At 38.0% G+C, this 71,630-nt stretch overlaps 5 protein-coding genes across 10 annotated transcripts in view; 2 read left to right on the top strand and 3 right to left on the bottom strand.

The window, feature by feature from the left end:
• Positions 1-17,275: 17,275 nt before the first annotated feature.
• On the bottom strand, positions 17,276-21,856 carry LOC122972099 (C-X-C motif chemokine 10-like). Of its 2 annotated transcripts, none has more exons than XM_044338862.1 (6): positions 21,493-21,856; positions 20,472-20,527; positions 18,322-18,414; positions 17,997-18,114; positions 17,591-17,668; positions 17,276-17,411 (listed from the first exon to the last, which is right to left on the bottom strand). In XM_044338862.1, exons 2-6 carry the CDS (start codon positions 20,473-20,475, stop codon positions 17,324-17,326), a joined length of 381 nt encoding a protein of 126 aa, XP_044194797.1. In that variant the 5' UTR covers positions 20,476-20,527; positions 21,493-21,856; the 3' UTR covers positions 17,276-17,323. The 2 variants fall into 2 exon arrangements, with proteins under 2 accessions (XP_044194797.1, XP_044194798.1); XM_044338863.1 differs by lacking the exon at positions 21,493-21,856 and adding an exon at positions 20,973-21,110.
• Positions 21,223-34,354, top strand: zgc:112982 (uncharacterized protein LOC503771 homolog). Of its 2 annotated transcripts, XR_006399634.1 has the most exons (12): positions 21,223-21,399; positions 23,014-23,057; positions 23,228-23,896; positions 24,268-25,086; positions 28,771-28,940; positions 30,215-30,335; positions 30,523-30,595; positions 30,676-30,815; positions 31,952-32,045; positions 32,128-32,242; positions 33,555-33,837; positions 33,976-34,354. XR_006399634.1 is itself a non-coding variant. In XM_044338860.1 (11 exons), the coding sequence occupies exons 2-11, from the start codon at positions 23,023-23,025 to the stop codon at positions 33,566-33,568; spliced, it is 2,250 nt and encodes a 749-aa protein (XP_044194795.1). In that variant the 5' UTR covers positions 21,223-21,399; positions 23,014-23,022; the 3' UTR covers positions 33,569-34,354. The 2 variants fall into 2 exon arrangements, 1 of the variants encoding a protein (XP_044194795.1); XM_044338860.1 differs by having other exon boundaries at positions 33,555-34,354.
• Positions 34,355-36,767: 2,413 nt separating this feature from the next.
• On the bottom strand, positions 36,768-48,567 carry lipib (lipase, member Ib). Its single transcript, XM_044338861.1, has 10 exons — positions 48,354-48,567; positions 44,129-44,520; positions 42,853-42,961; positions 42,429-42,530; positions 42,066-42,155; positions 41,814-41,981; positions 40,313-40,402; positions 39,801-39,909; positions 38,276-38,449; positions 36,768-37,182 (listed from the first exon to the last, which is right to left on the bottom strand). The coding sequence occupies exons 1-10, from the start codon at positions 48,403-48,405 to the stop codon at positions 37,098-37,100; spliced, it is 1,371 nt and encodes a 456-aa protein (XP_044194796.1). The 5' UTR covers positions 48,406-48,567; the 3' UTR covers positions 36,768-37,097.
• A 7,845-nt stretch (positions 48,568-56,412) lies between these two features.
• zgc:112408 (uncharacterized protein LOC550260 homolog) lies at positions 56,413-63,081 on the bottom strand. Its single transcript, XM_044339745.1, has 7 exons — positions 62,810-63,081; positions 62,568-62,677; positions 61,538-61,610; positions 60,554-60,636; positions 60,280-60,483; positions 58,805-58,939; positions 56,413-56,776 (listed from the first exon to the last, which is right to left on the bottom strand). The coding sequence occupies exons 1-7, from the start codon at positions 62,883-62,885 to the stop codon at positions 56,576-56,578; spliced, it is 882 nt and encodes a 293-aa protein (XP_044195680.1). The 5' UTR covers positions 62,886-63,081; the 3' UTR covers positions 56,413-56,575.
• Positions 63,082-63,332: 251 nt separating this feature from the next.
• Positions 63,333-71,630, top strand: part of si:ch73-264p11.1 (uncharacterized protein LOC100000923 homolog) — an 11,041-nt gene continuing 2,743 nt past the window's right edge. Inside the window, exons 1-4 of one of the 4 annotated variants that reach the window (XM_044339747.1) lie at positions 63,333-63,787; positions 65,895-65,948; positions 67,741-68,065; positions 69,626-69,689. In XM_044339747.1, coding sequence (XP_044195682.1) covers positions 67,923-68,065; positions 69,626-69,689 — 207 coding nt within the window. In that variant the 5' untranslated portion in view covers positions 63,333-63,787; positions 65,895-65,948; positions 67,741-67,922. Of the gene's footprint in view, positions 63,788-64,355; positions 65,949-67,740; positions 68,066-69,625; positions 69,690-71,630 lie in introns of those variants that run through there. The other 3 variants (XM_044339749.1, XM_044339748.1, XM_044339746.1) reach the window with 3 other exon arrangements.

Below are 71,630 nucleotides of genomic sequence, written 5' to 3' on the forward strand. Positions count from 1 at the left end.
TCTGACTTAACAAGTCATAATTTTTGGGTTACTTTTTTTTTTTTGTAACATTTAATCAAAAGTCTGGAGCTTTGTTAAGTAAAAATTGACCTGTGACATAAGTTCAACTTTAAAAAGAAGACGTATCATTTTGACTTACTGTGAGAATTTTTCTCTCAGTTGATCTTTTTTTTTTTTCCTCTTGAAAAATCAGCTTCCATACTTATAATATCTGTCAGCGGGACACAATAAAACTCTAGTTCATGTTTTATGTGACATCATTCTTGGCAAATAACACAGAAATAGCAAACTCCTACAATCTGCTGTACTTTAACAGGACATTGAAGTGCTTCAGCTGCAGTATAAACATATAAAGTACAGTCTGCACGGCTGGATTACCAACCGGGTTATGTCAATCTAATGTTGTGGCCCAGTCAAAAGGCCAATTTCATCTGGGAAAAGCTCAAACCTTCCTGCTCAGGATAAGCAGGTATAGATGATGGATGGAAGGATGCACTAAATAAATAGAAATATCTTATTGATGAGATTAAAGATATTCTTTTTTTAAATGGGAAACTGAAATATATATTATTTTATGCTTACATGTTTGCCAGGAAGCAAATTTGGCCCTTATGAGATGAGAAAATTGTTTATGTTTTTAGAATTGTATATAAAATCTTCCACACTGAGAAAGATGAGTTCATTAGATGCAAATAAAACATTTTGTGGAACAAGTAAAATAAAATAAAAAGTGGAAAATTAAGATATTTTCTACAAAGCTACAACCTGACCAGTTAAAAACAAAATAAAACATGCTGAATAAAAGTTAAGTTCACTCTGTTTGCCAACACTTCCAGTGAAATGCAGATTATAAATCTTCCTCTTTTCTGTTGCTTCATCTGTCCTTCATCTGTCCTTCATCCGTCCTGTCACCATGACGATGTGTTTCTGTGGCTTTTCTGAACAGTTGTCAACATGGATGGTTTTTTGGTGAAGACTCCTTTATATTTTTCATTATAGTTTCATCAGCAGGGTTTGTTTTGCTGCTGAGAGGAACACCGCTCTAGAGTTAGCGGCTAGCGTTAGCATTGACTAGACACGGCTAAACTGTGTTAGTGGAACGGCTTGAGCCGCAAGTGAAAGTTAATTCTAGCCAGGCTTTTTCAAATAAGCTCAGCTTTCTTTAGCTGCGTTGATGGAACAGCCCTCAGGAGGGAAACAGCGCAAACAAACAACCAAAAACACAGAAAACACAAGTAGGCTCAAGAAGGCCTTAAATGCCAGCAGGCCAAATACAAACAAAACACAGAGCTACATAAACTGCAAGATAATCTGAGACATGCAAACTCTTAAAGTCCAAAACACAGATCTGTTTCATTACTCAAAAACTGATACATCACCATTTTTTAAGCAAAAATGCCCAAAATTTGCTGGTTTCAGCTTCTCAGATGTGAAGATTTGATGTTTTTTTGTCATACATGATAGTAAACTGAATATTCCTGGTTTTTGAACTGTTGGTCAGACAAAACAAGATATCTGAAGACGTCACCTTCAACCTTTTTCACTAATTTCTGACATTTTATAGACAAAACGAGTACTCGATTGATCAAGAAAATAATCTGTGAATTCATTGATAATGAAAATAATTGTTAGTTGCAGCCCTAGTTATTAGGTTTCTATCGATTGAACCTTCTTTTTTTGTGTTTTTATCAAGTTGCCTGTTTGTTATTCCAGCCTGGCTAGAGTTAGCGTTGACTTGACTCGGCTAAACTGTGTTAGTGGAACGGCTTGAGCCTCAAATGAAAGTTAATTCTAGCCAGGCTTTTTCAAATAAACAATCCACCTGCCAGGTATGAAGTAGATCAGATGAACGGTTCTCCAGATATGCGAAGGACAAACTTACATACATACATACAGACAGAGATTCCTTGCTTGCTCTTGCTAGAGACATAAACTCATCTTTCTCAGTGTGGAAGATTTGATGAGATTTTATATACAATTCTAAAAACATAAACAATTTTCTATCTCATACAGGCCAAATTTGCTTCCTGGCAAACATGTAAGCATAAAAATATATATATATTTCAGTTTCACATTTAAAAAATGTAAATCTTTAATCTCATCAATAACTTCTCACCATTTTTAACTTTTATGTGTTCATAGATTTCTCACATTAAAGTTAATGTACAACTTCATGGTCTCAAGCTACAATAAATGTTTTCATAGGAAGCCAGTAAGATCAGCACCACTGCCATGTGCTTAAGAAATAAAATATATATTCATTTTGACAACTTTATTAAATTTTCCAATTGTGAATTGATCTATAAATGTCAAAACCGAAGCTGCTGCTGCTCAGAGACCTGAGAAAACCTGTCAGCATTTCTAGATCAGTAACTCAGGGTGCAGCTGTGGATATAGGACTGGCCGATACGGACAAAAAAATCAAATATCAATTTTTTTCAAGCCTGGTGTCAATTCACGCTTTTCATTTCCCTGCAAAATGCAGACCTGAAACATCAAGCAAGAATAATAAAAGACCTGCACCACCTGCAAGACTGTCATCATGATGCATAAAAAACACAAAACTCATTATGAAATAGTCAGAGACAGCTCGCCACCTGGAGCCAATGACTCAAAGGCTAATGCAGCAGCTATCATCTACCTTACTTTATGACTTAAAAATAAACTTTTCGTGCAAAAACAAAAATTTGAATTCAAATTAAGTTGAGATGTCTCCCAGACTTATGTGGGGAGTTTTCAGACTTTATCTGTTCAGGGGATCAATATGTGTAACACACAGAACTCAAACTGGATCATAACTGGGATTATTTTGACTCCAATCTGAAGCAGTTTCTGAAGAGTGATCATTACAATTTGTATTTGCTACGTCTTGTTTGTATTTTGTGTAACTGCATATGTATTTTTGTTGCACTGTATGTAGTTTTAGCTGAAGCAGTAAATTCTTGGATATGTGGATTGATCCATCAATGAGACTGATCGAGTTATATATTCCAGACCAGCATGTAAAGTGGGGTAAACTGGTTGTCTAGTGTAGTGAAGTCCCTACACATCTGTGGTCCACCCACAGAGGTGCTCACTTATTTTGACTCCTTCTTGAGACGTTGTGAGTGTGGAAAGACTAAACTGACCTTTTACCATCATGTCGTACTTTCAGTCAGTCTACATTCTCTGTTAAAGCTGAAACTCCATCCCAGCAACTATTAGAGAACTGGACATGTATAGTTCATTTAGAGCTCATTTAAAGAAATGGTTAATTAGTGCTCAGCTCTGTCAGCACTAAGACTTAGTCGCAGCTTGCTGTCCTCAGTCTGTCTGTGCTGAACTTCCCTTGCTGTCTACTGTCACCTGTCACTATCTTGCTACCGTCAGTCTGCCTTCATGTACCTGCATGCATGTCTTATTGTGGTTTTGCTTTTATTGTGTCAGACTAATTTATGTATTTTACACACTGTGCATGCTTTTTGTATCTGTGCTTCTGCTTTGCATGTTCTAGTTAGTGTCTAACAATGCAGCTCAATGTGGTCTTATTCAATCTACTTTTCTATTAACATTAATATCTTCATGTATTTATTGTTTTGCATATCTTGTATCATGAGGCTCTGTGTTGCATGTTTTAAGGATGTCCTGAATGATGTTTTTTATTAATATTATATATGTCCTTCTTTCTTCATTTCATTAATTGTTCCACATGCTTATAAATGACCTCGGTAACTTTGTAATTTCAATCTCATTTTCATATTCTGTTTTTAGGGTGACTCTGTAACATCTGTCCAGGGACTACAGATGAAAAATAGCCTCTTGGCTAACTGGTGCATTTACAGCAATGTTTGTCTAAAATATTTATTTGATGCTTACATATTTGCCAGGAAGCAAATTTAGCCTGTATGAGATGGAAAATTGTTTATGTTTTTAGAATTGTATATAAATTCATTTGTTCATTAGATGCAAATAAAACATTTTTTAAAAACGAATGTTGTCGCGGTTTGTGTTTGGCCAAAAACACCTTCCTCTTTTCTGTTGCTTCATCTGTTCTTCATCTGTCCTTCATCTGTCCTTCATCTGTCCTGTCACCATGAGGATGTGTTTCTGTGGTTTTTCTGAATAGTTGTCAACATGGGTGGTAAAGAAAGACATCGGTCATAATAATTACCAGTTTATAGTGATATTTGACAGACGTGATCACTATAAGCAGTTTCCACTGTATTTGTATCCTTCTCCAGTTTCTTCATCTCCAACTGCAATTTCTTATTTTTTAACTTTCATTAACGCTTGTGAAAGAGAAAATGTGTCAAAGAGTAGATGATAATGTTGGTTCTCTTAAGTTGCCGACACCATCATTTGAAACATACATCTGATATTATCTAGCCTACTGCTAATATAACCACAGTCAGTGATCTGAATGCTCATTTATTAACAAATAAAGATAAAACCATGAAAAGGGACAAGTGCTGCTCCTCACTTTCCCCACCCACATTCATCAAGCTGGATGGGGGGATCGAACCGTCAACTTTCAAGTACTAAATTAACTCTCCTAACTTTTAGGCCATCACTACCCACTTATGGGTAGAGATTTAATCTGTCACCAATTTCGTTTCAAGCCATCTCCCTCACCTTGTAAATTGCAGCAGTATTGCCCTTTTTGGTGAAGATTCCTTTATATTTTTCATTATAGTTTCATCAGCAGGGTTTTGTTTTGCTGCTGAGAGGAACACCGCTCTAGTTTTCCTTTCTTATTGCGACATAGTATCGTCTTTTCGACTGTTCTGGGATCTTTATGTCCTCCGTGCACACGCACACTGCAAGTTTATTCCAGCCTGGCTAGAGTTAGTGTTGACAAGACACGGCTAAACTGTGTTAGTGGAACGGCTTGAGCCTCAAGTGTAAGTTAATTCTAGCCAGGCTTTTTCAAGTAAAGCAATCCACCTGCCAGGTATGAAGTAGATCAGATGAACGGTTCTCCAGATATGCGAAGGACAAACTTACATACATACAGACAGACAGAGATTCCTTGCTTGCTCTTGCTAGAGAGATATATAGACAGATTGTTGTTGTTTTTGTTGTTGAATGTTACAATTACACATTGTTACTAATTAATAATTAATTAATTGCTAGTTGCACAAATTCAGATTATTCAAGAACTGCGCGATAAGGGGGAAGGGTGGAAGCTTCACGACTGGGCAGAGATGGAAGAAAAATATCTGGAGCTGCAACAGTCCAGCAAAGTCTTAGAAGAGGAAATAAAAGTGCTTGGTGTCAAATTGAACATATCTGATAACGCCACAGTAAACCCGATCCAGAACCTGCCACCAGCTAAGGTGCCAGAAGTGACCATCTGCTAAAAAATTAAAAGGGACATTACAAAGAAGATGACGCATCTTACCTGCACCAAAAACTGATCAGCACAAGATCCTTTTTTCAGAGCTATTGAACTAAAAGACAGACTGCTGTTTGCATCCAAGGAGAGAGAGTCAGAGGAACACTACAATGCAGATCTAGTCAAAAGGAAGTTTCTTAGGTCAGTGGGTACAGGACTGCTAAACGCCAATATCAAATTCCTTTCCTGATAACCTGGATGTGACGAATGAAACCCTTGAAGAACAGCACCAAGACACCCAGAGTGGCTGAGCTGCAGACAACCAGCAACACCAAAGTAAAAACAGCTCCCTCTCTACCTGAGCATGAGGTGTACATCCTGGTAAGAGAACTTCAGACAGAGGTAGCTGAAATGAAACAGATAGTACTCGCCTCCATGAGTACTGTCAAATCACAGAACTCCAAGCAAGTGGCAGAGAGCAGGGACATATGGAGGAGGGGCTGTAGGGTGTGTCAGGACAAAGGAGAGGGAGGAAGCTGCATTCACCGCTTCAAGTGTGGTCAGCTGGGCCACATGTCCAGAGGATGCAGAGCTCCACGCAAGGTGCAGGGAAACTGCAGAGGGTTGCTGCTGAGGGACCGGCAGTGACCTAGCTATGACAATCAGAGTCCTGCTGCTGCCACTACTGTCTGCAGGAAGAATGCACAGACAGAAGGTTACAGATATGTACAGATTGTTCAGCTACAGTCTATTGCTCCAAGGTCTGTCAGGAGTACCGCTGGCAGGAACACAAACCCCTGTGTAGAGCAGTCAGGCTAGTTGAACAACACTTAGCTGGGGAAGAGGCACAAAGAAACAAGTTAGCAGAGATATGCAAAGTTGATTACCTCTCAGTAAGACGAGGTAAAAAAACATATCCAATTGATAGGGAAATGCAAAATGGTGAAATGTACCTTTGATAATGTACCAGTGACAACGCTGTGGGATACAGACGCTCAAGCAGCTGTAATAAATGACAAATGGCGAGCTGAACATCTGCCCAATAGCACTATCAGAGCAATAGATGAACTCCTAGGGCCGGTACCATTAAATGGACTTGCTGCCAATCAGACGGAAATATCATTTATGGGGTGGATACCTGTAGAATTCAAACCTAGCAGGTTAGATACTGTTAGTGCTGGTACTGGTTTCCAGTGACCCCAATGTGGCAGAAGATCCTATCATTGGCTTTAATGTAATAGAGGAAGTGATTAATGGCCAACTTAAACAACAACAGAAGACAGCCAAGGGATCGGCCGAGGGGATCATGGTAAGGACGGGCAAAAGTAAAGTTGTCTTACATCTGGGCAAAGTCACCACAGTGAGATGTTGCACACACACAGACTGAGAAAGACACTGTAATGCTGTTCTGCCCCAAAATGAACGCAGACCTACCTGTGGGGTTACACATTAAAGAAGTGCGATTCACCATGAAAAGAGGTAATTCGGCTACCGTCCCCATCCCTGTGATCAACACCACAGGACACAATATCACATTGGCTGCACAAGTTAGCCTGGGACACATGGAGAGTGTTAAAGCTTTTTACCCAGCAGCTGTCCAATCTGTGACACAGCACATCCCACCACCAAGTGAAACTTGGGACCCCCTTGTAGCATTAGATCACTTAACTGGTGACCAGCAGATCCTAGTAAGACAAATGCTTAGAGAGGAATGTAAAGCCTTTGCCCAAGATGAGAATAATGTAGGCTGTATGCCTTCACTCCATATATACTTTACCTTAACAGACCAGACACCAGACCAAAAAACTTACATCAGTGTGCCTAAGCCATTACATCGGGAAGTAGAGGAGTATTTGCAGGACTTGATTAACAGGGGCTGGATTACAAAATCAAAATCACCTTATTCATCACCCATAGTGTGTATGAGAAAGAAATCAGGTGAATTGAAACTCTGTGTGGACTATTGCAAACTAAATCGAAAGTCAGTGCCAGATAGACATCCAATTCCTAGGACACAGGACATGCGAGACAGTCTCAGTGGAAGCTTGTGGATTTCCGTACTAGACCAAGGTAAGGCATACCACCAAGGCTTCTTAGACGAGGAATGTCAGTCGCTCACCGCCTTCATCACTCTGTGGGGCCTAAACCAATGGGTGAGAATTCCTGTTGGCCTGAGTTCAGCTCCGGCTTAATTTCAGAGGGGTATGGAGGAGTGTCTGTGGGGTTTTCATGATGACATCTGCCTGCCTTACCTGGATGACAATTTAGTTCACATTAAGTCCTTTGAAGACCATGTAGAACATGTAAGAGCAGTCCTGCGTCGATACAAGCAACATGGAGTAAAGTTTACAGCCAAGAAATATGAACTATTTAAATCCAGAGTTAGATTATTGGGAAGGATTGTGACAAAAGAAGGCCATAGTATGGACCCAGCAAAAGTGGCTCCTGTACAGGCTCTAAAAGAAAGACACCCCAGCACACAGAGAAGTCAGGCAGATTTTGGGCTTTTTGTCTTACTACAGGTCATATATTCAGGACTTTTCTTGCATAGCTAGGCCCTTGTATGAGCTGTTAGCAGCCCTAGCCACTGCTCAAACTCCTGCAAAAAGTGCCAGAGTTTCTAAAAGAGGGAAAACAAAGAGAGGGATTCAAAGACAGCTACCCTCAGCAACACCAGTTTCATGGACCGACAATCATAACCAGGTCTTATGCCACCTGGTCGACCAACTCTCCAACCCGCCGATCCTAGGCTACCCAGACCTGAATGAACCATTTGTCCTTTTTTTTTTTTTTAATTAGGCAGGGTACTTACTGCAGGGAGACTCTATCGCAGACCCCAATAGAAACCACCACATGTGCACACCGTGATCAGTACAAACATTGCAACCAATAAAGATGGGGCAAACCTACAAACTGGTTAAGGTGATCACCACCCCTCAGTCCTACCACACTGCATGCAAGAAGGGGTGTTTATACCACGAGTACTCCCTGCAGGTCTTCCCACTGCCTGGGAAAGAAACAAAAACAAACACAATATTAAAAGGTTCAGTTGGTTCAGATTCATAAAAATTTACAAGTCATTCCAAAAAAAACCAAACAATGATTACACATGGTATTAAAAAAATCAGACTTCAAGCAAGGGTATTTAGCACTTTAACCGAGTAGCATGGTTACATTGGTCCAGGCAAAGCAGCAGTCTGGCACTAAATCTGCAGAAGGAAAACATGACAAAAGTCAATTATATCAACTGGCAAACATACCTCGGAGGGAACAACCCTTCTACATTACCATACCAGTTTAGGTTACCTTTCTCAATAGGGGAAGCCCTGCTAAAAAACTGGCACAGGTAAAGATGACTGGCTCTGTACTGTGGCTCAACAGGGGAGTGGTGAAAGCTGACTCTTTTCCTAAAGGGTAAGATTGGACATATCACTAATATAGTATAGTGAAATTAAACAAAGACCAGATGAATCAGCTGCCTACCTCCTCAACATGAGGCTACAGAAAATTCATCAAACTGGATCAAGTGGGAAACAGCTGTACCACAACTCTTTATGCAAGAAAACCAATTAGATTCCCAATACACCCAAACCAAATACACCCAAACCTCCCTTATCTGCACAAACAAAGCAGTCCTACCACACGTCTACCAGGCTTCAGACAAAAGAAGAGCAAATTGTCCACACCGGTCCTTATCATGGGGAAGAGATCTCTCTAACCCTTCCTACTAGGTTGGTGATCCCAACCTGGATGCCAGCCCTCACATCTGCAAACTCATTTCATGTCATCTTTACCATCAGCAAGTGGCAAAGTGTCTTTTCTTTTTTGTCTAGTCAACGCTAACTCTAGCCAGGCTGGAATAAACTTGCAGTGTGCGTGTGCACGCAGGACATAAAGAGCCCAGAACAGTTGATTGTCAAAAAGATGATACTATGTTGCAAAAAGAAGGGAAAACTAGAGCAGTGTTCTTCTCAGCAGCAAAACAAACCCTGCTGATGAAACTATAATGAAAAATATAAAGGAGTCTTCACCAAAAAGGGCAATACTGCTGCAATTTACAAGGTGAGGGAGATGGCTTGACACAAAATTGGTGACAGATGACAGAAAGTGAGGAGCAGCGCTTGTCCCTATTCATGGTTTTATCTTTATTTGTTAATAAATGAGCATTCAGATCACTGACTGTGGTTATATTAGCAGTAGGCTAGATAATATCAGATGTATGTTTCAAATGATGGTGTCGGCAACTTAAGAGAACCAACATTATCATCTACTCTTTGACACATTTTCTCTTTCACAAGCGTTAATGAAAGTTAAAAAAATAAGAAATTGCAGTTGGAGATGAAGAAACTGGAGAAGGATATAAATACAGTGGAAACTGCTTATAGTGATCACGTCTGTCAAATACCACTATAAACTGGTAATTATTATGACCGATGTCTTTCTTTACCACCCATGTTGACAACTGTTCAGAGAAGCCACAGAAACACATCGTCATGGTGACAGGACAGACGAAGGACAGATGAAAAACAGATGAAGAACAGAAAAAAGATGTTTTTGGCCAAACACAAACCACAATAACATTCATCAGCATGAATGTGCTGTTTATAATCTGCATTTCACTGGAAGTGTTGGCAAACCTAACTTGACTTTTCATTCAGCTTGTTTTATTTTGTTTTTAACTGGTCAGGTTGTAGCTTTGTAGAAAATATCTTAATTTTCTTCTTTTTCCCTGGCAAATGTGTAAAGCATCAAATAAATATTTTAGATTCCCATTTTAAAAAACATGTAAATCTTTAACTGTAAACTTTAACTGTAAATACACATCACGCAAAAACAAAAATTTGATTGAATCGAATTAAGTTGAGATATCTCCCGGCCTTACGTGGGGGATCAATATGAGTAACACACAGAACTCAAACTGGATCATAACTGGGATTATTTTGATTCCAAGCTGAGGGAGTTTCTGAAGAGTGATCATTACAATTTGTATTTTCTATTTCTTGTTTGTGTTTTGTGTAACTGCATCTGTATTTTTGTTGCACTGTATGAGTTTTAGCTGAAGCAATAAATTCTTGGATATGTGGATTGATCCATCAATGAGACTGATTGAGTTATATATTCCAGACCAGCATGTAAAGTGGGTAAACTGGTTGTCTTGTAGTAAAGTCTCTACAAACCTGTGGTCCACCCACAGAGGTGTTCATTTATTTTGACTCCTTCTCGAGACATTGTGAGTGTGGAAAGACCGAACTGACCTTTTACCATCATATATTTACTATTGTTATCAGCTTGTTTGGCTCATTCACGCATTTCCAGCAGAGCTCCAACCAACTTCCACATGAGCAGAGGTCTAATCAGCTGAAACACTGGAAACACTTGTGTGGGTGTGCAGGGCCTTTAACATTTCCTCAAAACTTTTTTCATTTAAACTTGGTGGCTGCAGGACTTCTTTTCCCCACTTGCTGGTGACAAAGTTTTGATAAACACTGACCTGTAGTGAACATTGACTCCACACACAGGTGAAGTATGTGCTGTACATGGTGTTAGTGCGCAATGATCCTTCAAAGACTCTCATCAGACTGGTTTCAGTGGAGAGTTTCAGTGTTGCTGATGATCCAAACATCCATTCAAAGGCTTTTCCTGCATGAAGAGAACAAAAAGCCTAAGAAGGAAGAAAAATCAACAATGGAAAATATTCGTCACAAATTAGCGTCTGAATGTTTTGTCTTAGATATTTTGGGTATTTTTCAGTTAAAGCTATATCAAGTATGTCACAGGCTATTGTTTTTAGCCTCTTCCACAAGACAGTTGTGGATAAACCCATGTTTAATAAACTAGTGTTTATTGTTTATTTAGTGTTAAATGTGTCTGATCGGAATGGGCCAATTTCTCAATACCTAGAGAGGATTGTGTCCATCCCCTAAACGCCTCTAATGCAGGCTATCAGTAGATGCTATAATTTACCGATGCTCGATGTGAGGAACGGGAATAGAACTTAACTCTCAAACTTTTCAACTTTTCTCAATTCATTCTATATGGTATGACTTATCACTACAGATGTAATCCCATCTCTGACCACAGTGTGGGGTTGCCATGGCAGGGTAGTGGTATGTGTCTTTCCACTCGTTGAATCCACGTGCAGAAGAGGAAGCAGAAGCAACGTTGTTTATGAGGGATTTTTATATATTTCTCAAGAACCGCTCATCCAAACAACTTTACACATCGACATTGCACTTCCTCGTTTCCTCAGCAATTCACCTGCCAGGTATAAAGAAGATTGGATGAACAGTTTTCAAGATATGTGAAAGACAAACACACATACATACACGCATTAAGACAGACAGACGGATTCCTTGCTTTATATAGAGAGATAGAGAGATGGTTTTACTGATTTTTTTCCACCACACCATCACCTGCAGTGGGAGACACTCATACACATCAATCACAGGCCAACACAAAAGGAAACAGAAAAAATTTCAGACACAAGTAAAGCTGCTTCAGGTCTCTCTATGCTTCAAAGCCATTTTTGTGGCATTGTTTTGTAAAGTTGTCAATTACAGTGATGGCAGATTTGCTCTTCTTGTACCTGGAACCAAAAATAAATCATGTTGAATGGTTTTAAAACGCGACATTCATACTGACAGACACTGTATGAATGTGTTCTTATGTGCTGCCTAACTTCCATATTTATTTCAAACCACACTGCAAAGATTGCAATACAGTAACAGGCAGGTAAACATTTAAAAATAGACCTAAAGCAAATGCATTCTTTTCAATTGATGTATAATTGACATTACAATACAGAAAAAGAAACAAAAACAGCAGCAATAACAAAAAAGCAACAAGAGCTTTGAGAGCATTAGTGAGGTCCAACACTGATGTTGGGAGCCATAAGGCCTGACCCGAAGGTGTTGGACGGGGTTGAGGTCAGGACTCAGGACTGCAGGCTAGTCAAGTTCTTCCACACTCAAATGGGAAAACCATTTATGGAGCTGGATTTTTGCTCAAAGTCATGTTAAAACAGGAAAGAGCCTTCCCAAATTATTGTCTAAAGTCACTATATTTAGGTGTGTTCACATACTCTTGGGTATATTGTGGATATTACTGAAATCAGTAAAACCATCTATCTGTCTCTCTAAGGAATCCGTCTGTCTGTCTGGTGAAGTTATTACATAAGAAGATATCGAGGTATATCGCAATATCTGAACAAACCTGAACATATATGGACATGATTGAGAAACTACCTCCTGGAAGGGTGTGTGTGTCTTTCTGTGAGTCATCAGCTCATTATAATGGTTCCTCTTTTTGTGTGAAGCTGCAATGTATATAAGATGAAACCTCTCTGGTTAGTTTTTGTGGGTTGAGCCGTTATTAGTTGAATAACGAAGCTCTTTCCAGCTGAAATCCAGAACCAGTTTTGGTGCCGTGCAGCATTTGAAGATGATGTCTCTCTCCATCAGCCGTTGGATGTGTCTGCTCACTGTGATGACTGTGATGCTCTCATTTCGAGGTACAGCTTTGTATTTATTGTTAAATATGTTTTGTTTGAAGTCTGATTATCTACACTTCTGTAAGAAGACCCACGTACCTGTCTGGGTACCTCTCAGTGTGTAACAATGTGTGCTTACTATTTTTATTTTTACTGAATAATGACAGTGTATTTCTGTGTATGTTTGTGATGATTTGTTACAGAGTATTCGGTGGATGCATATCACCATTTGCCCTGCTGTACTAAAACCAGAAACCGTGTGAAGTGGCCAGTCGAAGAGTGTGTTGAACAGATGGGTCGAGTGGGTTGTCCCGCTCATGCCTACATGTAAGCATGTCTTTAAATATGCTCACAGATATTCTCCTTCCATTGTCATTTCCTGTAATGTCAACCCAGTCTCACGGCAATTCGTGAAATGAAATTTAATCTATCTATTCGTGTTCATGGACATGACTTTTCCATTTTTTTTCGTGGCAGTTAGCAAGACTTTCAAACTAATGTATTTCAGTTGGAAGTAGGTTTTGTGCCTGCAGAATGTTTTTTTTTTGTCAGTCGGGATTCTGCAGGTACAGAGGCTTTATTGTTTTTCCTCATTTGTGATTTTAACAAAAAAGTTTTTTTTTTTTTTTTTTTTTTTAAAAAGAACAAGATTACTTTCACCCAAGCTGCCCAAAGTAGTCCCTCCAACTTCACATGTTGGATTTATTTGTAGGCCTACTTTTTAAATAATAATAATAATAATAATGATTATCATTATTATTATTATTATTATTATTATTATTATTATTATTATATTATAGATAGATAGATAGATAGATAGTTTCGGCATTAAAATGCATTTTGATTACATTTCTGGTGAGAAATGTGCAATTTGTTTTCATAATATTCATTCAGTTAATGTATATGATGTTTAGTTTGTTAGTTATTAAGGACACACACACACACACACACACACACACAATGTTGGGGTGCTTTATTGGATTAATACACAAATTGCCGTGATCTACTGAAAAATGGTCATTCTGATGTTTTGTGATGTCCTCAACTTTCCAACACTGTGGGCTCCATCCTGAAAGTAAAAAAAATGTTATTGCTACTAAAATCATTGTGACTATGTGTTTGCACAGGGGCATTACTGAAATGATAAAAGATTCCCAACTCTTATGAGTTAACAACAACAGACAGAAACTCTTAAACTAATGTTTAATTAGAGGTTTTCTGGAAAAGAGCATCAGCCAAATGACCAAATATTCAGGTAATGTCTCATGGTTTTATTTCTCCGTTTCCTGTTTCCAGGGTTAAAACATGGGATGGATGGACCTGTATCAACCCACACTCCCAGTGGCTGAAACAGCAGCTGAAGGTGGTAAGGATCTGCCATGAAACAAGACTAAGACTCTACAGCCATGCTGGTGGCTCTGTGCAACCCTGTCTTCTAGAAATGATGTTCATATACTACTGAATTGCAACAGCAAATACGTTTTGTCAGAACGAGACATCATAATTCTTTTTTTCCACCAAAATATCTGATCTTGCAGTATAATATCTGCTAGTGGAAACTACAGCATCATTAAACTTTTTGTGCTTATGTTTAGGCACTGGCAGCACTTGGTTAAGGTTAGGGAAACATCATAGTCTTAGTTTAATACAGAAAAAATTCTGCAATGATTTGAAGCACATGATTATTAACCCAACCTTAACCAAAATGCATTTGTTTCATGAAACTAACAACAAGCAGGACTCAGGATGCAAAGCTGGGTCTCTGGTGTCAGAGTCCTGCGTCTCTACATCCTCCATCCAACCTGACATCCTCCCTCCGACTTTATACCATGTACACAAGGCTGTATACAGATTGTATTGGTCTGAATATCACTCCCTCTCTTCATTCACTCTTTAGCTCGCTCCACCACAGCAGCTCTCTCTCTTAGCTCCACTGTCTTTACAACATCCTCCAAAAATACAAATATTTGAAAAGTCTATCCAACTAACAATAAACCAAATCAACTAGTATGCAGTAAATATCCTGCACTTTTCTGTCTAACTGTTCCCCTTTCTTTCTATTATCACCTCCCCCCTCACCCTCTCTCCACTGCAGGGACACTTTAAGTGTCGTCGTGCCCATTCCAGGTTCCAATTGCAAGATGTGGAGGAAGATGTTGCAGCATAACCAACACATCAAGGCAACAGAGCAACTCTGAACATTTTCTGCTGATTTACTATTCATTTAATTCGTTAAAGTATCTGTTTAATATGTATGCCATTTTATATCAACTTTAAAACCAATTTTTATGATCTTATGTTGTAAAATGAACTAAAACAGTAACAGCAGACTGGTTCTTTTTTTTGATTTGAACCAGGAACCAAAAATAAAGCATCTTAAAATGATTTAAATTGAGTTGAGTCATGTTTTTCACACATACAATGTCTGGCTTTGACTGGCAATGCAGCATCAATGGGGAAATATTAACTTGATAGTAACATGAATATTTACAAACTGGCAAAGAGGAAGAAAAGGGCTTCCCCAAACTGTTGCCACACAGTTAGAAGGCTGTTGTCTGACATATCACTGTATGCTGTAGCATTAAGATTTCCCCTCTTTGGAACCATTAAAAACAGCCTCAAACCAGAAGTACAAAAAGTATGTGGACCGGGATGTGCTCCGGCTATGGACAGTAGTGGAAAGTAACTTTAAGGTACTTGTACTTGAGTATTTTCATTTGATGCTACTTTATACTTCCACTCCACTACATCTTAGAGGGAAATATTGTACTTATTGTACTCCACTACATTTATTTGACAGCTTTAATTATTAGATCTTTATTATTTACTTATTATATTTAATACTGCATTCAGGGCTGGCGCTTGCCAATTTGGTGTCCTAGGAGAGATTAGGATTTGGTGCCCCCCCCCACCCATTACCCAACCAGTACTGCCTGATCCCCATCAGCTCATTGTGCTGTAAAAATATGGACAACAAACATCAGACACCACAATAGTGTGACAACACTGTGGTTACGGTCTGGTTAGGTTTAGGGAATGATCATGGTTTGGGTTGAAATAAAATAAAAAATAAAATAAAAACGGCTGCAAATGTCCTGACGTCTCACTAAATACACTTGCTTTTGTCGGTCGCAGCAGGAAGTGAGCATTGGATTTGAGGTGGTTTCGAACCGTGCCCTCTGCTGATTTCCAACTTTTAGTGAAGAAACTTCCAAACCACCCACCGACCCCTCCTTCTCCTAATAGGAAAAGTCAGCTCATATAGATCCCATGTGAACTGCATCACTTTAGAAATGTTGAGATGATACGTACTGTTGAAATGTTAATATGCTACATATTACACGTGTTGAAATGTAGATATTCAACGTTTCTGTGGTTTGCAGAAATGTACAATGTCAACATTTTATTCTGGTGACCAGGCTGTATTTTGAAACAGTCAATAAAATTCAGTAAATAGTGAAGCTGCCTGTTTCAATACTTTCATTACTTATTAATGTAATAAATATACAAATGTCAAATAGATGGTAATCTGCATGAGAAATTAAGAAAAAGAAAAAATAATGGTTAGAATAATCATCCACTTATAGTGATCAATTTGACCCGGACGTAGGTGATCACTATAAGCAGTTTCCACTGTATTTAAGTTAGCTATGTTCCTTTTCTTAATATAGAAATGAAATGATTTAATATATTTTATTGTGTTAGTGTTACCATGATAATGCAAGTATGTAATAATAGATAATATTGGTATTTGACTTGAAATTTTATTAAATGGAACCATAGTTGAGTGTAGTTTTAGCTCATTTGAATTTTTTTTTTTTGGAGAAAGGTCCAGTAGGTGGTGATATTGCCTTAAAAATGAATGGAAAAAAAGCAAGGAATCTCTGACTATATGTTTGTATGTCCTTCATGTATCTCTTGAACTGTTCAGCAGATCGACTCCACACTTGGCAGGTGCATTGCTGGGGAAAGAAGGGAGTGCCGTGTTGAATTTGGTGCAATTTGGACACACAGCAAAATAAATATTAATAAATCTAAACTCTGGATGAACAAGCCATTAGCTGCCCCGCTCTGCAGAGGCGGGGCGGAGCTTCTGAACTCTGCTACTGCACATCACGATCAGAGGTTTACAACCCTGCCATCAGAGAGACGAGGAGGCTACATCTCTCTTTGTTTAATAATGTTAAAAGTTGGGCTTTGTTGTGGGTTTCCTGACTCATTTTATTAAAGACAAGAGAAAAAGAAAGAGAGAGGGCGAGGGAGCTGAAAGCATGAGTGAGCGACAGAGAGACAGGTGGAAAGTTTTCTCTGAGAAAGCCTGTGAATGACAGAAATAGGTTTTTTTTTTCCAATTGTTTCACGGCGGTTACGTTCTAAAGCACAAATAAACAACCATCAGACACTCAACAGGTGATTTATAGATGAACCATTTAATCCATTGCACTTCTACATTTGTTGAAGATGCATTTTTCAGAGGTCATCAGGGCTTCTTATTGAGTTAAAGAAAGAGCCATCACGAGTCAGTCACCGCTGCTCGGGGTGGAAGCGGTGCTGACTGGAGTTGTGAGCTGGGTTGTTTGGGCTGTGGTAGAAGGTCTTTGTTTTCTTCTGGATCACACATAATAACAAAGAGGAATACACATGAGACCCATTACAACAGTGAGCAGAAAGCATTGTGTTACTAAGCATTGTTATTTCTATGAAAAAAAGTGTTTCGCAGAAAGATCAATATCATGAGTGTGTGGTAAGTGTGTGCTGAGGATGATATTATTATTAAGTATACTCACAGGATGTTATCCATGAGTCTTTTCACTGCCTTTAACTTCGGGTTCAGGCAAAAGCGAAGGCCGTTATTCTTGATGACTCTGTTGAAATGGACATTAATATAACAGATGAGTCATGCAGGTAGACTGGTGGGTATCATGACTGTATTCTTTGTTTCTCCCTTCAAAAGTCATGGCACTGCTTGTTTAAATGTCACTGTGGCTTTAGCAGGAGTTAATACTCTTGTTGTTTGTAACTTTAGTGGCTGTTCTCTGTCAGTAATATATTTTGGAATCATTATAACTAACTCTGTGTTTTCATTCAGGTCACACAATTTTGTGACATTTTATATTGCATGTCATTAATTAAAAAATGTAGGGCTGTATTTGACCTATACCTCTATATCAACTGAATATTTCAAATTCTTACAGAATCTCCACTCTGTCACAGAATGGGGTTGCTGGGAGGATCTGGATGTCTTTTATTTCAGATTCTCGGTGAAAAAGATTCACGAAACTATGACACAAACACCGCCCTCCTTCATCCACTAGAGAGGAAGACAAGGAAAAACATAATTTAATTTAATCAAAAATCCTTTGGACTGTGCAGAATTACAGCTCATAGCTACCAACACAGACAAAATAAATACTTTTTATTCTTGTACTCTCATTGTTTGTCTGTCGACCATACAAACCTAATGTTGTCTATGTAATATTGTCTATCCAAAATGACAAAAAGAGGAATAAAAACTTACTTTGGGCTACAGAGACCATGACGGCCAGGAGCAATATCACTTTAACGATGCTGGACATTGTTGAGACTGGTGCTCCAAAAAAAAATCTTGTTCCTTGTAAGCAGACAACAAACAAATCCTGTGTGTTTGCTCACCGGTTTGTTCATCTATGACTTTTGGACATGCAAACAGAGCTGAAACGGCCACACAGACAGCAGTGCCAGTGAACGCCCCTCTCTGTCAGCAGAGCCGGCAGGAGTGATGACCCAGAACTTAAAAAGTCCTGCAGCCTGTTTAGGTCTAAGTGTGGTGCAATGTATAACAGTTCCCTAATTGTAGTTTTATATGCAGCAAATACCAACAAGCGTGAGGAAAGCACACGATGCTGTTGTATTTCAAAGCTGAGATTGTTAGATAATAGGAAGGTGATAAATAGGTTTGCTATAAAATTTGGATAAGATTTTAAAAAAGGAAAAACTGCAAATCATCTTTTATATGTGAAACATATTCATAATTCCCCAACTTAATGTATGTGTGTCACTCACTTTGTTGGGGCAGAAATCTGTTCACACATGACATCATATTATGGACAAAAAGCTGCTGGTCCCCATTGGTTAAAGGTATTGGTTACTGAACCAAGCGTTCAGAGCAGGTTGAAGCATACACATACACATCTGACATTATAACAGTATACTTTTTTTTTTAAAAAAATCACAAAAAGCATATATCCTCTTTAAGAAACATCCATTCAATAAAAATGGGTTTTAAGAAGTGATTTAAAGGATCCTACAGAGTTGGCCAGAAACTCAGGCAGGGAGTTTCATAGCTGATTTACGACGAGGTCAGAGTGGTTTCAAACCTTGCAGGATGACGTTGACTTTCCTTAACTGCTGTTTTGCTTACAACTAGGAAGTTTAGATTTTAGTGAACTATATCTGAGAGCACAACAAAATACTGTAATACTTCTCCAGATAAGATTTGGTTCAAATAAAGAGAAAAAAGTAACACTTTATTTAACAGGTCTGTGATTTCCTGATTATTTCCAAGCAAGTATCCTTGATGTAATTTGGTACCAAATTTAGATGTTGAATTGTATTCTTACCTGTTGACAATTTTCACATTTTTGCATGTTCAGTTGACCTGCTTTGCACTAAAAGATTCCCTCCAGGTTTTACTACTGTAGTAATTAATTGGAATCAATTAATTTGAAGTGCACCAGTTCAGCACAGTCTCTATTTCCCTTACACTACCAAATTCTCTGAAATTATATGAAGGCTATGGAACCATAAAAACAAAATACTGCATTAACTTTCCAGCTAAGGTAATTTTGCTAATAAGCAAAATTTATTTTGTCTGAAGTATCCTGTATCTAAGTATCCTTGAAAGAATAATGGAATTTGGTACCAAATTTAGGAAAACAGAAATTTCCTTGAAAGAAAAGTCCAATTTAAACCCAAGTAAATATCCATTCATTATCCATTCATTATTGAAAACTACATGTTGAATTGTATTCCTACCTGTTGACAATTTTCACATTTCGCATGTTCAGTTGACTAAAAATTCTCTCTAGGTTATACTAGCAATTAGTTGGAATCAATTAATTTGAGGTGTACCAATTTAACACAGTCTATGTTCCCTATAATAGTTTATAATAATAATAATATTAAATAATAATTATGATTATCATTAGGAAATTATTCAGAAGCTAGAGACCCATAAAAGGAGAAATATTACACTCAAAGAGTAGAGCATCTAAAATAAGTAATGTTGTAACCTAATCATAATTAAAGTAACGTTAAGTTTACTGCTCATGAGCTTCTTTCCTGTTCTCCTGTTTCATCTCCTCATTGGTTCAGTTAGTATTTCAGTCCTGTGTTTCAGTTCAATCTTGTTGGATCCTTTGTCCTGTTCAGTTTTGCAGCGCTTTGACTTGAAGACAGCCCAGTTTTCCTCTGCTGTTGATTCATTTAGTTGAAAATGAGGAGATATCTCTACCATACCTCCTCATTTCACTGCAAAAACCTAAATAAGGTAGCAGCAGGGAGCTGGAAGTGTCTGGTTAAGTTGCTGTTGGCTATATGTCATTTCCAGTAAACAAACATCTAAATATCACAATATAAAATGTGTGTTTTCTGTTTAAAAAGTACAAACGTAGGACAGCAAGTACTCACCCATCTTTTACTTGAGTGGTTACGTCTCCAGTCTGATCTTGAGTGCACAGCTGATACTGGTACGTGGTTTGTTTACATGACATAACAGAAGTGCATATTTAACAAGATGAACTTATTTCTGACACATTTTTTTCAAGTTTCAAGTCTATTTTTTGCTTTATTTATTGCATGTTTATCTCCTTAAGCTTCTAAAAGTTATAGAAATAAAACAAAATCCTTTGTCATTACAATGCAACATGTGAAATCTGTTCTGGTCAAAAAGATCACATTATGTTTTGTACTTGTGCTATAGATAGATAGATAGATAGATAGATAGATAGATAGATAGATAGATAGATAGATGGATAGATAGATAGATTTGGTAAGCTTATAAGATGTTAAGAGGTCACATTTACTGGGATTTACATGAGCCTAGTGTGTACATTTGTGTCTGCTGTCTGATTCATGAAGAGCCATGTAAAATATTTGAAGTCATCTATAAAAGAGGAAACTTCAGCTTACGTTTGAGGGCCAAATATTTTTGTTGAATGGCCAGATTTGACCTACTATTTGCCACTGATTTAGTCTAAGAAATGTCAGAAAACTGTTATGAAATGCCCATCATAACTACCCAGAGCCCACATATAGCCCATCACAGTATTTCTATCTGAGAAGCCCGCGGCCGAAGTGCCGAACTCGTTTTTGTTCGGCAGTTTTCGTAAAGTACAAAGGTTAACGTGACGTCATCACAGCCATTTTCTGTCTGTCTATCTGTCTGTGTGTCTGTCTGTTTGAAGTCACAACACATTTAGTTAGTTATTGGTCGTATGTGGTGATAGATCGGATTGTATTCTAACACTACACATTGTTTTATTGCGATTTTTTCGTGTGTTTATCGTCGCTTTAGCTAACGTTAGCTGCGGTGGCCTGGCGCGTGTCGTGGACGGAGGTAAGAGAACTGCGTAACGTTAGCTGCTAATTAGCTTTAGCCACCAACAGTTAGCTGCTAGTAATGTTTGGAGGATTTGGTGAGTAAACTCACAGTGAGCTATTTTGAGGGCGTATATAGGCGATGTTGGAGTACTTATGAACACTCCACCCCCTCCAAAATAGTTAGTACAGCGTAGAGATGTCGTTAAGGTGAATTTAAGTGTCTGTTTATTACATCTGGAAAGCTATGGCTGAGTTTAAAACAAAAGTTGCATCTCAAATACTAAAACCAAACACTAGTTGTCCTTGGAAACAACGTTGACGCTCTTGAATTGTCATTGGCAGCGTTATTACCGTGACCTATGACAGCTAAATTAACGTTAGCAATTCAAGCAACTCAACTAATCTGCTATTAACATTTATTTGTGTAGCTGTGTGATATAGATTATATACATTTTTGAAGTATTTGTACTTTACTTGAGTATTTCCATGTGATGCTACTTTTTACTTCCAACCCACTACATTTCAGAGGGAAATATGTAGGCTACTACTCCACTACATTTATTTGACAGTGTCAGTTACTTTTCAGATGAAGATTTGACACAATGAGTAATATAACAAGCTTTTAAAATACAACACATTGTTAAAGATGAAACCAGTGGTTCCAGCCTTTTTGGCTTTTGACGTCTTACCACTACCACAGTGATATAGCATGCCTTCATGATGGTTATTTTGTTCATAACTGTTTTAGAAAGGCTAGGCTGCAGCTAACATTATCTTCATTATTGATCAATTAATGTGTTAAGTCCTTAAATGTCAGAAAATGCTGAAAAATGTCAATTATTGTTTCCCAAAGCCCAATGTGAAGTCTTCTAATGTCTTGATTTGGCCACAGTCCAAATATACTCAGTTTGCTGTCATAGAGGACAAAAGAAACCAGAAAATATTCATATTTGAGAAGCTGGAATCAGAGAATTTGGACATGACTTAAAATAATGAATTGATTATCAAAATAGTTGGAGATTAATATAATAGTCGGAAGCTAATCAATTAATTGACTAATTGTTGAAGCTCTAAGAGTGATGTTGATTCATTTTTATAGTATAGTTGGGCCACACGATTGAAACAGCATAAGGATAAATTCTCATGTCAGTATATATTATGTTAGTTTTTAATTCTTTGTTTTTATGACCATTCATCAGTCAGGGTAGAGACAAAATATTTGAGACAACTTCTAATTGGGAATCAGAAAAGATGCAGGTATCCCAGTAAAATCATTATAGTCTCCCAGCAGGTGTTGCGTTATTTTGTCTGTTCGAGCAGCTTAAGATTTCAGGTCTCCAGGTCACATTTTTAAAACAAGTGTAAATTATTTTTGAGAGATAACACTTGATTTTTAACTTCTAAAACACCTTGCCACAAGAGTTTACCCTTAGGAGACTGTTGTTGTTGACAGAAATTAGACACACAGTGTAGTTATTTCTTAGTTATACTTTGTAAAAAAAAATGCTGTTCTCTTTGATAACTTAATTAGATGAAATAGTTCTGTAATCACTGCCTGCACTGTATTGTGGTTCACTGTGTTTTGCCTGCAGCATTAATCTTGTAATAAAAACCTCTCCTTTTCTTGAAGGTTGAGCAAATGTCAAGACCGAGGTCCCGATCACCACGTTACAGGTAAATGCATTGTCTTTGTGATTATAGTACTGTGTCCCAGGAGATCTGCGTTGCTAATAACTGACAGTTGATAATTTGCTGTTATACACAAAACAATGTCTATTCAGATTTATTGATTTCTGTAGTACAAGTGGTGATGTGTTTTTTTCCTCCAATATTTCATTTTTCAGGAGGTTCCCATGGGAAGAACCTGACTTTGATCCTTACAAAGTTCTTGCAGAATTGGACGGGAATCCGTTGGACAGGAGTCACCGCCCCAGAGAAGATCCTGAAGAGCACTGGGACTACTTTGGGGAAGACATGTACCCAGAAGGCCAGAGAAGATCCCCTCCTTTCCCAGATGACCGTCAGTTTGGGCAGAAACGCCATCCAGACCAGGAGGAGTTTTACCGCAGGAGGCCATCACCCCATCACGATGTGATGGACTATGGTGACCGGAGGTTTTCCCCACAGCATGACGGAGGAGGAGATGGAAACAGACGGAGAGGAGGGTTTAGAGAAGAATTCCAGAGTTTTGAAAGCAGGGGGAGGTCGCCGCTCTCTCCTCTGAGGTTACCAAGGGAAAGCTTGCCGCTGACACCAAAATCTCATCCAGACCACTCACAGAGAGAGCCGGGGATGGGCTGGAGGAGAGAGGAGCAGGGCAGAGGTCGAGGAAGGTTCAGAGACCCCAGTCCCAGTGTAAGATCGGATGACCAAAGAGGGGGAGCAGGTAGGGAAAGAGGCAGGAGGAACGCACAGGGTCCTAACAGATTCGGACGAAGAGAGGCTCCATCCCAAGAGAGAAATCCTCCTTTTAAAAGGCAAAGAAGAGAAATGGATGACGCCAATCATCTTGGGTAAATTTTAAGCAAAATGCTTTGCAGCACTATCGCAGGGAAAAAAGGAAACCAAGAATGCAGAGGATTCTCATCTTTCTTATTTTTCATAGAGCAAAATTCCTCACTTACTGTCATCATGCCTTATTTCCTATATTGCTAAATACTAGTCCAAAAATATTGCATGTCTGTAAGTTTTGTTGGCAAGCATGTCTTTGTTGAACATAATGTAGTTATTAATAGAAACTATTGTTTTAAAAATCTACATCACAGATGAAGTAGTAAATCAGATATTTAAAAGATAATTTAAACATTAAGTTTTGAACCAGATGAGAAGATTTAATGGTTCCATGTGTTGTTGAACCATGTCACCTCCTCTTATGCCATCACAGGTACGGGAATGAGGAGAAGTTTGGGGAACAGCGTTACTCAGTGGGCACACACAGAGATGGGTTTGAAGGAGACACCCATGGGGGCCTTCCCCATGGGGACATTCGGCACTCAGGACCACTTGTCATTGAACATGATCACGGCATCATAGAAAGCAGAGAACGGCCAAGGTGGGAACAACTTGATGATCGTGAAGATCATGACCTTGATCGACAGAGGAGTCCCCGTCCAATGAGCTCCTCTCAGGAGCGTTTCAGAATGTCAAAGAGCAGGTTGGAAGTTCGGGAAGACATGAGAGGACGGCATTTTCAAGATAATTGGAGAGACTCCAACTACCATGAAACTAGGAGGAGCACTCTGCCGCAAGACAGACCAAACCCCATAAGATATGGTAATCGAGATGGTCCCATGATGCACAGAGGGAGGGGCGGTTCTCGCCCATTGAGAGGGAGGTTTAATCGCGGCCAGGGTGGAAGGACTGGGCCGCCCAGGAATCAACCACGCTTACAGCAGTCCCCCCCGGGATATCAAGATCTTCCTCACGAACAGCAAAGACCAGGGTACCAACCCCTCAGGGAAGACTGTTACGAGGATTCCAGTGAAGAAGAGCCTAACTGGGCAGAGGAAGACAGACTTCAACAGTGGGAACGTGAAAGGGCCGGAAGTCTTGACCGACACCTACCGAGGGTGGATTTGGATCCTAAAATGCCCCGTAAGAGGGAGCGCGGGTGGAATGAACAGAAAACCAATAACATGGCTGTTGTAACTGAGGAAACGCTAACCATCAAAGTGGACATGAGCCGACCCGTAAACCAAAACAGGTAAAGTATTTTTCAATCAAAAATGATAAAGGGTGAGGGGTGAAAGTTCACACTTTCTTTTTCTAAACTCATGGAAAGCTGCTGCATGAAAAGAAACAGCCATGTGGAGAGTGGAGACTGCAGGTGAAGACACTGATAAACACAGGAGTTAAACATTTTAATTGAACAGGATTCGGTTGAAGTTGGAACCAACGTCATCAGAATTTACAATGTCAGAAAAAATGTCCTAGATGGTAAGGCACTGCTACTATGTGCATCTACAAATTAGATGTACAGTTACACCTTGTGGACCGGGATGCCTTGCGCAATTTTCTTCAAGGAACATTTTAATCCGAAGGTGAAGTTACCCTCACATGAAAACTTTTGGATTGAGATGCCATCAGAAAGACGTGCATCCAGCTCTTCCAACTACTTTTACTGTAGAAGCCAAGGAAATGTTCATGAATGTTAAAATATGAATCACTGATGAGTGGTGGCTGTGTTTTGGAGCAAGTTAACATCTCGTAAATGAGCTGGCATCACCTCTTCAAATAAAGAAGATTCCACTGGAAGCAAATTCATAAAAATGAGAATTTCTGTTGCATCTCATTCAACAAAAATGAGAGAAGGCAAGTGTCTGAAACAGTTAACTGGAGTCATATGAAGTCAACAATTCTCATATTTCTGCTGCACACAAACTGGTTACTATGGTGCATTGCCAGTGTATTTGTACACTGATGATTCATATATGAAGCAAGATAGAGAAGAGCACAGCACATCCAAAAACAGAATACTAATTGAAGCCACTATTTTACATTTACGAAGACTGCTTAACCAGACAAAATGCAACAACTACTGAGAACCATCTAGACATGATCGAAATTAAAGAAGGAAACAGTGTTGGGCCTGAATGTTTGGAAGAAGAGCTTCACAATGGACATGTTTTCATCAAAAGTGTTGATTTTGTTGTATGGGAAGAGATACAGGCAGGATTCAACCAAAACCCAGCAGATACACATCTCAGGACAACAGACGAAACATCAAGGCCATCGAACTTGTCTGTCTGAAGAAGCAAGACCTTAAAATCTTTCTGATGAGAGAAGTTGAGTGGGCTGCAGAAACTAACCATTATACAGTCACTGTGTACTTATGTTTGAATCCTGAACCCAAAATCATCCCGAAGAGCTGAACCAGGCATTGATTCCCATCATCACCCTGCACGTGGCTCAGTGTGTGAATATGGTGCAGGGCCTACTAATCCACCTGAAAATGGAAGACTTCACTCTTCATCATCTTCAATCCTTTCTTCTTATACGGCACTGAACATCATTTTACAAATCTCTCTACATATGGGACGACTGCCATCATGCTCATTTTGTGTTAAAACACCACCTGATTGATGCCACGCATGCTGCCTATGGGTGAGCTGGTTTTCATTGGCGCCGCTTCTGATTTTCTGACTTACTTGAAGAGAGCTGAGTGACTGTAAAGCTGGATCTGGAAAGGAAAACCCAACAAACTGAGGAAGGACATGTCGGCTGATCTTGTTTCAGAAGGGAAGTCAAACAATGCTGACAGAGACAGAAAGTGCTCTGTGAAAACAAGGATTTAAGATGGGCAAGCTTTGGCTATTACTCATTTATCTCCTGAGAAAGCAATGCAATTTACTTTGTCTTTATGACATGAGAGAGAAGGAACTATAATTAAAGGAAGGATGTTAAAAGCAGAAAATTATGATGTTGGAGCTCTACAGTGAGGGGGGGAATGTTTGGAATATTTGACAGGAAGATGAGAGCGTTTTCAAGCTTGACAGGAGTCGTCAGTCCACATGCTACTTGAGCTATTTTCCCAACCGAAGCTGAGGTTTGAAGATAAAAGAACATGCACATTTTGATTGTTCCTTAGTGGGAAGAAGAGGAGATGAGCACATCAGCCAAGGTCAAAAAATGCTCTGGCATGATTTCCTACCCTGCGTAGAAGAGCAGGAGGAAGAATTTGTACCTTTGGCTTGAAGAAGATCAAGACTACTGAAACATGTTTGTACAATGGCAACGATGTTTATTTAATCACATACTAATTTTGGGGAGAGGAATTGGAGTACATCCACTCCAGGATTGCTGAGACATATCCAAGGTCAGAGAGACATGAACAACTAAGGAATCTTGTTTTTGCTGATTCTATACAAGAACAAGACCTCTGAATCAGTTAATTACCTCTAAGAGTAATTAATGATGTGAGATGATTCTGTGACTTCAGTTTACTAACGAACATGAAGTCATTTGGCTGAAAGAAGAAATTGAAGGCATGAAGATAATCATCCAATAAATGGAGAAGTTCAAACGTCATCAGTTCCAGCATCGGCGAAATTGGAGCCATGAACAAAAACATCAGTGCTGAAAATATGAGAAATTGAAGCTGTGAACATGATCATAAATTTTGAAAAATTACAGCATCCAAAGCCATGAGCATAAACATCATCAATACCGTTGAAAGGGAAAATTGAAGCCATGAACAGAAACATCATCAATGTTGAAGGAAATCAAAGCACCATTATTGCTGTTTATACAAGAAATTGAAGATGTGGATGAAATAAAGGGAGAAATTTAAGCATAATCAATTCTGTCTAAAGGAGACATCAGAGCCATGAGCATAAACATCAATGGCACTAAAATGGCAAAATGAAGCCATAAACACAGACGACAATGCTGTTAAAACGTCAGTGCTGTTGAAAGGAGATAATAAAACTATGAATATAAACATCAATCTGAAAAAAGGAGATATTGGAGCATCATAAATTGTGTCAAAAGGAGAAACTGAATGAACAATCGAAAGCTGAATGAGGAGCTGTCAAGTGCTGGGAAAACTGGGGAACCGCTCTAAATAACGAGCCATCATTGAACAAGAGCGGACGATTTAAATTTCACCATGACTGGAGTCAGTGTCCGAAATATCGGAGAAACTGGGATTTTAAGCAATCAAGCCAAACTGAAGATTTAATGGATCAAACAAGAAAAGAAGTGTGAACTTTTACCCAAACTTTAACTCCCCTGTCTATTGGTCTTCTCCGGCTTTCACTTTAAACCTTTCAACTATACATAAAAAGATTCTGAATTAGTACGATTGTGTGTACTTCTGTTAGGGTACACGTCCATTCTTTTTAGTTAATTTTAGGATGTAGTTATCGTAAACAATCCATTGTTGAAGTCGTGAAAATGTTTCCAAGGTAAGTTTGTTGGGTAAGGTAAAGATGCTGATTCTATTTGTCTTTTTCTACTGACAGGCACAGAAAGGGTTTTCTTTAACGCTTATTGGCATTTTAGCTAAAAGTAAGAAATATACGCTTACAGTGTTTTGTCTTTCAGGACTTGAAACTATTTTTTTTCCACCAGGCATAGAAATTAGTGGCCTCCAAAACTGACAAAGGCTACTCAAAGGAGTAATTCATTCATTGTCAGTTCACCCTAAACAAGTTAGGTAGCACAACTCTCTGTTAGCTCTTTAACAAGGGAAATCATCAAATATGGTAAAATTACAGGGTCGTCCAGCATTTGAAACTAAAGTCCAAGCCAATTTTTTTTTCTTTTTACAATAAAGAGGAGTGAAAAAATTTACCAGGTCGTTTTTCTTCTGTGTACTTATTTCAGTTAAGGGCTCTTGGCAGTTGGTTTTAACCTTTCTCTTCTTCCTCCACCTCCTCCTCCGCAGCCAGATGTGTTACTCGTCAGACAGGCAGCTCTCTCTAGACCTGGTCAACGTGGGTCGACAGCGTCTGGACTTCCTGCCCATGCTGGAGCACTCTGGGACGTACCGGGAATCCGCCATGCACACTGGGACTTTTGCCCAGGAAATCATCACACTGGTGCATCACGTCAAAGGTCAGCACATTATGCATACATGTGTATCTACGTCTGTACATACATGTGTTCAGAATAGAAATACTTTAATGTACTTGTGGGGGAATTAGTCTTGGACTCCATTTTGAGTACAATAAATATACAATTTACAGACATAAACCACTAAATATTAAAAAAAGACACAACATATTCATTATTACACTCAACCATACATAGCTATTGCACAAACCCTAAGCCTTAAATTGGATTTAATCTACATCTTGGAACCTTGTGTCAATTACCTTTATACAAAGTTAAGTTAACAGATGAAACTTAAAGTAAATCAATATCTGCTGTGAGCAGTTTTGCCTTTAAAACAGTAGCAGTTCTCCTCGGTTCACCTGCAGTGTTTCAGGTACTCGGCAGGTCGGTTGTTCCTGCATCTTGGAGAAGTCGCCACAGTTCTTCTTCTGTGGATTTTGGTGTCTCAGCTGCTTGTGTCTCTTCATGTAATCCCAGACTGATTCCATGTTGTTGAGATCAGAGACCATCTGTTGCAGGACTCCTTGTTCTTCTTGTTGCTGAAAATAGTTCTTTATGACCCTGGCTGGATGTTTGGACTCGTTGTCCTGCTGCAGAACGAATTTGAGACGATCAGGCGCCTCCCTGATGATGTTGAATTATGTGCTGTATATCAAGAGCTGTTGTTCAACACTGTGTAATCTCAATCTGCGTAGAAACACAGAAGTAGTCAACATGTGCCTCCCAGCTGAGAATGTTATGAATGTACACACCAAAATACTTGGCAGGACATTATCAATCCTAATGTATTGAGTGAGATCAGTTAAAAAGGAATGAAACTATCTGATGATAAAACAATTAATGAGCATCTCTCAGTTTCTGAATATGTGTAGCTGCATGGTGTTAAATGCTGAACTAAAATCTACAAAAAGTATCTGCTGTGTCACAGTTTTTTCACTGGAAAAACAGACACTAGAGGAATGAGTCCAGAATTAAATCATACACGCTGCACGGGCCAGAATTTGATTCTCATCTGGGTTTAAGAACTCACCAAAACTGTTGGAGCAAACAAATCAACATCCACTGTTTAATGGAATCATAAAGGAAAACGTGCTACACATTAACACCTTTACACTGCTTCACAACATTACAATTTGTTCCAGCTCGATGCATCACATCACCCAAAGCGTAAAGAGATGTTCGTGTGTCGCTTTTAATTTACTGTTGCATATATATTAGATATATCAGACTCCAAGTTTACAAAGTGAATTCTTGTCTCTCGTCTGTGTTTACAGAGCAGTATTTCAGAGGTGATGGCGCCACACTGAACGAGCGTTTCTCAGCTCCCCAAAAAGGCGGCTACACTGAAGAAGAGACGGAGGAGCTGACGTTGGATGAGAGGTTCAGCTCAAACCGGTATGTCGCATTGCCTAAGACCTATTTAAATGAAATGCACTCACAAAGTAATCGAGAGAACACACACCTGCAATTTAAAACACATCCCTTAATTATAATTGTGTTCAGATGGAGCTGAAGATTTATCTTATAATGTAAACACTGGTGATTAAAACTGTTTTCCCTTCCTGGTGTTTCTGCTCTGCAGAGGCTTCAGCTTAAATATGGAAACACTTCTCGATGACGACAAGCCGCTGTTCTCCAGACTGGGACCCGTACAGGTAAATAATTACCGTCCTAGCATCCTGAAGTCACTAGACAGTGGAGACTATTATGGATTGTATTGATGTTGTGATAACAGGGTTTGAGCCAGCCGCCGATGCGAGGCCCGGGGGACCTGAGACATGACCTGGAGAGGAGGAGACAGGAGAGGCTGGAGGGCGTGAAGGTCACAATACCAGGCAACAGTGTCTCACAGAAGCGACCAGCAGGCCCAGTCAGGTGAGATTATGCTCCTGTTTCTTCTTCACCTGCAGAAATGTGGTTCTTCTTCATTGCGTCTTGTCAGTATTTATCACTCTGTGGTCATGAGTCTCTTGTGTACGGTGAGGTTAAGTAACACTCATCGGGGAGATTTTGAGACAAAGCTGCTTGTAGAAGAGCGCTGACTCACGTGTGAGTTGAGTTTTAACATTTAAAGTTCAAGTTTGTATTTTTTCTGAGAGGTGAGATAATGTAGATCTGACTAAATGATAAATGTTATAAGAGCATACAAATGTTTCTGAGAGCCATGTAAAAGTGTAAACCCTTGTTTAATACAGTTTCAATAATAAAAAAAGTTAAGCTTAGAGCGTACATGTTGAAAATGTATAGACTCAAACAAAGTAACATAAGTGCTTCACAAGAACATTACGCACAAAATATCAATTACTTAAATTGTCCCCAAAGAGTAAATGATTACACAGCAGTGAAACAGAAATGCAAGATGAAAATTCAAAGCACATAAACACATTATATAAATACAATATAATATAAAAGGAGGATTCCAGTCTTTGTTGCTTGTTATTTACCATTTTTCTCTCCCAAAAACAACAAAGTAGAATAAAACAAACATGAAACATCTGTGAAAAAAAAAAAAGGAAATAAAACTGCAGCTTGAGACATTTTTTAAAATGTCAATTTGTATCGGATTAATTAATATTGAGGTAAACTTTTCCTACATTTAGGGGCAAATGCAGTAAAAGCTTCCTTCATTTCAGGCTGAAACATCATTTGGATGGAGATGAAATATCATCTTTGAAATATTTAATTGGATAAAGTTTGTGATTATTAATTGAAAATTAAAGACAAGAATATGTGTACTCAACCCTCCAGCTCTTCATGTTTCTTTTTGGCACTTTTCTCTCATGAGAATCAGTAAAATTACAGTTGAGTAATAAAAAAAACACACAGGATGTTTTTCACAGCAGCTTTTGATCGCTGTGAGGTGAAACTCTGAAATGATTCTTTTAAAATCAGCAGTTCTCAGCTACGTGTTGCTGATGTTCAAGAGTCTCTTTACTGTTTCCCACCAAACACTAAACTTACATTTATAATAAACTGAAGTTTCCTGTAACTTGTGCTCATGTTTGTTTCAGTGAGCAGAGTTTAGAGGATGATGTGGCTCAGATGGAGGACGAAGGATTCTCCAACTGGCCAGAGGAGCAAAACAGGAGATGGGAAGGCAACATGGTGAGTGTCTTTAAGAGTCGAGTTGCAGTAGAATTTGACCTATGACCTTTCAGTCAATCTTTAACCTCTTTCTCTCTTTCAGGGACCAAGGAGAGGAGCTTCCTACAGGCCGAACACAGGCCCGCAACGAAGGAACAATCACTTCGGCAACCGTCAGGGACCAATGAGACGACAGAATAACCGCAACAACCCTGCAGGTAACAAACATCCCTGCACACCATCACAGACTCAGACTAACACGTGTGGAAAAAAGCTTTACTTTGCAAAAAAATACAGTTTGGTCTGTAATGATGTGGCGACCAGTTACATAACAGGAGAAATTATCTCTATTTTTGACAACGTTCAGAGAATCTAAAGCAGCCATAAAGTGCCGACAGATGTGTGAACAGATCCATGTATGACAACACATAATGTCATAAAAACATGTCAGTTTTTGAGTATATTGAGCCTTTAATCGTTGAGTCATTGAGTTTGTGATTGGAAACTTCACTGCAGTCACTGAAAGCCAACGTCTTTGTGTGGATGATCTTCCTACTTTTAAAATCAACAAAACAATTCAAAAATAATGAATGAGCTGAGATGAGCAGATACCAGTCATGAGAGTGATAAAATACCAGTTTGTCCCAGTATAGCTGCAGCAGAGTGGATCAACAGGACGAGAGGCCGAATATCTTAAAGCTGCTCTGCGGAGTTTTCTTGTAAACAAACAAAAGTTATGTTTACGTTCACTGTTACTCACCAGAACTCATCGTGTGCATCCTTGTGATTTAACAAATGTGTTGAATCAGTTTCCGTCCTCATGAAACAAAGTATTCAGTAGTTTACGAGCTTGAGGTCTTCTTCTTCACTGCCTTTGTTGGTGCATCGCTGCGTTTCTCTGCAACCTACAAGAATAAAAGCTCATAAAAAGCTGCTCCATCTCTGCTACTAGAGGTCAGAAACTCCACAACCTTTAATGTTTGAGCACATAAACCTGTTCTCATCATCTGTGCATTAAAAACAAAACATTTCATTAACTATTTTTGTTGTGTTTGTTTTTTAATTGCATCTCAATCATAAATTTGAACAAAAACTTGTCGTTGCTAAACAATAATGTTTAATTGTCGCATCTCAGCAGCTACGACGCCTTCCGTGTGTCTCACAGTCGTGTTCTCCCTGCACGGATTCACTATCAGCAGCTCAGCGTGACGCATTTAGTCAGATTTATTCAGTGGTGAACTGGGTTTGTTCCTGTTGTGTAACGACCTCGTCGGCATCCTCTGGCAGCTTCGGGCGGTGGAATATTCCCCTCGACCTTTGACTCAGTGACACGTTACGGTTTTAAGGAGGTTTCCCTCCCACTGATCAGCTTCTAATCACACCTGAGCTCATCCCAAATCCCATTTTCTCTCCTCCTCTTCCTCCATTCACACTGGTCGAATACAGTTTGAGCTGCATTAAAGCCACCGTTGACCCACCTGATCAACATGACCTGAATTGTTTTCTTTCTTGTCTTTCTTCCGTTCTCAGGTCCAAACTGGTGATCAGACTAATGGGAAGATATTTCACTTGGATGCTGCTGATTTTATGAAGACTGATCACACAACCTTTCTAAAAACCAGCCACTTAACGAGAGCGTTTTGTTCTCGTCTCGGGCCAAATTGCACCGGTGATTCTGGTCAACAACACGATGTCGACGTCGTACCAAACTGTGAAAGAGTCTTCGCTCCTGCTCCGCTGTGGGCGGCAGACTGAACGATGAATCTGATGAACCTGAATGTGAAACATTGATACCTGCAGCGCCGGTGATCCTGTAACTGTTCTGTCTTTTTCACTTCTGTTTATCTGTGTTCTTCCTGTTTTCTGAGTTCTTTGTTTTCACGTTTGTCCTCCTTTCATGTTGATTCGCTGCCTTCATTTAAACCTATACTTATGTTTTTTTTAAATCAAGCGGTTGCTGTCTGTCGGAGATAATGTCGTCTACGGCTGTATCGTTGAGAAGCAGAGATGTTAAAGGCTTGTGTGAAGATACTGGATGTTAAATGACCTTTTTGTTGTACATTTATACATTTGTTTGTTTCTCACTTCCTGTTGCCACTTTCCAGTGAAGAACACGCCACCAGTGACGTTTGTAGACTTTTGTTTCTTTGAGTTCTTTGTTATGAAAAACACTGCAGATGTTATGTTGATTACTGCTGTTTTACTTTAATTTCAGTTTAATCTAGTCTGTACCACTCTATCAGTATAATACCAGCCTTACTGTCAGTGACACACGAGCACGTATCGCTCACCACGTGTCGCTTTTCATAATAAAACACTTGTCATTTTGATTTTGAGTGTCGGTGGTGTTTCAGAGTTAAAGGACGGGTTCACAAATCTTTCTTATGTCTTAAAACAACAGTCAGGAGCCCAAATGAACATAGAAACAGGTTCTGCTCGCTGTAATCATCCCTCCTGTTCATGCTGGACATTAAAAGTTCCCTTTCTAAAGTGATGGAGGACAAAATCCAGTCTTAAGTTTACAAAAATGAATTTAAAAGTTTATCTGAAGATAATATGAAGCTTCAGCTGTCTGGGATTGTTTGGACAGAGGATTGTGAGCATTAAAGCTGACACTACAGATGGCTACAGAAGCTAGGAAGTGTTGATTGTAGCAAGCACACAAACAACATAAAAAGTAGTTTATATTGTTAATTATATTATAATGAATTCTTCTTGTATATTGCTGGGAACTCCTGTGAAATATGGGATATGATGAGTAATTCTAGGCTATAAAATCTTCAGTAGTGATTCTTATTTTTCCTCTATGATAAAATTCAGATGAAGCAGAGTTAATATGGAGACAGCAAAGCAAAGACGGTGAAACAGCTGGTTCAAACCTCATCAGGTCACTGTGAGTGAACCTCAGAAGAACCTCAACAAGGTTTTGTCCTCGAGGCCTTTAGTCAGATTTTGTTTTTTTTGCTGAAGACGGCAGAAAACAGCAAACAAAGATAAGATGGAAAATGACTTTAAGATGATGCTGCGAGTCCACGAGGCTTTAAAACAGTCATGTTTTGAAATGAATATTTATTTCAAACTGAGTGAAAATACATTTAAAAAAAAGACATAACTGAAGTATTTCAAGACTGTGACACATTTTTCATTAGTTATACATCAGAGGGTTTTTGTATCGGCTGCTCAGTTACATCAACAGTTACAACATAATATTTCAATGACACTCAAAACTAAACCGTAACACTTTAAGTCTCCTTATTCAGCATTTATAACACGTTATAATGTACTAATTAGCAGATATAAGGTTGATTAATGTATATATCAACAAGTTATAAAATCTACAAATACATTTTTTATATTATTACAATTGTGTTTTACTATATTTTCATTCATATTCTGTTTATTTATACCAAACTCCACCGGCGGAGATATAAAAATACATTAATAAACACTTATATCAGCCAACAGCTACTTTATAATGTGTCTGAAACCATTAATTAAATGTTGCTGCTAATAAATGCTGAATTAAGGAGACTTAAAGTAAAGTGATAACAATTAAACTTGTTACTTGTAGTTCTGGTGAAATGGCTTTATTCTACAGCTGACGGTGTTTTTATGATAAAACTCACATCAAACACAGAACTGCTGCAGTGCAAAAGCTTATAACTGGTGTTTGTTTTGCTGTGGATGAACTTCATAGCAGCGGAGTAGCAGGTCTCAGACTCCCTCCGCCTCCCCACACTGTTATGAGATGACCTTTTTTGGTAAATACTTTGCAATATGTTCTTTAGGAGACAACTTCAGACGAGGAGGGTTACAAACCAAGAACGCTGAGAACTGCTGATTTAAGGCACAGAAGAAAAAAAGAAGCTGCACTTTAGTCGCCTAATCTATCTAAAAATACTCCATTACAAGTAAAAGTCCTGAATTCAAAATGTTACTAAAGTAAAAGCATTATCATCAAAATATACTTACAGTATCAAAAGTACAAGTACTCAATATGCAGACTGGCTTCTTTTTAGAGTTTTTACATTATTACAGTATATTACACTGGTTGTTTTTATCACTAACAAATTCATGTAAGAACATTTTAATGTTGTAGTTCATCAGTTTGAAGCCAATTTTAGATACTTTGGGTAGATTTCTGCAACACATTATGTACTGTAAATGTATCATATGTTTTTTTATAATAATACACTTGATTTATGTAGCACCTTTCACACAAAGTGCATAATAATTTAAATTTATGTACATGATATGATATGTATTTTCAAAATATGCAAAACTTGTCTTGAGCTAATAAAAACAGCCCAGTTTTCAGTTTTGTGATGATATTTTTCATCTGCTGGTTTATTTATGAGAATTTAGAGTTTAGATTGGTGACAATTTTCCAAATTATGTGATACATGGTGTTCACGATATAGTAACTTATACATGTATACAGGGTCATATGTTATTTTTGTTCTGTCTTATCCACATAAATACATGATTATATTTTAAATTTATCCTTGAAATCACTTTTTAGACGCTGACAGATGGAGTGTTGCTCCTTTAAGATGTATGTTAAATCATTTTGTGTGTTGCTCTGCTGTCAGAATATATTGTATATTGATTTATAGATTTGTATTACTGACAGTTTCACTACAGTTTCAGGGAAAAATGCAGAAATAAAGATTAAAGATTTGTTGGGAGAACTGATCTCACCTTCACAAACATGTAAAAAATCTCTCCTGCAGCAGCTTTTTCTGTTTCTGTTTCAAATCTTGTTGAGTCACTCTATCAAAAAAAAAAAAATCTCATCCGGACCAGCAGAGACGTGACTTTAACCACGTGACAGTTTTTCTTTCGTCTGTATGTCGACTGTCCAATAACCAGAGTAATCCACAGCACCAGCTGGTTCATCTTCATCAGCCAATGAGGAAGCTGCGGCTCTTCCTGTAGGGCCCCTGGAGGTCCACCCGGTGCCCATAGACCCTGCATCATCCAGAGGACGTCTGGGTGTCCTTCAGCAGGGTTTAGGGTGAGTTACGTGTGTTACCATAGAAGAAGAAGAGGAGGAGCGTCCGGGTCAGGGAGTTAGAGGCGAGGGTCGCAGGGTAAAGGTCGAAACGCCACCTCCATGTTTTCCTCCATGATGATGTCAAAACGGCACATCAGCGGCCTGGTAGAGAGGAGAGTACATGTGTTAGTACACGTTACATATAATTAAGGCTGAATACATGGACAACACCAAAATATGTGGCAACGGTCGAGCAACGCTAAACCAAACTCCCTCCAGCCAGAGGAACGGTTCCTATTTAATTTTAGATTCTGCCTCAAAGTTATAAAAAACCCAAACCAGATTTTTCCAACCAAAATCTCTCTTTCCCCAACGCTGTAGTTTCTGTTCATTGTGAAGATAATCCCTCGGTTATTTCCACCATTATAAGCTTCTGTGAATATCTGAGTCATTATTTAAAGGATTCTCTGGATTGGGACTTCTGACCTCCTTCAGGAAAAAATGACAGATCTGTAATTACCAATAAAAGTCAAGTCTGACCAGTTCAAATGACTGGCACTAATCTGTAAGGTTAGCAACCTCCTGATTAGATACAATTCTACAGAGTTGGTTTATCTGTGATCATACATTGTAAGTGTGAAGTGTGAGCAATACGCTGCCCAATTTAACAGTTTCACCTCTCTAGTCTACCATGTGAAGGTAAAAGTTTAAGTACTTCAATAAGTTAAGACTTAAAGGAGACATATTCTGCACATTTCCACCTATATTATATTTATATTCTGGGACTCTACTGGAATATATTTGCATGATTTCCAGTTCTAAACTCCTTATTTATCTTCTACTGGTCCTTTATGCAGCCCCTCAGTTCAGCCTCTGTCTGAAACAGGCTGTTTTAGCTCCTGTCTCTTTAAGGCCCGCCTCCCAATGAGCCCACTCTGTTCTGATTGGTCAGCTTCAGGAAGCTTCCTCTATATCTGAAGGCTACGTAAACAAACTATAGTAGCAGAATTTCACTTCTTTACATACGTTCACCTCAAGTTTTTGAACTTTGACTCTGTGTAAAATCACAAAAACCATGTTATGTCTCCTTTAATTGGGAATTTAAGGGAAAATAGAAGCTTTTAAGAGTTTGAGTAATCAGTGGTGGCAGATGCCAACAGTCATGTGCTTTTGAGCCAAGACCTGGCTACTTTTAGCGTAAAATAATAAAACAGCTAAATGTCTTAAAGTTCAACACTGTGCGTTCAGGACCGACCTCTCAGGACGTTCCAGCGGTGTGAAGCGTATTCGCAGAAGTCTGATCTTGTACCGCGGGCCGATCACGTTGCCGGTGTTGATGCGGAGGGAGATTTTCTGGACGTGCTGCAGATCCTCATCGAACTGGGCCAGCAGGCGTGTGGAGGTGTACTGCTCGAACCGGAGGAGCTTACTGAGAGGAAAGAAGAGGAGAATTAAAATTAGATGTTGCTTCACCGGCAGGCTGAAGGTCCCTGAAGGAAGACGCTGAAATGAGAACTGAGAGAGAGAGAGAGTGATGTAATTTCATATTACCCCATTATCTCTGGATAACAACATCATTTTCTCATGATAGCAGATTAATTATGTGGCTATCTTGAGAAAATGACCTTCTTTTCCAAGCAATTTCTCCTGTTGTAGAAAACAACATTGTTATCCCTCAATAACAACATAATTAACTTGTGATCTTGACATAAACAAATTATAAATAATTGGATGTAAACTTTTAAAAGCACATCATCAAACAAAAACAAACAAAAAACAAAAGTTGGTAAAATAAAGTTTCTAAATAGAGAAAAAAAATCTTAGAATCTCGATGCAACGTTGATGATATTCAGAAAAATACTTAAAAGTGTTAATGGACAGAAAATTTAGCAGAAAACGTGTATATACAAGTATCCAGAAAATATTTGCTCATTATATAATTGCTCTTAATCTAAGTTGATTAAAGGCAGACATTTTAACTGTACTTGTTATGTAAACCTCAGCAGACTGAGGTGTTGAAGAAGGGATGTGCAGAGAGCCCAGTATCTGTATTTGTATCTGTATTTATATTTGATGAGACAGCAAAATTATTTGTATTTGTATTTGTATTCGAATAAAAGTGGAAAGAGGCTTAAAAATCCTGTTTTTGTTTTTATTACGCCTCTAATTTTAGAAAATTAAAGAGTTAGAATAATTGTTCATGAATAAACTACCTTATGAAGGAGGTCCCCACACCGGGTCTCTAACTGGAGTCTCCCAGATCATAGACGACTGCGCTGATTACTGAGCTAAAACTTTACTCATCGCCTCATTGCAGACAGACCTCTACCTATTTATACACCCATAACACAGGGACAGCACAGCATGTAACCTCAGAAGTGATTATTGCTTTGCACTTTTCATTTATTGCCTATTTTTCACCACCTAACTTTGTGGAAAGGAGAAGAGGAACAACAGGTTATGGAAAGTCTCTTGGGAGCACTTTGCTTGTGTCAGTAGCTCAGTTTTATCTCTGAGGAACATCCCCAACTCCAGGAGCTATGTCCATATTATGAAATGTGCTTCATGTAGCAGGTGGATGTGACTCCCCTGGTTGAGACCTGCTGATAGACGTCACAGCGGAGCAGAAGAGAGGCACTGAGATAGTGATGTAACTGACCTGTGTGCTGGTATTTTTTTTTAACTTATAACTTTTAAAATATTTGTATGAAACAAATACTATTTGTGCTTTGCCAAATAACGTATTTGTATTAGGGCACACCCCTCTGTTGAAGACTCACTGGTCTACTCGAGCCTCTGTGAAGTTTCTGCCGCTGTGCAGCCGGATGTAGACGACTCCCCAGCGGAGATACTGGTTCCACGTCACCATGTCCACTCTGTAGTTCAGCTCTGACACAAACAGGACACAGACAGTCCAATCAAGCACCAATCCCGATCATCAGCCTTTTACTGTTAAATCCTAAAATATTCCTTTAAACAAACCAAAAATCTGACAGTAATTTAATGAGATAAGTTCTGTCTTGTTCAAAGGTAACAAGTGAAACACAAGAAATAGTTAGAAAAAGAAGTGGGAACAACTGTTGGACCCACACTGGCAAAATATTATGAAAAAAAAAGGTCTTGAAGACTAAAAATGAAACTAAACTAAATGTTTAGGTTGATTTGTTTTGCAGTGTAACAGAAGATGATAAATAAAACAGAATAAATATTAAAAAACACTGAACTACAGGCACAATAAATCTGAAAGAGTTCAGATTCCCGTCAGACTTTAATGACAGTGTGTTGGACTCACTCTTGTAGGGCGGTGTTGCGGTGGTGCTGAAGAACACTTTGGTCTGTCCGAGTTGCAGCAGAGTTTCCCTCCACTGGCTGACGTCATAACCTGCAGGTGAGACCATACAGGTGATCAGACATAGTAAGAGGTTAAACTCTGCAGTGAGTTCACAAAACATGTAAGTCATGTTTTACTGGCCTGTAGTGACTGTTTATATGCACACAACAGTCTGATCAGGGTGTTTATTCTAGATCAGAGCAGAAACGATTAGTCGGTTAATTGTTTTCATCATGAAAATAGTGTAAAAAGACCAAACATTCGCTGTTTCCAGCTTATCAAATGTGAGAATTTGATGCTTTTCTCTGACTTTTGGTTGGTTTTTTAGTCAAACAACAACAAAATATTATGATGGACTATATGGGCTCTAAGAAGTTGCATTTTTTTCATTATATTCCAACATTTCATGGACTAATTAATTAATAGAAAAAATAATCTGTGGATGTCAAAAAGAAAATTAATGGCAACTGTCTTGATAATCGATTAACTGTTTCAGTCATTTTTCAAGTAAAAATACCCCAAATTCTCTGCTTCCATCTTCTGTTTTTATCTGTTTCACTGTGAATTGAAAGTCTTTGGTCTGACACGTGAAGACATTATTTTGTCCTTCAAGCAAAACAATTTACAGATATTTACTTGAGAATTTGCAGATTTATTGATATTGAAAACAATCAGTAGTTGCGGCTTTGTTGTGCTTTTCTTTGTATTATATGACAATAAAAAATGAACATTTTGGTGTTTTGGACAAAACAAGTGATATAAAGATGTCACCTTGTGATCAACATTTTCACTGTTTTCTGACATTTTATAGACTGATTCATTGATTAATTGACAAAATAAACTGAAGATTCATTGATAATGAAAACATTAATTAGTTTTAACACAAATATACATTTTTCTGATTCAGATTGTAGAAAAAACTCCACATTAAATACATTATCTTCATCAACGTCATTATAAAATTCAGTGTGTCTGTGATTCATTAAAGTTTTCAGTTCCACAGCGACTCCTGACATCACGTTATCTCACGTAAAAATGAACCCAATGAGTTCAACAGATTTCAGGAGAGAAAGCTTCAGATTGGTGCATCCTGGAACGATTTTTACTCACATCAGAGTATTTGTTTAATGGGATTAATTGCAGAATATTTTCGTATTGATAGATGGAGAACAGTGTGATGAGCAGAGACCTTTATCTTCATGTCTGAAGGGTGAAAAGATTATTTAGGACTTGTTGCAGTTCATACTGGTTTACCACCAGATCAACTTTGGACAGAGGATGTCTAGGATCAACCAGGACTGACTAGACCTTCTTCAGAGTCCTAACCCTACAGATGAGGAAGGTCAGTCAAGGTCATGCCTGCAATTTTGCTGCACACTTCCTGCACACCACCCTGCCATCTGTTTCGATTACCAGCTGACGATAAAGGTCACAGAGGCCCTTTAAACATTTTCTCACGTACCGAGCACAGGACAGGGTGCCGGTTTAAAGGCTTCACACTGCAGACACCTCCCGTCCAGGAAGTCGCTGTAGGACGAGCAGGGGTACCCTGTGAGGCTGCAGGTCCGGTTCAGAGAGCACAAGAACAGAAACACCGAGCGCTGGTGGTCGCATACGAAGTAAGATTTCCCTGTAGGAGACAGACACAACGCTGCTGTGAGTGTGTGTTCGTGAGTGTGTGAGAGCATCTTTTAACTCAAGTGTGTGTTTTTACCTGAAAAGATGGTTTTGGGACACCCTGGTTGGTCGGCTCCTCCGTTAGCGTAGAAGTCAATGTGGCCATGAGCTCCTCTCAGGCCAAACGCTAGAAAACAAACAGAATAAAGATTCAATCAAGTGTAAGACTGTCACATATTTTAAGTTTTATTTTTGATTTGATTTATGAAGCTAACGTTCTGTTTTGAGCTGATTATTCACTATCCTTAACTTTGACCACAAAGTCTTTGGAAGACAGAAAAAAGATGTTTTATATCATGTTTAGTGAGTTGACAACAAGTTTATCTGCACTAACATCTCTGAGACAAACTCCTCCTGTGAGTTTATTTATTATCAGAGAAAAGTGGATTCAGATGCTCACAGTTCATGTCGGTGTGAAGTACGTCCACAAACATGGCGTCTGATGGGTCCAACCTCTCGTCTGGCATGGCGCTGGTAAACATCGGCCCCGCCGGGTCCAAACCTGGAGGAGATACAAACTCTGAAGGACTCTTAATGCGTAAAACCCTTTATCTGCTTTATCTTTAAGTTGTGATCGTCATCAAACCCAGCTGTCTTAATGAGCTCTTTCGGTTTAATTTAATCTCAGTACATGGAGCCAAAAATGTCCAAAAGCCTGAATCCCAGAGTGTTTTATTTATAACATGACTTCACTGGTATTAAAGTTTATCACCTCAGCAAATTAGATTATTCATTCCTGCAGACTTTTAACAACTTAATCTCCTATCTGCTGGGTTTTTTGGCCACTAAAATTCTTCCTCAACCAAGCATCCTGATTCTTTTACCTGTGATCCGTCCAATCTTTCCCTTCAGGTTTGCTCCTACAAATCCAGCCAGGTGAGCTCCCAGACTGACACCGATCAGGTGAACTGAGCTCAGAGGGGCTCCTGCCTCCTGCAGACACACAGCATTCAAAACTCACTGTTACGTTTGAGAGACTCTCTGTTTGTCTTTCAGCTCCCGTTTTATAAGACAAACACAGATGGAAAACATTACTGGACTTATATGCAAACAGATGACAGTTTCTACTTTTTTCTTTGTGTTTATTAGAACAAACACATCTATTTCTGTATCTTGTAAAGGCCCGGAGACATAAAATAAACACCTCCACTAACGTCATACAAGATTATACCATTTTATGAAATAAAACATTAACCTTTAGATGCATGCACAATGCATTTATTGGCTGCTGTCTACTAACTAAACTGATTACGAGATGAAACTCAACCACCTCCATTAAACAATTTCCTGGCCTGAACTTGCAAATGTTGACCTTTTATCCTCTTGTTCTCAGCAGAAACAAGTAGTGAACTCAACACTGACATATTATCAGCTTTTAAGTTGATATGTTGAGCTTGTCAGCAAACAGCTGCTTATTTCCACATCCAGCAGTTACGGAGCAACATTATCATTCATGTGGAGTCGTGTTTCTGTCCACCTGGTGAATGTAAGTCCAATATTCACTCTCTTTTAGCTCTGTTTTTACTCTCTACCAACTCCTGAGGGAAATATCTGGTTCTTTAGCTGCTAAATGCTCCACTATGTTCACCAGCTAGTCTACAGCTAACTGTGTCTGTTTGGTGCTGAGCAGGTAGTGTACAGTTGCTTTTTACAGCTTTTTATCTGAAAACGACGCTATGAGAACGCTGAGAGTGAACCAGAACAGTAAAGTTGCAGCCGGACAGATAAACAATGAGCTGAAACTCACTATAAAGCTCCGTAAAGCCGAGAGGAGCTGCAGAGTCTCTGATAATTCTCTGTAGGTTCATCACTACGAGCCAAACACATTACACACTGACAGATCATAGATTCTTATTATAAAAATATAATTTATAGCTGCTTTAAAGTCGCATTCATTGATTTTTTTTGGCCACTTGGGGGCAGCAGAACTTCACAACAACTCAAAATACACCAAAACTAACACTGTTTACTTATTTACACATCCAGACCAACATAATCATGTGATTGGAGTCATGTTTGTGTCAACCAGATGAAGTCTAATATTCATTCTCCTTTTGGCTCTAGTTGATTCTCAATCAACTCCTGCGAAAAACGTCTCACCTGCATAGTCATGATGAACGCGGTCAGGTTTTGGGCCGCCTCCCTTGTGTAGGTCACAGCGGTGAAGTAGTTGAGGTTGGCGGCGCCTTTGTTCCAGTCCACCACGATGACGTTCATGTCCTCCTGCTTGGCCAGCAGGTGGACGATGTGGTCGATCCAGATAGGGGGCGCTCCGGTGGGCCGGTAGCCGTGGATGACGAAGGCGGTGGGGCGGGAGACGTCGAAGAGCGGCTGAGAGGACAGGTGGTGGTGGTCGAGCTCGCGGCCACAGTCCAGGTTGGAGCGGGTGTAGAGCAGCAGCCGGACGTACAGTCTGGTTCCCATGAAGCAGTGCGACAGATTGAGGTCTGTGAAGTTATCGCAATACTCGCCAGCGCCGCTCTCCTCCTCACCTGGACGACAACATGGAGGACATTTTGTGTCAAACCTCACATGTCCAAAGTTCCCCTCCAGACATGTTTTAAGACAAAAAAACGTTGAAATTTCTTTTGAATATGTAAATATTGGTCATTTAAAAAGTTTAACTGATGTCTACCTCACTGAAAAATCCATTCTCAGTGTTTCCATACAAGCACGTTTCATACTGGATCATGATTGGCTCCAAACAAGCTGTGATGTCATAGTCATTTTTAAGTGAGGAGGGACTTAAACCTAAAAATCCAGAAAAAAGACAGGGACTGGCTACTTAAGTAAAATGTTTCATGCAATAATTTTACTTAGTTGTATATCTACACTGTGATATTACTACTTTTTATCTAAGTACAAGATGTAACTGTCTGTCTAGTGTCTTGACTTATAGTCTGTATTGTTTTTGCACTTCAGTCTCCTGCACAGATTTGTTCAGTTTATGTCATGTGTTTCATGTCTTGCACTGCCTCCCTGTTTAACTGTTTAACAGTATTTCATCCTAAATACATACGTGTATATGGATGGTTGACAATAAAGAGAGTCTGAGTGTAAATACTTCTTCCAGCGCTGTTTTTTGCTGTGGTGGAGAGTTCACACTGTGTTGGCCTTTTACTTTAAGATGCTTTTTTGAAGTATATTTAACCGACAGGAAATGACATGCAACAAAGGTCCTCGTCTGGACTTGAACTGTCGACGTAGCAGTGACAAGATCAGCCTCACTTCTCTCTGTGATGAAACTTTCTGAAACTTCTGCTCTTTCAGCCTCGGACAGTCATGAGTAAACAAATCTCTTCAGACAGACGTTAAGCAACATCAACAAACACATGATGAGGTCAAGGGTCCCTGAAGAAGACCAGGAACAAGACCAGGAATGTGTTGGACCAAGACACAAACTAAAGGTGAGCACAGAGAGTTGTATTCTTCAGCTGTTATAAACTGTCTTTACAGTCTGTGATGAAATATTATAAACTCAATGTTCACTTACTAGCTTCTTCCCTGAGCTTTTGATAATGTAACTTTCTTAAACTTTGAGTTTAGAACATTTTACAACAGATACGTTTTCCCAACATGAGGAATAAATGTCCACACTCGAGTGCTGTTTTGCGGTGAAGCAACGAACTTTCAACAACCTCGTGACATAAAACTCAAAGTAGATTTTACTCGTTTCACTCAAGTCAAACCACACTGATGTTTTTGACTTTATAGAGGTCAAGAGGGAACCAACTATCCTGCTATTAAAGCTGGTTTTAAATGATTAAATGGTTCCTACTTTACTCTTTCTTTTCTCTAATTATATTGGAAGAAGTTACTGAGTTTTACTGTCTATGTAATGTTTCTCTGTATGTCTTGAATTGTGTTTGCTATGAGAAAGAGGAAGAGTAAAGATAAATAAATTAGAGTTAAAGCAGAGAAGAAGCGCTATAATTAGCTGTAATGTAGTGATAAATATGATGTATATACTCCTTTTTAATAATCATAGTACAGGGTATTAGCTAAAGGTTAGCGTGGTATTAATCTGTCTTACGTTTCACCGTCTGACCCACTTCAACCTGTGTCCTTCCACCTTTCACCGTAACGTTTCGTCGTCTGTGCCAAAGGTCAAAGGTTAATTCAGTCTGACTGTAAACTGCAGGATCAGTTCTTTGTCTGGTTTCCCACCAAGTGACAGTGAGTTCTGTTTGGGTCTCTTTAGCTCCATGATGTGAGGATTAAGCTGGCAGTCAGGAGAGATAGAGAATCTTTAGCCTGTTTAAAGTGTCCTTTAGTCTGTACAATGTTGTTTCCAGGATGAAGACGGACTGATATTCACACTAAATACCCATTTTATTACCACATCTAACGACGAGCCTCACGCAAGAAGCAAACAGATTCGTTCTTAAGACGCACTTTGAGCTACGAACATAAATTTATGACTTCAGAGCCGTCGTACGAGTCGTAAAAGGTCTCTTCACAAGGGGACACTAATTAGACTTAAACCATAATGCCTTAATCTAAATGTATTTTAAGTTTAAATATGACAAAGGAATCAACTAAAATACAATATATCTGTTCGCCATCTCATCATCATCATGGGCTGATGTTTATGTCAGTAGTAGTTAATAATAATGATAAACTTTATTTATATAACACTTTTCTTAACAGTGTCACAAAGTGCTTTACAAAAAGAAAATAAAACCAGATAGGACAGATAAAAAGAAAGTAGAGACAATAAAATGAATCAGATCAAATAAATAAAAGCAAATATCAAACATTTCCAAAAGCTTTTACAGAGAGGAAAGTTTGAAGAAGAGATTTAAAAGAAGTGAATTAGTGTGTCAGAGTTCAGCAGGCAGAGATAGTGTTGGAGCTCTAATAGCAAAAGCCTGATCACCATTAGTCACCAATCGGAGGAACCAGCAGGGCTCCATCTACAGATCTTAACCCTCCTGTTGTCCTCGGGTCAATTTTGACCCGGGAGGACAACAGGTGTCATTATGTGCTGTCATCTAAAAAAATTAAAATGGTTTTAAAACAGTATCCTGACTAAACTTTCACATATTTTCCTCTGATCTCAACTATAGTTAAAATAATTCATAATTTCTTAGTCAGGATGCTGTTTTGAAACCCGGGTCAAAATTGACCCGAGGACAACAGGAGGGTTTAATGGCTGAGAGGACACATACCAGGTCAATAAGTCAGAGATGTATGTAGGTGAAGGCTGTTCAAGGCTTTAAAGGTGAGCAATAACAGAGAGCCGGTGTAGCGAGGCAGCACAGGGGTGAGCAGCAGCGCTTTGTACGAGTTAGAGATGGAAGAGGAGTAAAGAGCGTTGCAGTGATCGAGTGGAGAACAGATAAAAGCATGCACAGCGTTTTGTAAATCAGCTACTGATAAAAATGACCTAATTTTAGAGATTATCTTTAACTGGAAGAAACATGACTTGACAACATTTTTGACCTGATTATCAAAACAGAAGTTCAGCAGCAGACGAGGTGATGAAACGACCTCAGACTTATCATCATTACATTTAAGGAAGTTGCATTAATTGATTTTTGGCAACTTCACAACAACTTGAAAAACACCAAAACTAACATATTGTTACTTCATAAAGTCGTTATGTGTGGAAAACTGATTGGATGGTGTTTGTGTCCACCTGATGAGGTTAATATACAACACAAGAACAACACCGTCAGTCTCCATCATAGCTTCAAACACAACTAGTTAGCTTTAGTTTAGCATCAGGGCTCGCTGACCGTGGCGGTCGGTGATCTCCTCTCTGCAATTAGCACACACGAGTGCGACACTGCCCTCAATAGGATCAGGCTGCTATAAAAAAACACCTCATCTTATCTCCACTTGTCCCACCCTGAACACAAGAGGTGATTACAGCTGTCAATCACAGGAGGAGGGCGGGAACAGCTGAGGGGGGGGGGAGAGATGGCCCCAATCCAGCCACACACACACACACACACACATACACACACACACACATACACACTGTATATTTACTTTTACCACCACCAGACAGAAACAGAAACAGGCTTTTCCATTTTAAACTTAAAGCTCACACTGGAGCGGATGGGGGGGCAGGTTGACTTTAAATAATCTGTTCCTTCCTACACTTCACTAAGCTGTTTCTGTCTGCAGTCACACACACACACGCGCGCGCGTACGCACACATATTGCATGTTTGTGGGTATTTTTGTCTTGCACGATCAGTCCCTTAAAGATAAGGACTGAACTGTAAGCACATTTGAGATGTCACAGTGACCACACATTCCTCTTTTTTTTTTCTCATGGTAAATAAACAGAATTATTGGTGTTTTTTTTTTCTTACCTTTGCAGAGCATGAGGAGTCCCAGCAGACCCAGGAGTCTGCAGGGCAGCATCCTTCCAACCAGCACAGAGACGTAGAGGGAATGACAGAGAGGAAGAGGCAGACAGGGAGGGAAGGAGCTCTCTGGACGCAGAGTGAAGGAGGGACTGACTGGACGAGGGAGGGATTGGTGTTACAAACCGGGAGGGAGGTGTCATCTCTTTACAGTAAGGATCAGTTTCTAGAGGGATGGAGAGGTGGAGACAGAAAGAGAGGGAGGGAGAGAGAGAAAAGTAAGGAAGTTTAATAAATTAGCTGGAGACAGCGAGTAGAGAGACAAGGGCAGCGGTTACTGATAGGGAGGGAAAAAAGGTCAGTGTTAGTTATTATCAGAGGATCCAAAATGTTTAAAACTGAGAAGTCATGTGGTAGAAAAAAAAATAATGACGTGGAAATACGAAAGAACAGATTAACAAACCGTGGGAATGGATTGCTAATCCAAGCACACGGATTAATTAACCACGCACGGGGATTGGCAATCCAATTGCACGGGTGTCTTAAAACAACAGTCAGGTGCACATATGAACAGTGAAAGAGGTTTTTCCTCGCTGTAATCATTCCTCTTGTTCATACTGGATATTAAAAGATCCTTCAAATGTGTTTTCAATGTAAGTGATGGAGGCCAAAATCCACAGTGTGTCCACACAGTCATTTAAAAGTTGATGTGAAGCTTATATGAAGCTTCAGCAGTCTGAGTTAGTCATATCAAGTGGATATCTGACACATTTACAGTCTTTTTAGCATCAAATTCCCTCTTTGTGTTTCCTCGGACAGTGTTTCCCTGTTGAGCTGCAGGTGGAAGTATAGTAACAAAAAGAGGGACTTTGGCACTAAAAAGACTGTAACGTTGAAAGATATCTACTTGATTTGACTCATCTGGACGCTGAAGCTTCATATTAGCTTCAGATAAACTTTTAAATACGTTTTTGCACAGAAGGAGGACTGTGGGTATTTTAATCTTCTATTAGGTGACTGTGTAACATCTTCTCAGGGACAACAGATGATAAGCCAATATAAGAGATAAGATAAGATAAACCAATTAATAAAAATATTTTGTAGATACATTTTATGATACAAAGAATAACCTAAATTTGGCTCGTAGAAATATATCCTGTGTGAGAAGAAAAACTGCTTACTAGTAACTAGAGTAAGTACTAATTAGTGTTTGCTTCTGTGGATTATAGCAAACATGAAAAGACATTTATTGAGCACAGGATACATTTTTGTTTGCTTAAATTAAATCTGATTCATGTGCATGCAAAAAATATTTGTCTACTTTAATGTATTTCTGGTAATGACATGTTATGACTATTTTAAGTAGAAAAGCCTAACTAGGGACAGGGGTAGCAAATTAGCCTTGGCTATAAATCCTATATGCAATACATCTGTTTCATGTTATTTTAACCTGTTACAGTGTTTTTTGCATCGTCCCTGACAAATAAACTAATAAATAAATAAATAAATAAATCACTAGAGCTGCAACTAACGATTATTATTATCATTATCAATTAATCTGTCGATTATTTTCTCGATTTGTTGTTTAGTCCATGTCGATCACTGTTTCCTGAAGCCCAAAGTGACAAATGTCTTGTTTTGACCACAATCCAAAGATATTCAGTTTACTGTCATAGAGGCCAAAAAAAACCCCCAGAAAATATTCAAGCTGGAATCAGAGAATTTAGATATTTTTTTCTTGAAAAATGATTCCAAACAATTTATCGATCATCAAAGATAGTTGGCGATTAGTTTAATAGTTGACAACTAATTGATTAATTGACTAATTGTTGAAGCTCTAAATTCAATGTTGCATGTTTGGATTCAATTTTCTGTCAAAAAAGCACAGAAAAGCAACACTTCACCAGTGAGTTCAGAAATCTCTGATGTTGGACGTCTTGTTTGGGTCTTGTGTGGGTATAATTTCAGCTGCTGTAATGAAAGTCATAAAAACACTGTTAAAAGTACATTTTACATTATAATACAACACAGAGTTCAGTGGAAAAACTGACAACAAAGATGGACATGAAAACCTGGTAGTTGGTCCTGTGGGGTTAAAATATGATTGTGGGTAAATGTGTACAGTCATAACTGGGAGCCACACCGGTTATTAATAGCTCCACAGGCTCTGACCACGCAGCGCCCAGCCCAGCCTGCCCTGTACTCACTCAGCTCAACATCAACACATGTAATTTCACATGCAGAGAGCCAGACTCCAAAAACACTTCAAACACAGGGAAACTGAGCCGAGGGTTACAGTAATGTAAGACTGTAACTGTATAATCAATGGTTGGACGACAGAACAGGAGCTCTGGTCGACCGCTGAAAGTCATCGAGAGCGACCAGCGTGTAGGCGACTCGCTCACTGGGGGGTTCAGAGAAGAGGTGCAGTACAACCTCTGCAAAATGTGTTTATCAAAGGGAAAACTGCAACCTTCATGATCTGATCACAACCAGAAACATGAACAGAACATGAAGTTTGTGAAAAGTATTTAGTTATTTAATTGTTCTGCCATCTTGGAAATAACTTCTTCATTTAGTGGCAAAAACAAATGTCATATATTAAAGAATTAAAGATTTAATTGTATTTTTAGCAGCTCTATGGATGGTAATGTCTGTTGGTGAGACCCCCACTTTGGTCTCAACTGAAATATCTCAAAAACCGTTAGATGGATCGTCATGAAGTTTCATTTCATCAAGTTTGAGTAAAATGTCTCAACAACGATTGGACTTAAAATTTGATTCATACGTTCATGCTCCCATTGGGATGAATTGTAATAACTTTGGTGATCTGTTAACTCTTTCGCACCATCATCAGCTCAAATTTTTAATTTGTCCAATAACTTTGGCTCATAACCTTCAAAACTTTTACTATAACTAATATCTCCATCAGCCTCAGCTGTACTTTGTATTTATTGATAGTAAACAAATTTTAGCATTTTAATAAATGAACTTCCCCAAATATTTATGCAAGCAGTCAAATAATAAGAAATGTAGATGAGGTTAAATACTTCAGTGTTACTCTTGGATTCACATCAGGAAGATGAGCCAAACACTGAAATATAACATTTCTATATTTAGACATAATAGAAACTCATTTATTGTTGAGGCATCCTTATATCTGAATGCAAAATCATCTCAACTGCATTTCATGCTGGTCTCAGTAAAGCTGGATGGTATTAAAACCAATTAGGTCACTCAACAAGCTCTGAAAGTCTTCTACACCAGTATTGTGACATAGTGACTGTAGTCAATATAACATGTTGAACTCTGAGAATTCAGTTTTGTATTCAGCCACTGAAAAGCTTTGTACAAGTTTGTTCAGAGCAAATGATCAGAGCCTCATGGTCCACTTGTTAGTGGAGACAGTAAACTTCCTGTAAGAAGCTCTGCCTTTTCATTTAAGGCCATTAAGGACTGGATCCAGATCCCTGATGCTTTGAAAAAATAAGCAGATTGTCATATTTTTTCCTGTGATGTCAAAAAATAGATTTTTAGGAAACCAGTCAGTCAACATTCATGACTGGTGGAGGAAGTAATACACTAAACTCAACATTAGAGATGGTAAACAATGGGAACATCAGTGCAACCTGCAGTTTTTATGCTTCATAGTGGGTCAAAAATCACTTTATTTCTCTTATATTTATTCTTCTTGTTGCTATTTTACTTGATTTTAACCTTATTGTATGAATTTCATTTATATTACAGACATTTTTACTAAATCTTTATTGTTTGTTGTGTTTTTATTGTGTTTATATTCATGGTTTTGTGTTTTTATGCCGACTTCCTGTTGTGGGACAATAAAGATCTGAACTGAACTTGACGTTTGCGTGAGTGAACCGTTACAGTGAACAACATGTCTGATTTATTTCTGTCAAAGTTACATGATAATACGGTTGAAGGAGGGATTGATTTGTGACGTCTGCACTGCATCACCAGACAACGTCAACTTTAACAAAAATCAAAGAAGACATTTTGTGGTGAATTAACTTTATTCAGCTTTAAAGTAAAATTACAGTAAAAATCACACCTGACTGGACAGACTGTGCCCCAAAAAATGTGCTTCGTATCTAAATCTTCTTTTCGAAATGTCAAAGTTCTTGTATTCACGGTGCTTCAGCAGACAGGTCTGAACAGGTGAGGAGCCAGGTAAAAGGTCACTGGAGGTTACAATGTTCTGGCTGGTTAAAGAGCTTATCTTTAGAGGCCACGCCCTCTCATCAGTCACCTGACCGGGTGAATAAAGAGAGGCCTGCGTGGATCAGGGTGAAGAGATTATAAAACCAGCGATGAGCGATCAGGCTTAACTATTTTTTTTTTTTAAATTAAACTTTATTTATCCAGAGAAGGTTGACAGACTGTAAAACCTTGTAAGAAAACATACAGCTGAGTTGAAGAATCACTGAATTTAATTTCAGTGTATTTCCTGCTAACACAGTTTCGTAAAAATGCAGCCATTTTGTAAAATCATCATCGTTTGACTTTATTTTTTAAAAGTTAACTCTTAATATTCAGAGTTTAAAGTATTGTTAGTGACCTAAAATACATTCATGTTCAATGATGACTGGTATTTGCTCTATTTATGACAGAAAGCCTTTTTTTCATTATGATATTTGAATGTTAAATTAATTTCTCGGTGTTTTTACTAACAAAACCTTGTAAAAAACAGTACAGTCATGCTGTAAAATAATGAGTGTTGACCTTATTTTTAAAAGAGAGACTGACAGTTTTGGGAAATAAAAAGATTTGATTGTAAATTGATGGCAGAAAATCTACAAACAGCTATTAGCTGTAAATTTATAGACACTCAACAATATTCAAAAGTGAGAAACAAGTGTAAATTTTACTGCATATTGTAAGTAAATGAACTTTTTTTGTTTTACAGTGTGCAGCTGCTCCACACTTGGTCATTTTTATAATCCCAGAAGGTCGTTTAACAACACTTACTTCTGTTCTGAAGATATTTCAGAATCTTCAAAAACTCTTTTAACCATCTGGATGAAGAAATATTCAGTCCGCTGCACGATAAAAAGGATTTTTAACCTTTTTCCCACATGGTAGCTCAGTTTCCTGTCCAGTAAGCCTCCAGCCACTGAATTTGTTGGATTAAAGAATTTAGAAAGTCACAAGTTGGGAAAAGGTTGAAAAATCTTCTTTTTTTTAATAGACTTTGAAGTCTTTGAATATTCTGCAAGTATCTTCAGAACAGCAGTAAGTGTTTTATAACCTTCTTGAGCGTTTAGCTCAGTGACTTTGATGTAAATCTAATAAATGAGAAGCTGTAAAGAAACTCAGTGTAAACATCACAGAGCATCAATGAAGTGTAGGACAAATCAGATAAAAATATACTGTATCTGTGACACTTATTCAGAATCTAAAACAGTTTTTCCCTGAAATTAAAGACACATGATGTAATTCATAAGGTAGGCGGGGGGGGGGGATCAAAAGCTTAACGAGGTTTTGTTGTTGTTCCACTTCCTCACTTTCAGACGCTTAAATGCTACAATTATGACGTCAACTTACAGCAAAATAACAAAGTTTTGTTCCACTTTTAGGTAATGTGATGACACCTACAGCTGCTGCACTTATTGAATTAAGTTTGTGAGATGCAGCTAAAAGCCCCAAAAGCTAGAAAGTGGACTTTAGAGCTCAGATAATGTTGTTACATTCTCTGTTTCAAAGGTTAAATATGAACTTTGATGCTCAGATTCTGTATATTTTTGCTTCTTTTAGTCAATCGGACATTGAACAGAATTAAACCGTAAAACCTAATTAGATTTTGTATTAAATTAACTAAACTAAAAATTCAAATATGGATATGAGAATCCAGTTACAATCCTATAAATGTTTATTTCTGGGTATTAGTGTAAAGGTGGTCATATTGTGTGTGTTTTTTTACAATAAACATTTGACATGATGAAGGCACTTGAAAATATACTTTATATTACTTTGATGTTTCATTTGATTTCTTTAAACTTTTTTTTTTTCTCTAGAGAATAAATATGAAACAAAAGTCAAATAATTCAAAACTTTCTGACACAGAAAGAAGAAATCAGGTTTTGGTTGAAATGTAAAACCATCACTGAGTTTGTTTACTAAATATTTAGTCAATGTTGATCTATAGAAGGAACCATAAAGTGCATCTGTGGATGGATGGAAAAACAAAAGCCCATAAAAAAACAGTTATTGATTAGTTTGGGTTACGTTCAGCAAATTGTTCCCAAATTTAAACCTTCGACTGGACTGAAAACAAATAAAAACAAACGCAAAATAAAATGAAAAACATATAAAGCATAAAGAAAAACAACATTTAAAAATGATGCAGACTCTGTGTTTTGTTTCCTGAAAAGACAGACGCAGCACCTTCACTGTCCTCACTGTCTCAAACTGTTAAAAACATTATTTACCACCAATTGTTTTGCTTTAAACATTATTGGAATAATTGGCTCAAAACCAAAGTGACAAACTGAAAAAATGGCGGCTGCAAAAATAACTTTTAGATTCATAATTACGTCTGAACGTCAGTAAACAGATTCGTGTTTGTGATTAAAGTTAAAGATGATGAAGAGAATCTGATGCACACGAGTTAAAATCTTTTTGCACAATGCACTTAAATAATCAGACCCTTGTTCAGATCTGAGGCTGCTGCGGCTGGGTTAGTAAAGGTCAGAGGTCAGAGGGGCTTGATGTTCTATTATAAGAGTCTTCAGCTAAAGCTGTTGATAATCGCAGCTAAACCGATGAACCTGATTCATGAGTGTTAAACTGCAGTATTAGGTAATGATAATGGGATGATCCAACATGTATCTGTTCTCTGACACCATGAGCTGTATTATCAGATATAACCAGCTGCATTAAGTCTCCGCCGTCACCTCTCGGCAGGAAGCAAAGGTTTACGTTTCTGTGAGGCGGTTGTCGTAACGCCTGAGTCCTTTGAGAGCTGGTTTGACTCAGATTTGAACATTTAAGTCTGGGCTGATATTAGTTTATCACAGATTGATTAGTATCAGCGTATCAGCCAAGTTGTCAAGAAACAAGAAATGTGACAACAGAAATGCCAAAGATCAGCAAGTAGGTTCAACTATGGGCCAGTTTTTTTTCCAGCGCTGCTCATTGGGTGCCCATGAATGAAAACGTAATCTGTATGTTTTCACTTTTTTGGTTTGTTTTCTTTGTATCTTTTCATTCATTGAAGAATAGATTAGTTTATATAACAGTTTTAGAGCAGATAAGTGAGGGCTAATAACAGCAGCTTATGTTAATACTCATGAAATGACTCATAAACTCTATTAAAGTACAGTTTTGAAGTACTTGTACTTTTCTTGAGTATTTCCATGTGATGCTACTTTATTCTTCCACTCCACTACATTTCAGAGGGAAATATTGTACTTTCTACTCCACTACATTTATTTGACAGCTTTAGTTACTTTTCAGATGAAGATTTGACACAATGGATAATATAACAAGCTTTTAAAATACAACACATTGTTAAAGATGAAACCAGTGGTTTCCAACCTTTTTGGCTTTTGACGTCTTACAAAAAGCAGTGTGTAGTCGGGGTCACATTTCACATGTCTATGAGTTGTTAACAGCTCCACCAAATAGTGATTTTTCCCTCTAAACTTCTCTGTACATAACTGTATATAAAGTAGTGTAAACTAGCTCCACCTCCAGCAGCTACAACAGTAACATGCTGCTCTAACACTGATGCTTCACTATTAATAATCTAATGATGTCATATATAATAATATATCAGTCAGAGGGACCAAACCACTACTTTTACTGCAATACTTTAACTACATCAAGCTCATAATACTTATGTACTTTTACTGTAGTAGGATATTTCATGCAGAACTTTTATATGTAATGGAGTATTTTTACATGGTTGTATTGGTACGTAAGTCTGAATACTTTTTCTGCCACTGTTTAACTGACAGGTGATCTCTGGGAAATGCAGTTCAGTAACACAACATAAACAAACACTGAGCTATAAAGATGCTGACTAAATCTACAGGGAATGTAAATATATTGATGTTAATTTACAGTTTATTATTACAAAATTAAAACACACATTTACAATTAATTTGACACTGAGAATTTTGAGGATTTGCACAGGTAGGTCTGTTTGCTTGTTTTGTTCCTTTGGTTTGATGGTTTTTTTTCCTCATAATTGAGCTCAGTCTGTATTTTTATCTCCCTGCAGAGATCTGCTGATGGGAGAAGAACATGTCCAGCAGTTCTGTTGGGAGGGAGAAGACCACGATAGACGCGCTGCTCTGGACGGAGGACAAAGACTGCAGGTATCGGAGCTGTAAAGCCACGGGAGAAAGTCCTGACGCCGCCTCCTTTAAAGCACGGGACGCCTTCACTTCCCCTTCCGCCGCAATCATCTTAAACACAAACAGAAAGAACATTTTAGACATTTTAAACACCAGCAAGTGCAGCAGGAAAGTAGAAAATCCTTAAAAAAATTCTATGTTTGTATGTTTTATTTCCTGTAACACAATATGTTGGTTGGATAAGAATATTTCACTAAGAAAAATGGACAAAGGAATATTCCAAATATTAGAAACGCCTCATAACAAGGTCTAGAAAGAGGTAGTAGATGTTCAGAACGTACTTTACATACTGAGTGATGCTCTGTTCAAACTGTGAGACCAGGTATGAATTTATGAGACGCATAAAACTGGTGAAAATTGTTTCTTTTCTTCCTCATTCTGATATTCATGTTTTCATAAAAGGTCATCTTTGAAATTGTGTGCATTGCCACAAAGAATGCTTTTGTTCCTGTTGTATTTATATATATATATATATACATATATATATATATATATATATATGTATATATATATATATATATATACACACATATATATATATATATACACACACACATATATATATATATATATATATATATATATATATATATATATATATATATATATATATACACACACACACATATATATATAATATATATATTAAAATAGAGAAACTCATTATTTGTTTTTATGAGTGATATCAGACTTCTTTTCTTTCCTCTTCTTTTCACTTCCACGGTCCTCATTCAGACTACTGATATATTCTATATTATTTTGCGTTTGCAAAGATGTTTTGTGAATCACAGTCAGAGACGTGGGCTTACCTGGCCTTTATAGGATCAACACGAGAGGGAAAGTCCTCAGGATTAGTGCAAATACTCCTCATGGACAACGACGTACAGTCTGGACTGAGACTGATGGTTTAAGAAACCTCAAGTCCATTAATGGATCCTGCCACCACATTATTTGTCTTTTGAATGAGGGAGAGACCCACATGAACACTGTGAAAACTTCACAGGAAAAGACTATAACATGGTTTAATGGGGACTTAAAATGCTTTTTGTACCATACTTTTTCATTTATATACGATTATTATGTCAGATATTAAACATGGTCAAAGTTCCAAAAAGGTGAATGTGTGTAAAAACGCTGCCTGAAAGTCAAAAGTCAGGGCTTCAACCTGCCCTGAATGCCTATTTGCAAAGTTACCTTTACTTCCTCCTCGTGATGACGTCAGATTGTTCGCACGTGATCAGAAACGGCCGTTCTGTCAATTTTGTTACTAAGGTTGTTGCTAAGGTTGGTCATGTTGTCCACTCGCATATTTTGGATCGGATTCGGGCTCGAACGTGTACGGATGTATTTGAGAAGTTTATATTTCCAGTAGAGAATGAGAAAAAAAAGTGAAATCCTGCTACTATAGTTTGTTTACGTAGCCTCCAGAGCCAACAGGAGCTGACCAATCAGAACAGAGCGGGCTCATCAGGAGGCGGACCTTTAAAGAGACAGGAGCTAAAACGGCCTGTTTCAGACAGAGGCTGAACTGAGGGGCTGCATAAAGGACCAGTAGAAGATAAATAAGGAGTTTTAAACTGGAAATCATGCAAATATATTCCAGTAGAGCCCCAGAATATAAATATAGAGCTGGAAATATGCAGAATACGTCCTCTGCTAATGAAACAGCCACAATGCCACCCACTGGTTCCTTATGACAGCCTCAAGTTTCTATTATAGTCGTGTTCAGCTGTTCACTGGTGGCTCATAAAACCACACCCATCCCTGCCCACAGCTGCACTCTGTATGCAGAAAACACAAAAACAAACAGAACCTTCCCAATATACTCTAGTGCTAGACATCACATGACCTGGATAACTGAACACCTACTCTCTCACACACACACACACACACACACAGCATGTTTAATGTCTGCTTTAACCTGCAGTGACTCAAACAGATGGCAGGAGCTCAAAGCAGACGAGGCGACAGTGAAAAACACAAATCTATAAAACTGAAGCTGACAGGAAGCATCTGACAGACAGATTGTGTGTGTGTGTGTGTGTGTGTGTGTGTGTGTGTGTGTGTGTAGACGGGTACCTTCGCTCTGGCCCTCCTGCCAGCCTCGGCCTCTGAAGCCATGCAGCGCTGCAAGCCGACAGGGAGAGTCAGGTCTTTAAGCTCCACCCGCTCCACCAGGACCCCCCACAGTCTGGACACAGCCAACAGCACCTCCTGGAGGACAAATCAGACATGACAAGTCGCACCAAGAACACACTACCGAGGATCAAACTGAAGCCTCAGATAGTCAAATAAATTCTGATATAATGAAATAATTATGACAGAAAAACTGAGATCATTGTTGAGATGTTTTGTAGCTTTTATCTCATGTGCAGAGATGTTTTTAGGATTTATGTTTCTCTAAATTTAGATCACGTTATCCTTAGTTCAAAGTTCAAATTCTTATCACAACACTACATGTGGTTAATGCACAGCGGAACAAAACTGTGTTTACTTCGCTCAATGTGCAAAATAAAAACATAAAACATATAAAGACATAAAACATACTTCATACATATTGTTGAATTATGTGAACACATAAACTCTGTTGCTGTTTTATACATGTAAGTGTATCTATTTTCCTTTATGTTATGTTTTCTTACACAGTGATATATTTATGTTTATGTGTTGTACAAACTGAAGATGTCAAATAAATAAATCTTGCATTTGTTTATTTCTTAATTTTTAATAAATTTCTATATTTGTTTATTTGTAAATCACTTTGAAACCTGTATTGATAAGTGCCACATAAATAAAGTTATTATTATTATTACTATAATTCTTTGTGCATGAATATGCTGCACCCTCTTTTTAAACTACATATGTATCATTTATGTTGTGATTTGTTGTAACTTTACCACATATTTTTAGTTTTGTATTTTACTTCATTTTTTACTTCATTTTTTTGTTTTTGCTTCATATAAACCTTTTTATTTTACTTTCTCTAATTTTAGTTTAAAATCATTCTTGATTTGTCCTCTTTAAAAAAAAAGTGAACCAGAGTTTTTTTTTAAACTTTACTTTTTGAAAACACTAATAAAGATTGTTTAAAAAGAAAGTTGTAACTTGGAGAACATTTCATTATTACGCAGCAAACTGATTTATTTTTTATGCAGAGTCTTTGAGGATTCTTGAGATCAGATTTATTTTCATTATTAATCAATAAATCATTTTGTCTATGAAATGTTAAAAAACAGTGGCACAGTTTCTCAGAGGCCACAGTGATGTCTTCAATTTACTTGTTTTGTCAGACAAACAGTCTAAAATGTTTAGATATTCAATTAACTGTCTTCTATGACAAGAAAATCTTCATATTTAAGAAGCTGGAACCACTAAACGTTTGTCATTTTGTTGCTGTTGCTGATTAATTCTCATGACGATCAACTAGTTGATTAATCAACTAATTGCTCGTAATATCTGACCTAAATTTGCATCAACCGATAATTAACAATAACATCGTTACTCTTTAATAATAACTCAAATATTAAATGTTTCTGTGTGATCATTTCACTCACCTCCATTCTCTCTGTGACGTCTCTCCTCTGTGACAGCAGGTCTGTCAGCGTGTGTGCTCCCACCGCGGCCCTCAGGGTGGTCTGTGCCAGTGTTTGTGTGGCCTGGTAACCATTTTTAACACGCGTCACCCAGAGAGACGGGTCCACCACCCGGTAAAACACGACAGCGTCCACCTTTAACGGCACCCCGTCTGCAGTCAGGACCTGAGGAGGAAGAGGAAGGTGATGATGTGAAGAACTACTAGTCTGTAATCATAACAGAGCTGCTGCTGACCTCTTGTGGCAGGATGTTAAAGGAGACGGTCCGCAGGTCTACTGTCTGGATGACGTCCAGCCAGGGGATGATCCAGAACAGACCTGCAGAGAGAAGGTGAGATGATCCCAGCTGGACAAACAGTCATATATAAAACATTTTGACACTTCAGGTCCCCCTGAAGTCAAATATGTGTTTTTCTTCTTGTTCTCTCAGTTGGATGTTGTTCTCTTCTCTCTGCAGAGTGATGTATGTGCAGAGTTTGTTTTTTTCAATGAGGAAGAAGGAGTAGATTTAATTTTAAGGCAACTTAACATTTTTTTGTGGAAAAAACAAGTCAGATATAATTTATTATTCCATGCAGAGGATGTTTGAAACAAACCTGATCTTTAAGATCATACATGAATGAGTTAATCTTGGAGTTATTATTTAAAACACTTGATGTGTTCACAATGTATTTTAACATGTTACAAACAGTAATACAATCTGAATTTAAATAAAGCTGGTTTGACTTCACATGTGATATTGATGTTTTACAAATCCCTACAGTGGGTCATCAAATATACATGTAATCTATATTCTGTAATAGTCGCAGCCGAGTACTTATTTGTACTCCTTTCTGTTAATATGGTACAGACTACCAACTAAAATGTACTATTTCTCACTGTCAATTCATTCTTACAACTTTTCACATATCACTGACAAGTTAATTTATGATTTGAATTTGTAAAATAATTGTTGTTGTATGTTGTAAATGCTGTGACATTGATGTGACTTCATTTGAATGAATAAATGCAAGTAAATGTTTATGCTCACTGGAAATAAAAACTGCATTTCCTGTGATTGAATCAAGTTTTTAAAGCTTTTATTTCTTCTATTTTAACATGATTGGATAGATAGACATCATGTGTCGGCTGTAATTTTACTCTCACTGATATGAAAGACAAATTAACACTGTTCTGTAGAATAGAAGAGTCTCTTTGATGAGAAAGAAATAATCAGTACCGGGTCCTTTGGCTCGTCCTTTAACAACGCGGCCCAGTCTGAAGATGACGGCTCTCTGGTACTCCTGAACGACCTGCAGGACAGAAAACAAACCGCCAGACAAGATACAAAGACGGATTCAGACTGAAGGTTAAATACATTCATTTATTTCAAAAAATTATTCCAGCGCCCACCAGGATATTAGGATTGATATCCTGGTAGGTGCTGGAATACTTTTTTTAATTCACTGTACTACAGGGCACTACTGTGCATGGCGTGTCTTCAGTTTTTTGACATTTATTTATTTTTACTAATCAATGAGTTGACCAACATAAAGTTAAAGTGAATCATTTAAGTCATTTATCAGGTAAAAAAGCCAAACATTACCTAGTTCCAGCTCTTTTATTTTGAGGATTTGCTGTGTTTTCTTGTCTTATGTGATATTAAATTGAATATCTTTGGCTTTTGGACAGTTGGTTGGTTAGTTGTAGACTTTATATATAGCACAGTATATGCTATATGTTTATTTAATTACTATTTATTACGTATACTGAGCATCTTAGACACAAAAAGATGAATAAAGTTCTGTCTTATTTTATTTAAAACAAGATCTCACACACCTTCACATACACCAAAGCCCTTTAAAGTAGTAGTACTTAAACAAACAATTTATCTGTCAGTACTATTTATGAACAACTGGTTAATTGATTAGTCCATAAGATGTTATGCGAAAAGCCAATCAGAAGTTCCCACAGTCCAAAAATACATCTTTAAAATCGCTTGTTTTGTCTGAGCAACAATCCAAAACCCAAAGATATTTTTTTCAATGATATAAAACAGAGCAAAGCTGCAAATCATCTCATTTGAAAAGCTGTAACCCGATAATACTTTACATTTTTGTTTGATAAATGAGTCTGTGTTCAAGTATTCCTCAGATCTACAGTGTATAAGTGTTAAAGTTTGAATAGCATGTGTTGTTCAGGGTAGATGTACAAACAAACAGTGGCAGAGTTATTGTCTTTATTTCCTTGCTGTGTTTGTATCAGGTCACCTTGGCACACATCCAGGCTGAGAGGGGGAAAGTGCAGAGGATGAAGGCCGCGGACAGCAGGGTCAGCACGGCTCCGAAAACCTCCAACACACCGCCCCTCCTTCCTCCATCTATCGGCAACAGAGGCAACAAGGTGGATGAAACAAACACAACTCCAGCTGGAGAGAAGTTGCTGACGAAGTTTTACCATTAAACGACTGAACAAAATTATCGCTAATTAGAAAAACTCCCATTTTACTAACCTTTGCTGAGATTTTTAGCGCTTTCAGCATCAAATTCCTCCTGACAGACAACTCCAATTCTGTTAAGGCCGGGCATTACGCTCCTTGTGACAGCGACATTGATTATTTATCAGGCTTTAACGACTATAGTTAACAAAACTAACGAGTGTTTTCTTATTTTCAAGCCGTTATTGTTATAATCACAGCATGGATTAGTGCAAGGCAGGCGTTCAACTATGTTTGGGTCCGCCCCCTAACTTCCCGTTTCAAGTTGCCTAGCAACACATTCTTCTTCCTCTTCTTTGTCTTCTTCTTCTTCTCTCGGTTTACTGGCGGATCGTAAACAGCTTTAATGTGCATATCGCCACCTACTATAGCAGAAAATGTAACATCATGTCATTTTACTTTTTTTATAGGCGACTGAGCAATGGAGCAAGTGGAGCAAATGCATCCCCATCATTTAATTAGGGGGAGCAAAGTTATGGTTTTGCTACCCCACTTTTTATCTTTTTAAAAATAACCTTATCATCATACAGTCCCCAATCAGGTGATTATATTTAAACAGCCTATATCAATGATCTTTTTTCTATTTTCAGTAACTGACATAAATCTGACGTTCTCGGACCACCCTTTGACTTGGTTCAGTCCAACCCTTCATAACAGAGTGACAGATAGACAGACAGGCAGAGCAGCGCTTTTCCTCATGGCGCCAAAGTGTCTGAGTTAACAAACAGTCAAATATTCAGCAGTGGAAAGTGACACGTTTAGATTTCTGCAGACTACTTTGCTTTAGTTTCAGTTTTAGTCAGTATTTAGATGGAGTTATTTTTAAATATGACGACGCATCACTTCGTGCGTCGCGCTGTGTTTTCATTATTATGATTATTATCTCACTCTTATTATATCAGCTAGTGGTGCTAATAGCTTCATCAAAACTGATCCAAATCTCATCCAAACTGTTTGTACTTTGTTGCAGTTGTCAGACTTTGAAGATGCCCTGTGAGTTTTGAGAATTGCAACCTTCAGGTTTAACATTGTTTAACCAGGTTAAATTATCCACATCAAGCCTGCAACCTACTAACATTTTAAGTTACGTAATGTTTTTTATGAATATAATTTCAAATGTGAAATTCTTCTTCTTCTTATAATAATTTCCTGTCCTGATCCACCCAATTATACACTGTTCTGATGAACTCCTGGTTTACTGAGCATCCTCAACCTAACTAATCTAGACTAGTGCAGGTGGCTGTGTCTTGACTTAATCCAAGAGGTTAGGTGGTGTAGAAATGCAGGGAATTTGTTTTAAATTACAATTACAAGTTCGCTCCACCATTTTAATACATAATCAGGCGCCTATGACTGTACCCACTAACCTTCTGAATGCCTTTAGCAACACAATTATGCCCCACTCTGGAAAATACAATTGGATTAAATAGAATAATATGAAATAATATAAATAGAATAATAGAATGATATAAAATGAAATCAAATTTAAAAAAACTAAAATATGTGTTCACCTAAATATTATGTATGTGTTTTCAAAAGAATTTATCGATCCACACATTTTATACCTTTATTGCTAGTTTGCCTTTCACTATAATTAATATTTATTTCCATCATTAGTGCTCTAAGAGACAGAAATATGCCATGAAAACCTATTTACAAGACAATATTGAGTAGGTTTACCTGTAAAATTGAATATCATTGACAGTTAATAAGTCAGATGTCATTTAATGGATCTTGGATCAACTGAATGAATACTTTCATATTATTAATATCCCTTTAAATCACACACACAACCCCTTACATACTGTTCGGGTCACACTTGACTCCTTTAGAAATTTTAAAGTAATAAAAACACCATAAATTTCACGACTTTTCCTCATGTGACCCAGAATATACAAAAATGGAAATATTTCAAAATTATTTTATTTTTGTGCAGCTAGTATAAATATTAGTACATAGCGGGTGCTCCGGGTCAAATTTGACCTGCATGTATTCAAATGGATTTAATAGTCACCAGAGGGGGTCAAATCAAGGTAAAGGGTGGTTATGTGCAATCTTGAAACTAAAGGTTGGCATGTGTGTGTATTTCTGTCATTGGGACAGTGGTGACAGAGCTCAACGAGACCATGACACTGTCATGAGAGCTGCATCATATTGCTATACTTGCCAGTGGTCCTACCCAGATGGGCATCTGCACCTGCAAACACGCCTGTACAAAATAACAAATCAAACCCCTCATCACCTAGGCAACCAACATAGTGGTTACCCTACATACAGTAGTCCTCCCTGTAGTGGAGGGCAGCTTTCATACGAAATATAAAAAGTACCTGAGCGTCTAGTTCACCAATTTGGTGGAAGGGAAGGAGTGATTTGGTGGATCTGTCATTCAAAGATGAAAAAGGAGACAGTGAGTTGAAGAGAAATTATTAGAAGAAGAGGTCAACATAGGATATAGAAAATGGAAGAAAGGCCCTTCTGACTTTTCTCATGCAAAGGCGGCGCCACCTTCCCCACAAAGCAGCCACAGCAGCCGCAGCAACACAGTAGGCTGAAGCTTACCCTCATCATTTTGCAGCCCCACAGTCACGTTCACAAGCGAACAAAAGAGAAGGAGATGCAACTTCTGCATAACAAAAAGGACTAAAAGTACTGTTACTTTGCAGTTTGGTTGAAATTTGCAAACCAATGCAGAGTTGATTGTGCACAATTATTATTATTATTGTTATTATATTTACATACATACACATACATTTACACACATATATGCATGTATATACACAATAAAGGAATGAAAGACGAAAAATATAAAAACTCAATGAAAGAAAGAATCAAACTCACTAAAATCAGCTGTTAGGAGTTAAAGGCAGTGACAGAGTCAGCTGGACTCTGGAACAGTTACAAGACCCAGACTGGCAGACCTGAGGGGCCTGTTTAGACAGTATGGTGTGAGGAGCTCAGTTATATACTCCAGCGCCAGATCATTCAGCGCCTTGTATGTGATTAAAAGAACTTTAAAATTGATTCTAAAAGATACTGAAAGCCAATGCAGTGAAGCCAAGATTGGTGTGATGTGTGAGAATTGCTTTGTTTTGGTTAATAGTGTAGCTGCTGAATTTTGAACAGTTTGGAGCTGCTCCACAGCTTGATTGGTCAGGTAAGTAAACAAGGCATTACAGTAATTGAGACAGGACGATATAAGAGCATGTATAATTCTCTCTGTGTTACTTAAGGACAGAACTGATCCAATTTTGGAAATATTCCTCCGTTGATAAAAACATGACCGGAATACTCTCTTAACATGTTGCTCCAGGCTCAAGTTACAGTCCGGGACAACAGCCAGACTTTTTGTAGCTGACTTTATGTTAGGAGTGAAGGGGTCAAGGAGTGGATGTATTTGTTTTGAAATGTGTTCAAGGCCAATGATGGGAGTTTCTTTCTCGTCAGAGTTAAATTTGAAGAAGTTTTGCCAAAAAAAGGAAGGCATGTGGTTTACAGGCAGTGTTGACTGGTGGTTTTAATGGTTTATTATGTTCTCCTGTTGTAGATAACATGAGATTGTAATATCTTGTGATTGTGAATGTATTTTCTTTAAGTGAACAGTGTCAAACCTTAAAAAAATCACTCTCTGAAACATTAATGAAGGATTAATCACCCATTTATTAATGACTGATAAGATATATATGGATATAAAATACCATTGTTGTTCAAAATGTGGTAACAGGGACTAAATATAAAGGGATACTTGGGCCGGGTCAAAAATGACCCGCTCCATTCTATGAAGGCTCAGGATATGAACAGAAAGGGTTAAATATGTCAAATATAAACACAATGAACTAATCATAACCAAAATACATTAAAATACATTATTTATCTCTATCACAACATACCTGAGTGGCACTGCAGCTCAACAGCTACTGTACTACAACTGCTTCTGGTATATAGTGGCCCCCTGTGGCAAATTTGTGATATTGGGCTATATAAATAACATCTTACTTGACTAAAATTAACAAGTAGTGCTACCGCTGTGACTACAACTAATACTGTGTAACTACTACCACTACTACCAGGACTAGCCAGGAGTTTAACGATACTGAAGTAATGATTACCCAAAAAATGTTCACCCAAAACCAAAAGTGAGGTCTCAAATTTTTAATCAAAATCAGGAGATAGAACATCTTATGCTCCAAGACATTTTTATTGCCATTGAGTGTTTGTATGCATGCTGTCTGTTATTTTCTATTTTTTTTAATCTATTTTCTATCTGTAGAGCACTGAATTTATTTTGTATGGATTTACGTTCTTCTAATAAACCTTCTTGTACTGCTGGGACGTGTAAACCCATCAGAGGATCAATAAAGTGATATCTTATTGTGTGTTACTAATACTAAAAAGGCTGCAACTAACGATTATTTTCATTACGGATTAATCTACCAGTTATTTTCTCAATGAATCGATTGATTCTTTAGTCCATAAAACATCAAATAGAAGAGAAAAAACCCCATCATAACTTCATAGAGCCCAAAGTGATGATCCTAAATTGCTTGTTTTATCTGACTAAACAGTCTAAAACCAAAACATATTTCATCATATATGATAAAAAAAATGCAGCAAATTGTCATATCTGCAGAAGCTGGAACCAGCAAATGTTTATTTCACTAATTGACTAATTGTTGCAGCTCTAAGGGTTAAGATGAGTTTAGATGAAAGTGCTCCTGTTGCTATTTATGCTATTACTGATATTCACATAGGCTTGTTTTTCTTTCTTTTGCTCATTATTTTTTTCTCTCTCTCTCTTTCACACATACACACACTTCCTGTGAAACTATCAGGCCAGCGCTGAGGGTTTTTTTTTCTGTCACTGTTCTTTCTCACAGTGCACTCTGCTGAACACCTCAGTGTTGTTGAGTGCTGACCTCTCTTTCTGTCTGCCTCTCTCATTTTTGCAGACGTGCCCTGTTTCTTCTGCTCTCACTTCCACCAGACTTCAGGGACAATAACAACACTCAGCAGGTGCATGCTCTCTCAAGGGGATTCAGGACTGCTCCTCTTAGAAATGATCTGAGAAAACAGAAGGTAGTGAGTCGTGTTTGCTGTGGTGGATGTCTGTCCATTGCAGCCTCTCGTCATCATGGCATCAGCTCTGCCGGTGTGCTACCACGGTGCTATGACGAAGAAGGAGTGTGAAGACCTGCTGGGAAAGAAGAATAAGGATGGAGCTTACCTGATCCGAGACAGCGAGACCATCCAGGGAGCCATGTGTCTGTGTGTCTAGTGAGTATTCTGCTCTCTGTACTGCAAAGACCGGGCTAAAGTCCAGATAAAGAGAAGTCCAGCTTTACTGTGCCAGACTTCCCTTATCTGGACCTTTAGTTTCTTTTTGTAATTTTACAGCTCACAATACTCCTAATGTTGTATCTTTATTAATCATACTTAGATAGTGTTAATGTTAGCACCCATATTGGTATAAGTGTTCATGTTACTATTATATACTGTACTATATAGTGTTAGTATTACTAGTATTATTAGATACTCCATAATGTTTTGTTTAAAACAATAATCGAAAGAATATTTCTGAAGAAAACTGAGATGTACTTTTTGTTTAGCAGGAAATCTGCTGTGCATTTCCTTGAAGAACTAAGATGCAAAACATTTTGCATCTTAGTTCTTCATATCACTGAGAGTATTAATATTGAAATACTTTTGTGCATCATCAAAGAACTTTTCCCATGAGCTCATTAAAGTGCGTTTAATGCGTTTAAAATGTAAGTAACCCCCAAACTGAACTATTCTTAAAATATAAGTTATACAAAACTAAAATATGCTGTATATCTACTGATGACACACACATATAATATTAGTAGGTAAAGATGAGTCAGTTTTTATTTTAAGCAAAGCTGACCTATAATTAATTAAACAGACATTTATAAATGTGATGTGGTGAGATTACGTAACAGTACTGTTGGTTGCAGCTCTTCTGTTTTCATTACAGGTGTGCAGTATATATATATGAGAGACAATATACAAAGTTATCTTAATGCACCAACAACTGCAAATGTTTTAAATGTTTTTCATAGAAAAATGCAGAAAGATGCTTTTAAAGGGCAATTCCGATGAGAGAAAAAATGCCTCTGTGCACTGCCTGTTGGCATCTACATCTTATCAGACTCAAACTTAGCTTTATGGCGTTTACTCATGTTGTTCTCTCCTGACTAGATCCCTGCTTGTGTTGTATCAGCTCTCAGATGTACGTCACTTTGGATAAAAGCGTCTGCTAAATGAAATTGTAAACTGTAGCCACTGTAAAGGGGATTCAAACCAGGTGCCAGATGCTCATGTGACCAGCTTATGATAATAATAAATTTTATTTATATAGCACCTTTCAAAACAGCTTTACAAAGCATTTTACAAAGGAAAAAATCAAAAGTTACAACATAGAACAGATAATATATTATAACATATTAGAATAAAATGCCCAAAATACATTAAAATAAGATAAAAACAGTCAAAATAACGAATAAAACACATAAAACATTCTGGAACAAACTAAAACTTTCAGCTAAGATTAATAAAAGGCTTTTTTTCTTAAAGGTAAGTTTTAAGAAATGTCACTTATGTTTTTAATAGTTTCTCACTAGGCTAAGATGTTTAACTATCAACGACTAATTCTGCTAACACCATTAATAGCTCACAGTGCGGAACTGTAAAACCAAGTCCTATAAGCTCAGCCGCTAAAAGTCTTCTCATTAATATAATTTATTGTAACAGGTCTGCAAATGTCACCTCTTGATGAACAGTTTTGTCTAAATGTCTGTATCCTGTTTATGTTTGCAGTAAACAGAAAGTGGTGTATACCTACAGACTACTTCAGGCACACACCGGACAGTATACTCTCCTGGTAAACACACACGCACACACACACACACACACACACACACAGGGTTTCAAAGCCTTTACTATACTTGAAAGTATCAAAAAGTGTCAAGCATTTTATTTAATCCACTTTATTCAATAGCGACAGCAGAGATACAGAGAGGAAAAGCAGGGAGATAGGTGATGGGGGGGAGGTTGGGGATGGAGGGGTTGCAAAGGGTTCAAACTGGAACAGAACTGGGGGCGTTGAGGTTATTTGGTTTGCACCTTAACCACTCAGCTAGTAGATGGCCCAACTCAGGCAATTTTTCTAACCTAAGGGTATATTTTATTTAGGTGTAACATTTCTGTATAAATTTCTTTTTTATTGGCCTACAAATAGTCAAATTTAAGTAAATTGAATTTAATAAGTGGTAGAAAGTACTTAAGTACAATTTTGAGGTACTTGTTCTTTACTTGAGTATTTCCATGTGATGCTACTTTATACTTCCACTCCACTACATGTCAGCGGAAAATATTGCACTTTCTACTCCACTACATTTACTTGACAGCTTTGGTTACTTTTCAGTAATGGATAATATAACAAGCTTTTAAAATACAACACATTGTTAAAGATGAAACCAGTTTTTTGGCTTTTGACGTCTTACAAAAAGCAGTGTGTAGTCGGGGTCACATTTCAGATGTCTATGAGTTGTTAACAGCTCCAAAAACTGAAAACAGATTTGTGTATCAGAACTTTGTTTTTTCTTCTTTCCTCTCCCATTAATCATCTCACGACCCCTCAGGTTTATCTGCTGACCCTTTGGAGGGCCCCGACCCCTAGGTTGGGAACCACTGGACTAAACTAGCTAACTGTGTATAAAGTAGTTGAAACTAGCTCCACCTCCAGCAGCTACAACAGTAACATGCTGCTCTAACACTGATGCTTCACTATTAATAATCTAATGATGTCATATATAATAATAAATAATAATAATAATCCATTCATCCATTTTCCGCCACTTATCCGGGAAAGACATTCTTCTCCCTAGCAACGCCCTCTAGCTCCTCCTGCAGGATCCCAAGGCGTTCCCAGGCCAGGAACTATATGTAATAATAATGCATTTAATTTGAACTGCACTTTTCATTTATAGTGAAACTCAAAGTGCTACAGTATTCCTTCCTGAATAGGTTTTTAGGCCTTTTTTAAAAGAGTCCAAGGTCTGTGCTGCCCTTACATGGTTAGAGGAACCAAAACACTACTTTTACTTTAATACTCTAACTACATTTTGCTGATAATACTTATGTACTTTTACACAAGTGGTATTTTTCATGCAGGACTTTTACTTGTAATGGAGTATTTCTCCATTGCAGTAGTACTTTTACTGAAGGATCTTCTTTGGTTTTGTTTTTACTCCACAACACCTTACACTTCATTACTCACACACCCACACTTACACAACTGATGTTACTGTCTGAAACGCTCCATATTTGCAAATTACTGCTTCAGTTGTTTACTTTGTTATAATAAATATCTTTACTTTATTGCCATCCATTGTGTCCATTCCCATATTTGTCACAGCCTAGGAGCCGGGTTATGACACACCCCTGAATTTAATCATACTGGAATTGGCATGTATGACAACAATTATGTGAACATTTTTACTTGTAGATTGTAAACTCCCCATAGATTGCTAAAAAAAACACTGAGGACATGACATTAGTGTCTGCAATGGCAGCTACAGCCCTGCATACACTAAGACCACTAACGAAACCAAACTAATGGTCTACTACTGACTAGATTGAAATTTGTGTGCAAATGAATCGTCATGAATGAAAGAATACATCTCTGCTCTTCATCTAAATGGAGGATTACTGTAATGCATTTGTCAGATCAAAAAAAAAAAAACGCTCATCTGGTAAAAGCCGCCCCCTCATTGTATACAGATTAGACAGGATATCAGTCTGGCTGCAGCAAAAACAGTCT

Source organism: Thunnus albacares, chromosome 21 (genome assembly GCF_914725855.1).
Source record: "Thunnus albacares chromosome 21, fThuAlb1.1, whole genome shotgun sequence".
NCBI lineage: Eukaryota > Metazoa > Chordata > Actinopteri > Scombriformes > Scombridae > Thunnus > Thunnus albacares.

Excerpts from the sequence above, each read along its gene's own strand:
- zgc:112982 (XM_044338860.1), top strand. The coding sequence starts at position 23,023 with ATGTCAAGACCGAGGTCCCGATCACCACGTTACAG. Across the intron at positions 25,087-28,770 it reads CGACCCGTAAACCAAAACAG|CCAGATGTGTTACTCGTCAG; the intron begins GTAAAGTATTTT and ends CCTCCTCCGCAG. Across the intron at positions 30,336-30,522 it reads GAGAGGTTCAGCTCAAACCG|AGGCTTCAGCTTAAATATGG; the intron begins GTATGTCGCATT and ends TCTGCTCTGCAG.
- lipib (XM_044338861.1), bottom strand. The coding sequence starts at position 48,405 with ATGCTGCCCTGCAGACTCCTGGGTCTGCTGGGACTCCTCATGCTCTGC. Across the intron at positions 42,531-42,852 it reads AAAGATTGGACGGATCACAG|GTTTGGACCCGGCGGGGCCG; the intron begins GTAAAAGAATCA and ends TATCTCCTCCAG. Across the intron at positions 40,403-41,813 it reads GGCACCCTGTCCTGTGCTCG|GTTATGACGTCAGCCAGTGG; the intron begins GTACGTGAGAAA and ends TCTCACCTGCAG.
- zgc:112408 (XM_044339745.1), bottom strand. The coding sequence starts at position 62,885 with ATGCCCGGCCTTAACAGAATTGGAGTTGTCTGTCAGGAGGAATTTGAT. Across the intron at positions 61,611-62,567 it reads CAGCCTGGATGTGTGCCAAG|GTCGTTCAGGAGTACCAGAG; the intron begins GTGACCTGATAC and ends TCTGTCCTGCAG. Across the intron at positions 60,484-60,553 it reads TTAACATCCTGCCACAAGAG|GTCCTGACTGCAGACGGGGT; the intron begins GTCAGCAGCAGC and ends CTTCCTCCTCAG.
- LOC122972099 (XM_044338862.1), bottom strand. Across the intron at positions 17,669-17,996 it reads TGTGACAGAGTGGAGATTCT|AGTCATCAAGAATAACGGCC; the intron begins GTAAGAATTTGA and ends CCATTTCAACAG. Across the intron at positions 17,412-17,590 it reads AGACTCATGGATAACATCCT|AAGAAAACAAAGACCTTCTA; the intron begins GTGAGTATACTT and ends TGTGTGATCCAG.